This window comes from Strongylocentrotus purpuratus, unplaced genomic scaffold (genome assembly GCF_000002235.5).
Source record: "Strongylocentrotus purpuratus isolate Spur 01 unplaced genomic scaffold, Spur_5.0 spur5_scaffold_21, whole genome shotgun sequence".
NCBI lineage: Eukaryota > Metazoa > Echinodermata > Echinoidea > Camarodonta > Strongylocentrotidae > Strongylocentrotus > Strongylocentrotus purpuratus.
Window position 1 is genome coordinate 5,753,776 of NW_022145607.1, and position 72,089 is coordinate 5,825,864.

General features: G+C 36.5%; 2 protein-coding genes across 2 annotated transcripts; both read left to right on the forward strand.

The window, feature by feature from the left end:
• The first annotated feature begins 4,114 nt into the window (after positions 1-4,114).
• LOC105445263 lies at positions 4,115-24,559 on the forward strand. Its single transcript, XM_011680582.2, has 4 exons — positions 4,115-4,280; positions 20,144-20,320; positions 21,078-21,176; positions 22,390-24,559. Exons 2-4 carry the CDS (start codon positions 20,189-20,191, stop codon positions 22,540-22,542), a joined length of 384 nt encoding a protein of 127 aa, XP_011678884.1. The 5' UTR covers positions 4,115-4,280; positions 20,144-20,188; the 3' UTR covers positions 22,543-24,559.
• A 16,364-nt stretch (positions 24,560-40,923) lies between these two features.
• On the forward strand, positions 40,924-42,561 carry LOC115928060. The gene is made up of 3 exons (XM_030994687.1): positions 40,924-41,029; positions 41,827-41,859; positions 42,209-42,561. The coding sequence occupies exons 1-3, from the start codon at positions 40,925-40,927 to the stop codon at positions 42,374-42,376; spliced, it is 306 nt and encodes a 101-aa protein (XP_030850547.1). The 5' UTR covers position 40,924; the 3' UTR covers positions 42,377-42,561.
• The last annotated feature ends 29,528 nt before the right edge of the window (positions 42,562-72,089 follow it).

Genomic DNA, 72,089 nt, shown 5'->3' on the forward strand with positions numbered 1-72,089 from the left:
CCGGCAGTGAAGCGATAAATTTTCTATGAATTTGTTGACCTTGAGGGAGTGCAATTGAGCCATACGAACGAATGAAAAGAGTAGTTATCATGCTTATCTTTTTTTCTTCTTTTTTTTTTGAGGGGGGGGGGGGGGTAAACGTTGCTTTGTAATTCTACTAACTGCATGTCATGTCATGTAACGACATAGTTATTATATCTTATCATCCTGCTGTCTAAGCGGTGCGGGATCCGGCGGGTATATTGGCATACTTATTAAGAAACACGCGGTGTGATCTCATATCGCATGAAGAGCATGATCAATAGAATGCGAAACGACTACATGTTTATTTCAAAATGACAGAGTCGATCGGTGTCTTCCATCGATCGAAGATATAAAATTGGATTCTTGTCTTAGTTGCCCTCAAGACATGGAAAGAAAAAGAGAATGAAATGCATCTCGTGATTTTTCTAATCATCCCTCGCTTTAATCAATCGGCTTTGTAAACAGGTGCGACCGAAAGAAAACGGCGAGTTTTATTGATTATACCAGTACTTCTACGAATAGTTCTATTAAAGAGAATATAGCTACGATATTTTCAACTGGAGGAGAGATAATGAAACTAGAATTGAATTGATTAAAATGTTTATTGTAAAAGAAAAGAAATCATCTGTATTGATAATGTATTATGTTTGAGAGTTAAACATTGTTGATCTCAATACAAAGTTTACCCCCTATCCACGTTTTGCTATTTTGTAACGATTGTAAGAAGAAAGTGTCAATTCAGTTCAACATTGAAATTCGATAGAATTTTCAAAAGCTTCAGTGTTTTATCTTTGTGTATCTTTATTTCTTCTTTGGCTTCTTCTTCTTCTTCTTCTTCTTCTTCTTCTTCTTCTTCTTCTTCTTCATCATCTTCTTCTTCTTCTTCTTCTTCTTCTTCTTCTTCTTCTTCTTCTTCTTTTTGTTTATCATTGAACAAAAATCAAGGTGTTAACATTTTGGTTACGCTGCTCCGCATGTGTCAAAATGGAAAGCTGTACTATGCGTTCAAACAGCTGTGCCGTATGGTTCAGCGAATTCATACATTGAGTCTATTCGCGGTGTAGAATATATTACATCCGCACTAACACATCCAAGGAAAACGAACTCCATAAATATATTGAATGACCTCTCATACCCACCCACCCCCCCCCCCAGTCTCTAGTTTTCTCTTCTTTGTCTTTCTCGCTCTCCCCTTTACTTGATTACGTTCTTTCTTTCTTTCCCTTTCCTCTATAAATGCACGTTATGTTTTTCTATCCCTGAGTGGGGCAAATATATATACTCTTTATGAATTTGCTTAAATCATATCATAAAACCTTTATTTTTCCACATCCATTACCCATTTTTAGCCTATGATAATGTTTCACTCAATCATTGAGTTATTAATGTAAATATGTATTACTTTTATGGAAATAAAAACCTCGCTTGAGGATAAGATAATTTTTTACCCACTTTCGTTATCCAACCATCAATATTCTTTGATCTAAGATGTACCTACTGTTTTGTTATGCATTAATGACTTTTTAATTCTATTGTCTTTTGTGCAGCATCCTTGTGTTATTATTTATGTAAATTGCACTCAATTCAGCCGCTAAGGCTGCCATGTATAACTTTTTTTTTTATACCACAATAAATGAATAAATATACAATTGGATATAGTAGATTCAAATTGATTGATGAAGTCATCTCTGCCATTTCTATCAATATGTATGGGAGAATTAAGTTGAATTGTGAAAAATCATCAGAGTGACTTTTAAACGTAATCCTTTTCATATTGGATGGCAGTATTGTAATATGCAAACATATAAATACACTACCTTGCCACTCGTAACCCCATAACAAATAACAGGGACTTTCTAATTTCAATGAATTTGAATAATATTTGTGGAATGATGTATCGCCTTTCAGACCCACGATATCTCCAAGCGCTTTAAGGATTATCACCCCAGGGCTGCATGGAATCTACTTCTCGGGCTTGGAATCCCCCTGACTTTGGGTATCTGCAAATCAAAAGACTCTTGGAAGCGATACAAAGGGGCAATATAAATATCGTCCCTCCCTGGAATCGTAAACGAATCGTACTCTATTCCAAACTGTACTAAACACATTACACATTTTCTATGGAACGCTAACTTTCTTATTTGTCAATATCAGGGACTTTTAGATTTGCACGTCGACATAGTGGACTGCTACGTGTGACGTCATTTGAGGCACTGTGACGTCCTTTTAAGGCATTGCCATACCTTAAAATGACGTCATACGTAGCAGTCCACTATGTCGACGTGCAAATCTAAAAGTCCCTATTATCTGATGTCGAGGATCAGGACTCGGATCAGAACAGATACAGAGTCAGAGTCATCTGATTCAGGCTTGCCCGCGCACACAATATAGCCACATTCTCCTCTCCCTAGGGAACATTCCAGTCAGGCGCCAGTTTACAGACGTGCACAATGCAGACCAATCTGACATGACGTAAGCATCCTACAGGATACCTTTTATAAACCTGGGTAGAGAGAAGCAGGAGAAGCAACATTACCGACGAACCCGGCACGTCATTTTATGGAGTGTCTATGGTAGATTGTAACATACTGGCATTGTACATGCATGCATGTTACTTGCGAGTGGTAAACAGTACGTAATAAAGAGATTTGTGCAAGAATATTAAATATTACTGGCATGTTCAGAAGTTGATTTTGGAAAAAAGGAAATATTTCTACTGTTTTGCTTAGCTTCAAAATAAAATTAATGGTTAAAAGGGGCTGGAGAGGGAGGGGGGGGGGGGGGGGGGGTTAATGCCTACTTCATCCATTGCTCTGGACACACTGCTGTGTATTACACCGGTTTTTTTTTTTCATTCGGAATCTGTGGGCGTTTTCCGGAGGGCAAGTCAATAACATCTCTTCTTGAGGGGTGTTCGATGTTGATTAAGAAACGGGTAAAAGTGAGAAAATAAGAAGGCTAGACGCACAAGCATTCCTGTTATGAATGCTACTTCCAACCCGCCCCTGATTGCAAATGCATACCTTGCTTGCAAAACCTCGTAGAAAAGGGGAACATATCCTTAAATGAGTTGTTCTCTTTGAATATATGACTTTTGATCGGCGTTTTCATGTCTCCGTCATACTGAAGACTACTATAGTGTCATTTACAGTAATACATTCATAGATAATACAATGGAAAATGACGTGTAAACATAAAAGACTATGTCATCGCAACGAATAGCCACTTTGTTTGTTCTTCAAATTGTCCCATCTTAATATCAAGATGGGGTCTTTCCACCTGAAAAGGATTGTCTTCTAATGAAGCATACTATCCTACCAAAACAGGTAGACTAAACCTACTTCAATCAAACACCTTCTCAATACTCGCGCGGGGAATGAACTATTAAATGCTCGCCACGTATCTAATTGCTATCATGTCACTGTATTATGCAGTCACGTACGTTTAAAAGCATAACACAAAAAGTAAACACAATCTTTGCCCAATTGCGTCAATTATTATCCGTCATCTGTCATCTCCTCTGTTTTTATATTTTTATTACGATGGGTGATTGACCATAGCACTCGATTTCTATGTTTTATCTCTTTTTCTGTTGGAACTTTTATTTTAGACAGAATTTGCTATCGTAGTAATACCCAATCTTGAAATTCTCAATCTGTTTGATAATTATTTCGAAAATTACCATGCATTTCCTCTTGTTTCTTTCTCACCTTTCGCTATCTCAATATTTCACCCCCCCCCCCTTCTAAGCCTGTCGATACGCGGAAAATGTTAAGGGAATCTCTCTCTCTCTCTCTCTCTCTCTCTCTCTCTCTCTCTTTCTCACGCTCACTCTTTCCCTTCCTCCCTCCCACTCTATCTCCCTGGCATATTAATTGTGTCCTTAAGTTTTAGCATACACCCATCTTTACTTCTGGGTGTTCTTTCTTCATGCAAGAGATTTGCCTGCTAATAATCGTACTAACAAATGAGCACGCATGCGCAGTGCATATCGTGTTCTCTGATTGATGGAACCATGATGCAAGCATGCGCACGGGTATACATAATCTACAGACATATCACGAACAATTTACCTTTTCATTTAACACCAGACGGTTGCACAGGCGAAAAAAGAGCGCGCAAACTTCAATAGAAAATCTGCAACCGCCTGTTCTTCCATCTCAATCTATACTTGGATATAAGACGAGATTGAAGCCAAACAAAAGGAGAAGGAACGCTGATTCGGAAGACTAATTGGGCTTAACAGCAAAGGAAATGTGAGTATATTATGAGTATTTTGAACGGTTGTCTTGCTTCGGTACTTTCAAAAAAATTATCAATTTATCTTTTTCAAAATGACGAATTAGGGTTTCATAATATTGGAGTTTATGCTACCCCCTCTTTATCTTTGAATATAATTCCATATATTGCATTTGGTTTTCTTGAGCAAAATGATTGCAAAACAGATTGTGTTACTTGGAGGAGAACAGCATACACTGATATTATCTACTTCAGAAAAAAAGCAAAGAGAAGAAAATATTGTCGTTTTTATTTCACTTGCTTTAAGCAGTTAACATTTTGATTACAAACACAGTTAAAGATTGTTATTGCCATCAAGGCCTTGATAATAGGTGACTCTCATAAAAAAGGACCTGATTTAAGCAAAAATCCAAAATATTAGGTTCAGAAAATTACCTAGGCAATAATGTTATTAGCTTGACTAAATGTGAAGGACCTACACGGCTCTGATATGAATGGTTAGCTCTTGGTAAGCCTTAAGGGCACCGTACGCCAGACGATCTGATTACGATTCCCCTTTCGAAGAATTTGCAATGGGATTTGATATGAACATTCAAACTTCGAAAATCTTAATAGTCATGTGATTAATAGAATTTAAATTTCAAGGGATATCAAGCTTCCTTGGAGGAGGAAAAGCGATTGTCTGTGATCAAAATCTGATTCGGCTTTAATTATTCTGGCAAGAAGACTTAAATGCACTAAAAATTCCAGTCGTTGTATTCTTATGATTCAGGAAGCTAATGTTCTCTTAGATTTCCGTATAAAATATAATTGCAATTTCTTCTAAAATCGGATCGCAAGAAGATCTTATAGTGTGCTTTAGCAGTCTCTCTTTTTTAATTTCTCTACCATAAGTTTTGTTTAAACTTCTGAATTAATAAGTAAATTGGAGATGCATTTTCTTCTACACATAATTGCAAATGGATGAGTGGTTATTGACTACTTTCTTCATCACAATTTGCATATTTTTGCTTTCGACACGAGCGCAAAAATTTCCAACAAATCAAGGGCACTTCCATCACCCTGTTGTACATCCGATAGAAATCAAGTTCAGATTATGTGATACATCATCGTAATGGTCACACATTTCAATAGGTGTCGCACAAGGCCAGTCAAATTGCCTTAGGTTGGGCTTTCGAAATTAGTTGCTATCGTGTTTGTCAAGCTTATTAAAAATGAGTCGTCCGTATCGTAAATATATAATATAGCCCAGTCAAAGTAAAGATGAAAGAAAGACGCAAGCACCTGCAAACGGCCAGTTTTCTTCATAGCCCCTCTGGGTTCAAAATAGTATACTAGTGGCCGATCTACGCGATATTTCAAATGAGGTGATATTGAAAACGAGAGAGGAGGCTGTTGTCCTTTCATTAGTAAAAAGGTATTGACATTTTCTTGATTGTAATGAAAAATAAGACGCATCTAACTTTTATTTGTTTCTCCTATCAATGCAAATTTGTAATTACTGACATGATTGATTACTTATGTGATTGATTTTACTGATATGATCAAATATTCATAATTTGATATCAAAATCATCCCCGAGAGTAGTTGACAGCTGGGTATATGGACGAATAGAAAAATGAAATGTAACTTTACAAATTGAACAGAACAACAACAACAACAACAGCCCCTCCCCCCCCCCAAAAAAAATAAATAAAAAAATACTACTTTGAAGTTTACAAAATGGAGGTCTGTTCTGCTTTTTTTATATTCATCTATATGTTTTCATTCAGTTTATGTATTATCATTGGGAGACTCGACCATCATTTTTAAAATCGATCTATAATTCATCATAAACACGAGCAATTTCCCTATCAAATCCACATAGAAGGCAAAAGATCAAAGCACCAAGGCTTTACAAAAATAATTTCTTGTTTATTTGTTCCTTCGTTTTTTTTTCTTTACTTCTTCAAAATAACTAAAGTGAAAATAGCATTAAAACCCGCGACAAATATGTACCAGTTTCTTTCTATATTTGTATACCGGCTATTCCAGCTAGATCTAGGTCGAACGCTTTTACATAATCTTTTGGAAATTGAAGATTAATTCAGCACCACGAACAGCAATAAAGTGAGAAAACAGGTTCGTCGTTCAATGCATTTTAAATTAGTTGTTATTTGGTGCAGGATGAGCATATCCCTCCTCTCTTCTCCTGCCCTCTCCTCAGCCATCTTTAATTTTACTCGTATCTTATTTTGTTGCGAAAAGTCACCAAGCCCCCCCCCCCCCCCTCACCCAGCCTCGGCCTGAAATATTATCAAAATTATAAAGAATAATAACAATTAAATTCATTTATTTTGTGAATACATCTATAATGTTTGTGTAAGGCTTGGTTAGAGAATCCCTTCTTCTTCTACTCCATATAATATGTCTTCTAATTTAACTTGTTATGTTGTACTCCAAAAAAACACACTTTGTAAATGCGGTTGATAGGGGTGATTTGAAATGCGATGAATTTTATTTTTTTAGGGATGACATTTCTTTGATACCTTAACAGTAAACACAGATAAAGATAAGATTATATTGACGTATTGAATCTTGAATGAATTGATTTAAGAATGCCGACAGAAAATGATTTATTGATTCATACTGAAATTATGATTCCTTCGGATCAGAAAAGGAAAAAAGAAAGTTTAAAGGTGGAGAATGAGTGGTCCCGATTCAGGACAAGCTAATCCTGTTGAAATGAATGGTGGTGTTACCGTAAACTTCGCTTAGATATGTGCATTTTAATTTAGATTGTTTTAACATTATAAAATCAGCATAATATACCGACGTCGGCACATAGTCAGCTAGCGAGAGAAGGAGATTCCAAGGTATGCCGGAGGGATGGAATACTAAACTCTTCGCTCTTATTGCCTCTCTATGAATCATGAAAGCGTAGGTTCACTTAGAAGTGTTATTATAACATATATTTACATACATGTATATTAAAGTACACAATTCAACTACAACTATGTCTCTCTCTATCTCTCCCCTCTCTCTCTCTCTCTCTCTCTCTCTGTCCCTCTCTCTGCCTTAATCTCTCTGCTTATTCCATCTCCAATGTCAATCTGTCTCTCGTATCTCTATTTTACATTGTATATTGTGATATTGTGATATTGTGATATTCAATCTTATAGATAAAAGAAATTGAAGAAAATAAAAATATACATGCGTTATATCAACATTAAATAGACTTTCAATATTTAGGCTCCTCCTCTTCATCTTTTGTTTGATAACAAGTTTTTAATTTTATTTGTTATTGAAAAAAGCAAAAGTTAAGTGATAACACGATTTAAAGGAATTGAACGATTAATACGTTTCATAACGACGATAAAGAAGCACTTGATTGATTCTTAGGTATATTATATATATTTTTTTAAATCGGAGAGTGCTGAGTATTATCGGACCTACTTTAGTAGGATCTTACTTACTTAAAGAAAACTTTGTGTAACCAAAGTAATCTCTCGGGCAATATCAATCTAAAAATGCTGATCTATAACGAAGATTAATCCGGTAATCTATAAAGTGTATCTTACTGTAATGATATCTGAGTAATGGAAATAATTAGCCGATAGCCCAAAGGGCTTTGGTTCTTATCCACTATTACCGTCTTGTCTTTACATTATTCATTGCATGAGATTATATTGATTTTACAGCTATATGATCTGGTGAATTCTCCATTCCAAACCCCTTCCGCTTTTAAAAATATTATATTTAATCATGGGATAACAACAACAACAATACTTATAATAACCATATGTCTTGTTTACCTAGGGTATCCTCATCAGTATTAATGCTGTTTTCTTTGAGGGTATATTATTATCCCGGCCTGAGGTACCATGAAAAGGCGTTCAAGGATTCAAAGAATTACTTCCTACTGGGCACCAATTCACTTACCTGATGGATATTTGAACCCCTTTTTTAAAAGAATGATTGACATTCTATGGGCATCGTTTTTTACTGTTGTTGGTTAACGGTGCTCCCCACCCCCCCCCCCCCACCTGAAAAAAAAAACCCTGAAGAGATGTCGACGATATTATTTCAAATTTTACTTCATTTTTTATGTATTTGAACATCTCTTGTGATCATCAGAATTGCACTTGTAAAAATACGACATAATAGCAAAGATGAAGCAAAACCGCACTGATTCATATTCCATATGGAGTCAATTGGTGTATTTCTTCAATGGATAGTATATTTCTGATTTCTTTGGATCACTGTGAATAGTTTGTTTTTTTGTCCGTAGAATATTTTATGTTGGATTGAGAAAAGATTCAAACCCAGGGGCGAATCTACGGAGGGGGGGGGGGGTGGGGTATGGGGTTTAATCCCCCTTTGGGTTGGCAAAAAAAGAGTAAAATTTTGGCCGCCCCCCTCCCCCCTCTTGGAAAATCCTGGATCCACTGGGTCAAACACCCCCCTCCCCCTTAGCAAAAAGCTAGATCCGCCCCTGAAACCAACTATTTTCAGATTCGCTCAGTGCATCCGAAGGCAAATTTTATTGGCTGGTTCAATTACACACTTATCTAGAATGTCACAAACTATCTAATTCGCCTTCGAGAAAGAAGATCTAAAACAATGAATATCATGAAAAACATCCCAATGTATATAAATTCAAGTCGGAATTTTGTTCCCCATCAAGGACACGCTGGTTTGGAAATGAACCCTCCTCAATGATCCTTGTGATTTGAAATTGCACGGGTATGTAAATACTAGATTGGTGTGAGGAAGCATATTTATGAGTTTTTGTGTTCTGGGCCAGTGGCATTACGCTAGAAAACAGGAACAGTTTGAAGCTAAAATTAACTGAAGGATCTTTCTCTTGAATTAATTACATGCAAACTGGCCTTGACTGGCCGTCTTTTCAGCATCATCTTATATTTATTTTATGTTCATGAACTTCTCCTCTTTCAAATTCTTAATATTATTCTCCTTTTCTTTCTACTTAATCTTCTTGTCTACATGTTTCCTTATTCTCTCTCTCTCTCTTATTTCACTCTCTTCTCCTTCTTCTCCTTACCCACTCCTTCCTCATGTCTCGATTTATCCCTTTAATCTTTGTGTAGATTATCATAGAAGAAACTTATTATATATCCCCCAAAACACGAAAAGAATGATGACAGTATTATTAATTACTCAGAGTTGTACATATTTCTCCGCATGTTTTCAGCCAGCAATAACATGTTATTGGCTAGACAGAATTGATTAATAGTCAATTTCTTGAGTATTTTTTTTACAATGCTCACTCTCAGCTAAATCATGCCAATGGAAATGGATGTAAGAGCAATTCCCAAACCAACGCCTATATACATTAACAATCAAAATAAGTTTTTAATTTTCTATCATCACCCAAAGCGCTTTATTCCTATTGGATAAACATTGTCGACAGGGGCCGCATAATGCACGTTACACGTGTTGTGCCAACGGCATAAATTCAAACAAACATTGCGGGGCAACATTCAGGATATGATTATCATCCTGATAAATTGCTAGTTCATTTTCAATCAAATGTAAATGTAGTCTGACAGGAAAATTACCTCCAAAAATAGTTTATCGATGGAATGTAAGTCCCTTAAGTACGTTACAGCCGCAGGTGAACGAACATGGTGGGTTTGCGCCCTCTGACGATACTGTTTTTCCAATAGCAGAAAAGGCGCCATGGTTGATATGGTCTTCACTGAGTAGTTTCCAGATAACAATAACCAAGTCTATGGAAACAACATGACGAAGACGCTTCCTACGATAACATGTTTGTTGATGTTGGGGGAAGGGTATAGGGAGTGGTAGACGGACAGGGGGAGGGGGTGTAAAAAGTAAGATTGAGAACAAAGTCACAAGCGCGAAAGTATTACATTACGGAAAGACGCCGGGGGCGTTAGACACATAGGCCCGAATTCACAAAGGAGGTTTGTCGACAAACATAGGTTTATGTGCGTCAAATGACGCGTTTCGATGCATTTCGATGCGTTTCAGACCAAGGTCCAGACAAACCTTGGTCTGAAATACGTAAAAACGCGTCATATGACGCACACAAACCTCCTTTGTGAATTCGGGCCAATGTTGTGACAGTGCACTTGAAGTTGCTTTATCACTCAAGTCATTTGTTTATTGTACCATTGATGCATGACATGACTACATGCATATTATGTAATAGCATTTCCTCATGCAATGTGCCTAGCATATCACCATATATTGCTGTACACTTGACACACACTCAGAAGTCAACATGAAATTGGCTGTGTTGAGGTTAAAGGATCCCCTTGCCAGCGTACCATGGGGATTTGAGCCATATTATTGTCATAAATGCAGACAAAGAGGTTAGTTTTGTTGTATATTTAATGTATTTTTTTAAATTGTCAAAACATGAAGTGGAAATTAGTGTGTGTGTTTTGGACTTCATATTGACAGATGTTGATGTTAGTGTGTCATGTACATCATCATTATGTCAGAAATACTGTTATGGTGTATGTACTTTTGACCTTGTATTAAGAACATGAATAACAGTGAAGATACTGCTAAAAACTTTGAAGTTTAGTTATGAGAGTGCTGAAGCACAAGGTAAAGATTTAGAATTTATTATTGTTTAGTTCATTGTTTATTCAAGCTATAGTTAAATCTAGTTGAGACACTTGTAGAGCGAGTTTGTAATTTATGTAAAGCCATAATGCAGATGGACTAAGCGAGTTCGTAATTAGGATTTGCGCATGGGCAGATAAAGGTCATACGTTCCGAATGCTGGTATCGTGCTCATGAAAGTTATGTAATCAGTACTTCAAAGCAGGGCTCTCACTTAGCCGAGTTGGAGCCACGAGTTGTGGCGAGCTGGCTCGATCTTATGGCAAGCAGTTGTATCATTAAAACATATTTCTTGATATCACGAAATCGAATTCTTGTTATCACGAATTCAATTTTTGATATCAAGAATTACCATTGCTTTACAACGTAAAATTATTTTTTGATATCAAGACATATGTTTTAATGATAAAACGGCTTGCCATAAGATCGAGCCAGCTCGCCACAACTCGAGGCTCCAACTCGGCTAAGTGGGAGCCCTGCTTTAAAGCAAGTTCACCTCGAGTTACAACGAGTTAGTGAAAATTTTGAACATGTTCACATTCTGGAACTGTTCGCGACTTCGATAAGAGCCGTGGAATGTTGTAAAAAGTTACGCCGAGCCATACCGAGGTGTCGCGCGTTATCCCGAGTTACAAGAAGAGCTATTCGCGAGTATTGCGAGTGCCTCTTTGAGGCAACTCACCACAACTCGACATAACTCGCGAATACAACTCGGCTAAGTGGGAGCCCTGCATGTACCGACAGAACATTTATCTGATACACAGGTGGAATTATTCTTCTCAAGAGGCAAACAAAAGGCATTCATGAAGCACCTCCATCACTTCGGCAGTGATTATTCTAAAATGCACAAGTGGGACGTTTCCATCGTGTAAAAGATCTTTCTGTTGATTTTTTAGGTGGTCTGTCGATGACAGATCACCTATTGATTTCGTTAGAATTTTCTTTCTTTATTCTTTATTCTTTATTCTTTATTCTTTCTTTATTTATTTTTATTTATTCCGTACACTTTTTTTGTGTATACGTTTACTCGAACTCGACCTGGTCAATTTCCTTCAAATTTCTGCTAGTCATCAGGCCCTATGATATGAAGTTCCCGAAACCTTTTTCAAGTTCATGGGGTCATCGTGACGTCATCCAGGCGCCATTTTGTAAAAATCAGGTCAGTATCATATCTCGATAACGAGTCATCAAAAATCAACCATATTTGGTATACATCAACTTCAGGTCAAAGGTCAACGAAAAATGTCAAAAAAATTTGCGCGCGCACCTCGACGCGCACGTACGCGCGCATTAAAATTTTAAAATGGTCAAATTCGTTCCAAATTAATTTTGCATACGTTTCAGGCCATTTTAAGCATTTTGCAAAAAAACGCGCGCACGGACATGCGCGCGCGTTTTCGCGCATAATTGCATCTTCCAACATAGAATCGCCAAATTTTTTCTGTCATCATATTTGGCACATTTTTTCAAGCATTTTGATACCTTGTTCAACTTTTTCTGCCCATTAATAACGGAATGAGCGTCCGTTTAAGATAATTACCGTGCGTGCGAGCTCTTGTAATACATAACATACATGTGCAAAAACATGCCTATACAAAATTCATTGTAACTCTTCAGGATGGATAGATACCCCCCAATTTCTTTCATATTTAAATAGATTATGAGTTGGAGATATGATTTCATGTTTCATTTGACCCTCAATTAACTCATGACGTCATCATAATGGCCTCCGAACTCAAAATTTCAATTTTCATATTATGACGTCAGCAGATTTTTGGAAAATTGATTGTATCTCTGCAAATATTGATCAATTTTCTTTCAAATTTTGATATGTTCTACCTTAGAATATTCTCTACAAATGCAGTCACCACGATATTTCATTTTGACAAAGGCATCATGGCGTATTTTTGCGATTAAAGGAGGCATGTCAATTTTTCACATTTTGCGTGTATTCTCTATGGGACATGACTTTTTCTCAAAACTGGTTTCTACATTCTCGTCTTTCGCGAGCAATATCTCCGTCGTTTTATCTTTGTTTACGCTGAGCTTTGAGTATGTTGTAGCTGAGACAATAAGCTATCACAAGTGTGCCTTTTATTTTTCGATCAGATGCCGGGATCATGCTCATATTTCACTTACAAAGTGGGATTTGAGAATTACATTTTCCGTTTACGTGTAATCTCTATAGGAAATGTTTTGGTATATCGGCAACGCACTTGACTTCCGACCTCGAGGTCCCTGGTTCGAGTCCGGGCGCACAGTGGGCCAGAATCGCCTCAAAGTGTGCCAAAATTCAAAATTGGCGAATGTGAATTTTTATATTTTTTTCATTCGTTTTGGGAAGAAAACATTCTAAAGAATATTTTTCCACCCATATTTTAATATTTAGCGAGTTTTAAAAGTGTCATATACCCCTGCGAACATGGGAAAATCTATATGTTGCTTCAAAAATGATAAAAAAAGGTAACTTTACACTAGGTGTTGAGAATGTATGAAGGGAAAAGCAATCAACTTGATACTGCGTGCACTTCTTGCCTATTGGTAACCCAATTCGAAAATACAATGACCAAATTTATGGAAGCTTCATTTTGGGAAAAATGAGCATTTAATTTCACAAAAAAAGGGGAAAAATGCAATTTTTATATAAAAGTAGCATATTAATTAGGATTCCGGCCGATTCCCGCAGTGATGTTAATCTCAAAATGTCCGCCCAAACCTAAGCTTTCCATGTATGGTATTTCTTTTTGCCATAATTTGCGACTCTGCATGTGCAGGCGCTTTTTCTCCCCACGTCCATCGTTTACTATTAGGCATAATCGGTACAATTTTGTACTGTTTACGCACAGCCGATTCAACGCTCGTCCGCGTAACCATGGCAACGGTTACGTGAGTGTAGAGTGTGTAGCGTAGTATATATTGCTTTCACACGTTGATGCAATTCGCAATCATATATGATATCATTCTAGGAGAACTTGGATTGAAATAAACGATGGCGGTATTAAGAAGACAGCTTTTTCATGCTGTGCATTCAGCTGGCTTCATTTCAGACATCAAACTGGCATCCAAAACATCCATTGATGCATTATGTGCATATCATAATTTGGGTAACAAGTCAAACATCCCACAAAAACTTCTCAAGAGTTTGTCAAAGACTATTGGACGCTTTCTGTATCGTATGCGAGAGAAATGGAACAAGTGTGGTCGTCGCCAGGAATATTTCATGAAAGGAAACGAGGACTGGCTTAATCAGACATTGACATTCAATACTGAAGTAGAAACATTTCTTGCACAGCAAAACAGCACAGATACCGGGACAGAAACAGAGCCAACTTCAGACTTGCCAGGCACGTCACAGGGCGCATCCAATGTGGGACGTCCAGCTAAGAATTGGGACACTCTCTCAGATCGTTCTAAAAAAAGAAAAGCACACCACCTTCTAGAAGACAGGGAACCAGAGGAACTTCTATATGCGGCATCTCAAGGCGTGTATAAGAAAAATTCAAGTTTGACATATGTGTTGAAATTCGCAATGCTAACACCATCAAGACCAGCTAAAATAAGAAAACTGATATCAGAAAAAAAGAAAGAACCATTAAAATTCTCAAGTGAAGAAGCTTTGTCACTTTTAGTTGAAACAGGAATGACAAAACAGGCATACCAAACAACCAGACTTGCTGCAAAAGGTAAAAATGCTGATATTTATCCACCGTATAACGAGATTAGGGAAGCTAAGGAAAAATGTTATCCCAATGACATCTCAGTCACGGAAGACTCTGGGAAAGTACCCCTACAAAGCCTCTTAGACCACACTGCACTTCGGATAATTCAGGAGCAGAAGGACACTATCACGCAAGTCATTGAAAATTTAGAAGAAGATGAACAGTTCAATTGTGAATTGGTGTGCAAATGGGGCTTTGACGGCTCATCAGGCCACAGTGAATACAAACAGAAGTCTACTACAGGTACGTGTTTTCTCCTTTCCACCCTACAGAGCTAAATGCGTTTATTCTTTTTTATCAGAGAGACCAACATCAGCATTAAAGCTGATTCATGAAACAAATAAAAAAGGACATATCTTAAGTAAAATAAAAACACATGGTTTTAATGCTCCAACAATTAAACAAGCTTAGGTTTCCATTAATATTTATTTCCTGATAATTTTATATATTTCTTATGAGCAATGATATTTTATGTTTTGATAAAATAAATAATCAAAGCCTCCAAATGTTGGGATAATATAGATACATTTGGACGTACATGATGTATGAGTATAACATTTTAAGTTTCATTCTGATGAAATTTTAAAGTTATTTTGAATTCATGTTTGCTGTACACAATTATGCATTTCTGACATAATAATTTTATTTTTCTACTGCAGGTACTTTGGATGACAGCAGCATATTCTGCACTACTCTAGTTCCGCTGCAATTAAAGGTAAAAGACAGTATTTTGTGGCAAAATCCGGTTCCTTCTTCGTCAAGATTTTGCCGACCCATTCATCTTCAATTCAAGAAAGAAACAACTGAACTCTCTCAGGAAGAGTATAGATCTGTTCAAGATGAAATCAAGAAATTGCAACCTATGAATGTATCTTTGGACATTGATTATGAGCTGGCAGCAGATCTAAATAGGAACGACAACATACAGATTAACTATGAATTGCACTTCACCATGGTAGATCAGAAAGTCGTGAATGCTCTGACAGAAACCAAGTCATCTATGCGATGCTATGTCTGTGGGGCTACTCCCAAACAGTTCAATGACATAGAGAAACTTCCCTCCGCGTCAAATGAGGAAGCTTATAGCTATGGACTCTCACCTCTACATAAATGGATCAGATGTTTTGAGATGTGTATTCACATTGCTTACAGAATTACGATTAAAAAGTGGCGTGTTTCAACTGAAAATGACAAAGCTGTCGTCGCTGCTCAGAAGAAGAAAATACACGATCGCTTCAAAGAGGAAATGGGTCTTAAAGTAGATGAACCGAAACAAGGATCGGGAAATACAAACGATGGGAACACTGCACGCAGAGCATTCCAAGAGGAGGACACCTTTGCTGACATTTGCGGGTTAGATTTGAACTTAGTACATAGGATTCACATGATCTTAGTAGCAATTTCTTGCAAATCCTCTCTAAATCCAGTACGATTTGGAGACTATTGTCGCAGAACAGCAGAAATCTATGTACAACTCTACCCATGGTATAAAATGCCTGTGAGTGTGCATGTACTGCTGCTTCACGGCTCTACCATTCTTGCTTGTTCAGTTCTACCGATCGGGATGATGAGCGAAGAAGCTCAAGAAGCCAGAAACAAGGACAACAAGGTATACAGAAGGAAATTTGCAAGAAAGACATCAAGAGTAGACAATATGAGTGACGTGTTCCACCGTCTTATGGTTACAGGCGATGTTGCCATCAGTCTTTTATCACTTAAAACTCCACAGCCAAGAACCCTGCCACGTGAAGTCCAAGAGATGCTGAAAGACTTTCGGGTCATTCAAGACAATGATTCTCCAGACAGTGACTCGTAATGAGAAGCAAAAGGACCCATACATAGAGATATGGCAAAAACGTTATAAAACGTTCAAGGGTATTTCATATTTTTAAATCATAATCATTTATTTGATTATATTCCAAATCCCTTTGAACATCTTCTGAAATCAATCGATGTCTCATTCTTTAAATTCATATGGAAAGGGAAACCCGATACAATAAACAGAAAACAAGTAGTTTGTAAATACGAAAATAGTGGACTAAAAATAGTTGATGCCGGACAATTTTATAGAGAGAAATTTAAAAATGCTCCAATTGTGCGTCTTAGGTCCAGAAACCCCTGAAAAGTTCCCCTAGTCAGTGTCATATGAATCTGTTTATGTGTTACAATGCATGTTGGCCTTTTCCAATCAGAAAACTGTATTTTAATGACGTGAGAGAAATTTGAAAATGCTCCAATAGTGTTTCTTAGGTCCAGAAACCCCTTATAAGTTCCACTAGTCAGTGTCATATGAATCTGTTTATGTGTTACAATGCATGTTGGCCTTTTCCAATCAGAAATCTGTATTTTAATGACGTCAGAGAAATTTGAAAATGCTCCAATTGTGTTTTTTAGGTCCAGAAACCCCTTATAAGTTCCACTAATCAGTGTAATATGAATCTGTCTATGCGTTACAATGAATATTTGCCTTGTCCAATCAGAAAACAGTATTTTGATGACGTCACACGGATTTGAAAATACTCCCATCGAATTCTATGGGTCCGAAAACCCCTTAGATACTTTAACCAGGAACTTCATTAACCTTCTTCAATGAGAAATTAATTTTGGCACACTTTGAGGCGGTTCTGGCCCACTGTGGGGCGTCTCCAACAATTTTTTTTCTTCACTTTTTTTTCTTTTTGACCTTTCACTGTACCATCTCCTTTGAATATTAAAACACATACAATCGCAAATAATGTAATAAACAACCATATTTACTTTATTATTACCCTATTATCACTTGATCCATTACTTTTTGCGTGTAATCCTTATGGGAGATGACTTTTTCTCAAATCTGGATTCTACATTCTTGTCTTTTGCGAGCAATATCGCCGTTATTTCGGCTTGATTTTTGTTGATTTTTGAGTATGTTGTAGCTGAGACTATATACTATCTCAATGTTCTCTCATTTTTTTCAGTCTGATGTCATCATGGTCTGTTGATGATAATCATCAACATCATCATGATCATCATCATCATCATATTCGTCATCACAATTACTATCAAGATCATCATCATCATGATCATCATGATGATCATCATTGTTTACATGTCTATATAACTTGAAGGCAGACCACCTTATTCGTCCTCGTGACGAATTAAATTCTAGTTTTTTTTTTTTTTTTTTTTTTGGGGGGGGGGGGGGGGTCATGCGTTCCTAAGCTATTTATAGTAATTGTGATTATTTTAATAGATTATACAGATCATAACACAATGTAAATTATTGTATGAGTACAATGAAGCAAGATTTACTCCAATAAAAGCTACAAATTCCTGTAGAAACCTTTGTCCCAGAATGTATCTTTGTAGTCGACCTCGCTACAGCCACAATCAATTTCAAGATGTCACAATTCCTGGAAAACAGGGTTTGTGAGTTTAAGGAACTAGAAAATGCTCCGAAATGATTGCTGTTTTAACACTGTTTTTAAACAACAAATTTCAATAGTTTTATTTGCGTTTATCATTCAATTATGAATATTTATGCCATTTCGTTGATTTTATTGATAACCCTCTGTTCTTTATCAAGGCAACAATGTTCATTTTGCACTGATTAGTTGGGAGTGAAATATGCCATCAAAAAATGCAAAACAATAACAATATAACAATATAAAATGTTGTAATTTGATTTCGCTTAAATTATTAAAATCAGTATCACAATTCAATCGATTGCTGTTTAGTGGTTCGGAGTGACGGATATCTAATTTACCTGAATCAAATTAAGTCCCTTTCGATGACCTACACTTCTACAACAAAATAACTGGGCACAATCTGGATTCAAATCCGAAATCTCCCCGGCCCCTGTTATGCTTAGGATTCTTTCAGTTACCTCTTTGTAGTAAGTGGGTTAAACGAAACATGGTTACCGGATCATAATCGATGAATGTATTTATCATTCACTTTACAAGATCAGAGATTGCAACCATTAAAGAAAGTGTATTAGATGTCCTTCTCAATTATGTTTTGCAATTTAAATTTAAGTGCCTTAACGAAAATTGTAACGTTGGCTATTATACATGTAGGTCATCAGTAGTGATGATATAATAATTTCATATGATGAAAGATTCATTTGTTCTATCCAATGAGATGTAATATGAATGGCGCATGTTTCATTTACGTCAGACTATTTGTAATTCAGATTTGAAAGACGATAATTATGGGCCCTGGATATTCTCGTATTCTTGGTCGTAGACGTATATAGGGATGACGTCTGTTGTCTGAATGTCAACGTTTGATAGTGTCTCAATTTGTTCGCATAAAATAAAAACAAAAAACGTAATTTGTCTTTCAAATAATATATCTACCAAGACCTCTAAGAAGACCTCTAGGAAGAACAGAGTCATTTTAAAAATGGCTCTGAATAGAGCTTTCCAGCCGTTTTTTAATTCTTGATTTGTATTATTTGTAGCTTGTATTCTTGTATGTATTTGAATTTTTTACGGAAAATAAAAACAAACCAAACCATAGAAAGATGTAACAATTGTGAGAAGACCATTACGCTTTTGAACAAGTGGTAACAGTTGACCCAATTAACATTGTTAATTCAAAGTTTTAGGGGAAGGGGCTGCAGCCCCCAGACCCCAGCCCCTACCTAGCCTCGTATGCTGATGTTGGTGGTTGTGACTTCAACTCTCCATTGACCCCTCCATGCCCTTCCTGACATGGGTTGTGTCCAAGCAGGTAACATCTTTATCAGCAGAAACCTTGATTAAAAGTACTCCTCGGTGTATTAGTTATGAGAAAACAAGAACGCCCTAGGGTGAATATAATATCAGTCTTATCTTGAAATAGGTCCGTGGTATTCATTCGCTGAAAGCTCTTCTTCGTGTCCATGCGGTACTTCACTTCATCTAATGGTCACTTCATGCTGGAAAGCAGACGTCCGTACGGCGATCGAGTAGCAACGCGGATCGGAGGGCCGATTGACACTCGAGTTGTGGAAATAGCTCGAATTATGTAAATTACGTTTGTGGGCGGTTTAGGGATCGCTGTGCGTCAAGAAAAACTAAATGTTCAAATGAATAATTGATTGTTAAAAAAAAGCGGTTATAGTTTTACACTATGTACCTGTGTTTGTAAATCTTCCCTTTAGGGTGGTCATCTCACTTGATGATGAATGACTCGGTCAAAACTTAAGACGTGCCTTTAGGTGGTTTACAGATTGCCTTTGTCTTTTATTCTGTCATTCTAAGAAAATTATGGCGGTGACGATGCACTATACATGCAACAAAATGGAAAATATGAGATGAAAAAGGGCATGATCACTCTCATCTTTCGGTGTATGTTTGTTCTACTTCATCTTTTAAAGTTTTTTATGATCTTGGATCCCAGAAATCCCAATTTGACTTCAATTTTGTTTTATTTATTTTAAAACATGCCTCTACCCCCTTCCGTAATCAACAACATTTTTTTGTTTACATCCCTTCCATCGCTCAATCTTTTTCTCGTTTTGATATAAGCCCCTCCTTGATATTTGACATCGTTTTATGACTTCTTTAAACCCTTGTCTTTTTATCCACCTTTAGAACCATTTGATTGGTAGATTCCATACTCATCACGTGACATATACGATGGCGCCGGTCACATGGAGAGTATATACTACATGCTTGACGCTGGTCATGCTGTGTGTACTAGCTACATACCATGGTGCTGTGGCAGCTAAGCGGTGTGTAAGGACATCAGGAGATACACTAGACGTCGAGGTAAAATACGATGGTTGTACTCTACAGTGCGTATACAAAGTGCTATTAAAAATGGGAAATTCAAGAAAAATCCTCAAAAATTATCTTTTCAGCATATCTGCATGATTTTTCCTTAAGAGATTATGGATGAATTTTAAGGTCTATTAAATCGGATTGCACTTAAAGAATTGACAATAGTTTACGCCTGAGTGACCACTGGCTAATTAAGAAAATCTCGCAATTATGTAATAAAAATCATGCAGATAATTATAATGAAGTTATAATTTCAGAACATATTTTCAAAGAGCGTCCTTTTTTAATACGTATTGTATAAATGTACTGGAATCTTTTGAAATGGAAATCCACGCGAAAGATATTCGATCACTTTTGTGTTGTGGACTAGGCCTATACGCACTATGCGTAATGCCCCTAATATGAATCATTTTAAAATAGATGTCCACTCCTCTCCATTAATATAGTAGTCAGTTTGTTTAAAAATAATTGTATTGTAAGTCTTCTAATAAAGATAATAACATACGGAAAATAAGAAGTGATAAACGATTTATATACCTGCGTTATAATCATTGCAACTGGCCTTCTTTCATTTCTTCATTCATTCATTTAATAACCCTTGTACCGTTACAGTCTATTCGTCAAACGTTTCTTGCTAACATCCTCCCCTCCTTACATAAAAGGTAAAGGAAATGCGTTCTTTTGAAATTAAAACATATTTTACAAGTAGAACTGTAACATTCTCATGGTTTCATTTTGTATTCAGGAATTCCAGTCTGCCTCCCCATCGACTATCAAAAAAATATTGGAAGCCTATTTTCAAAACAGGAGAGCCAGTAAACCTACATACAACAGACCAATATACGTGAGTATATATATATATATATATATATATATTAAGAGATGGGTAGAAGAATCCCTGCAATCTGATTGGTCAATGTAGTTATTTTTACTGGATTTTTTTTGTTGTTTTCATAGGATGCACACGATATCGGCGATCGATACCACCGATATCCTTTTTTTTTTAATTTCTTTTTTTTTTAAAACTTTTTTTTAATAATTTTTTTAAATATTTTTTGTTTTAATGATTTTTTTGATAATTTTTTTTGGTGATAATTGTTTGTTTTTCGTGTTTTTTGATAATTAAAATTTATTTAAAAAATTTATAAAATCTATAATTTTTTTTTTTTTTTTTTTTTTTTTTTAATTTCATGATAAGTTAAAAATCGTCGGTAATCGTCCGGTAAAAAAAAAAAATCATGCGTCCGGTAATTACTGGACGCATGATTTCACCATGCATCCGGTAAATCTGTAAAATAACAAAATTTTGTATTTTTTACAATTTCTGGGGCCCCATCTTATAAAACAGATAATGCACATGTTTAATTCGTGGGTCGGTGGAATTGTGTGCACGCGGTACCTTTGAATTTGGTCTAAAACCATTCAAAGGTACCTTATGCACACAATCCTTACCGACGCACTCAAACCTGTGCATCATTTGTATACTCACTGACCTCTAATATATCTTCCTCGCCTGCCGCCTTGTGATCATCAGCTCATTTCGCTTTTACTTTTGTTCTGTCATAATCTTACTTTAAAATCCCTCTGCACTACTTTGGCATGGAGGGATTGGACCTCACTGCAAGGTCATTGGCAAGTGTTTATCTCATCAAATCAGCTCTCAATTGACATAAGAAAAAGGGCTTTATGGGGGATCAACGGGCACCGCTTATTAAAGCATTGTTGGATGTATAGAGGGCGCAAGTAGCTATAAGTAGTGCAGTGGGGCTTTAACTGATCGTTTCCTATTGTCCATGCAAGATTGTAAACCTTATAGGGCTGCTTACACAGCAGCGAATAAGAAGAAATCGACAATACTAAATAGGGCAAGAATGCCATTTTGAACGATTATCAACTTGTTGTTGGTGTTGTTCCTAACGTCTTATAATAAACTCGCTTTTTATAATCCTTGATTACGCATAAATTCAATTCAAAGTCTATTATCTTGCTTTAATACAACACAAGAAGTTGTCATTCGTCGATATTTATTTCAATGTTTCACTCTTTTTGATTGACAGACCTGTGTACCCCAAGGAGATTCGTGTAGCCCCACTGGTAAGACTCCGTGTTGTGGTCGTATGGGATGTTATAAATATAACGGAGAGAAGTGCGCCCGGGGATCAAGATGCGTTTGTAGAAACCCACAATACTCCATCGATCCTGGCTTCTAGAATCCTGCTAGAAATGGCTGATTAAAGTGATTATAATGATTGAAAGTGCTCAGAGCTAGCCTTATATCAATTTATGTTTAGCTAATGCTGATAGAATGTGTAGGCCTATACTATTATAGTTATTAACATGCATTTTGGTTATTGGTTAGATATTAATTGCAGATGAGATAATTTGAACGTAATATCTGTTAGTTTGCCGACGCTCCACCTTGGCAACCACATCACATAATACAGGATATGAGCTATACTGAACTTAGACTATACTTTCATAGACACTGGAATATTTACAATACTTATTTTGTATCTGTTACTAGAATACGGAAGTTGTCAAGCTTATGTAAACTTCGAGCAGAGAAAAATTTGTATAGTTTTCGAATAGAGTGTGTGCTTGAAGACTATAAACCAACAACTGTTCCACCAGCGATATCATAGACCATTATACAAAAGTATTTAGAGAGATAGAGAATTATAGGTAGTAGGATATCATTGAACAATTTAGCATTTCACTTGTCAATCGTTTACTCTCAATATACATATTTCAATGTTCGTTATTTTAGTGTAAATTTTGAGTGTTATAGACACTGTTATTGATATTTATATCACGATATACTTTGGACGACGAAATAACAGTATAGGATGGTGCACACATATTTTGTAGTGGTATAGGACCATTTATAATAATATAGTCTTGGTTGCAATACATATGATACACATTTCATCGTTGTCCATACAACGAAGGATTAACTGTGTAGATTAAGAGGAACATTATTGCCTCCATCCCTCCATCACATCGATGTAATATTATATTTTTAAGTATTCATTATGAATTCAATATCCCTTGCAAGCTAGAAAAAATGGCATTACTTCACAAACACCATTTCCCTCTAGTTTCCCTCTTCTCTCTCCCCCCTCTCTCTCTCTCTCTCTCTCTCTCCCCTTTCTCTATTTCTCCACCCCTCTCTCTCCCTCGAGTCATATTTTTCTCTTACACTTGGGCTCCTTTTAAAAACATCTATTAGCTGACAATATCAATACAAGTATACAACCCATGAATGTTAAATAAATAAATAACATTTTAAATGATTAAAAAACATTTATATCATAACTTCTGATGCCTAATCTGATATACCATGTCTATTTGTTATTGTAATTTTCTCGAAGTGATTGACAGGTAGCTATAAAAATACAAAATTATATATATTGAACAAATACCAATTTAATATAATATTGTAAGAATTGTCAGATTTACTATTTTGGGATTCGATATTTCTAAAGTAGATAACATACAAAGAGCATTTCATAATATAGCTAAAGCAATCACAATGGCACTCATTGTTCTGGATTTGCATTACAATTGTACTTTATTATGCGGTTTGCTACCCACGTCCACTGCAATCTCGTATTTTTCCTCTGTACAATGAACATATTATTTTCGTATTCATTTGATGCGAGTAGGAAATCTTCATCGTCATCATCATCATCAAGTGCCGGGTGTGTTACAGATATCGGCCGTCATGGCCCTCCATTTCTGCCTATTATGTGATATTATTAAAAAGCTGGTATTTCTTATCTCATTTTAGTTGCCCATTTGTGCAGGCTTTGCAAATAATATAGGGCGTTGTCGTCCCCTGCTTCTCTTTCCATCAAAATTCCCTGTTAATATTTGTTTCTACTTGTATCTAGATTATCCTCTTTGTATATGTCACAAGGAAATTGCATTTGAATATTTCTTATTGTGTCGATGAGTGATGGTTTTACTCTTGCTTGTCTGAACATTTCCTAATTTGTTTTCTTTTCTTTCTATGATATATTCATAATCTTTCTCAAGAATATAGGTCTCGGCAGCTAATCTAATCTAATCTTCTTTCAAGCACTTTGTTTATTGTTTAACACTCGTACAAAAGAACCGACTAAGACACGAATTTGTTTTTCATAGTAATGTTCTAATTTTTAATTACAGATCCTATTAAATATTTCTTTGCCATTGCAATTCTTTTCTTTATTTTATCAATACTTTTCCCAGTTGTTTTCTTTTTGTTTAAATGAAATAAATTAATAAATGAGAAGAAAATAAATGTGTTTAAAATGTTGAATCTTTGAGCGTCGTAAGTGCCAAAACTACCAATAATTATGCTCATATATTCGAGGAGAAGTAATGAAATGTATTTTGAATGACGTCATAATATTGATAGTAACTATTCTATTTAAAGGCGGGAGTACATGTACCTTCCTTGGATGTGATATCATCTTAAAATAGGACCACTATGATGAACAAGATATTGTTTGATATCAGAGAGGACGAGGTGTGATTATAATTCACTACATTAGTATTATTCATTTTAATACATGGGCAAAGTGGTCGTTAGATAGCGACTGTATCATGTGAACATTAATCCTGGCAAAATATATCAAGGTTAGGAGTTTCTTTCGAATTTTTTTCTTCAGAAAACTATTTAGCTCATCTTTGTAAGGGGTGTCTCAAACAAAAATGGTACTAGTGATGGTGGTGATTGTTGTTGTGGTGGTGGTGGTAGTGCAGGTGGTGACGGTAGTGGTGGTGGTGGTGATGCTGGTGGTGACGAGGTTGGCGATAGTGGTGGTGGTAGTGTTGGAAGTGTTGGTAGTGGTCGTCGTGGTCGTCGTATGAGTTGTGGATGTACATGTAGTAGTGGTAAGATTCCAAAACTTGACTGATTTTATTGAAGATGGCGCTATCCCGATTTTGTCATATGAGTCAACTGAGTCCACCGTTCGCCAATCGCTACCCGTCTGACATTATTGAAGATCACTCAGAATATAAAATTGGCCAGATTCTGAACTGTGTTACTTGAAAAATCAGTGATGATAATGGACGTGGTGGTGGTTGTGGTGGTGGTAATGATAATGATGATGACGATGATGAAATAATGATAATGATGATTACGATGATGATAATGATGATGATAGTTATAATGATGATGATGATCATTATCATCATCATCAACATAGTGTCGGTTGCGGTGAAGGGGTTGGTGGTGATGATAATAATGCTGCTGATAATGATGAGGGTGATGATGATAATAATCATGATAATAGTGTTGATGATGATGATGGAAGTGGTGGTGAAGGTGATAGTGGTGGTGGTGGATTCAGAAAGAATAATTATTTTCATCATCGTTTATCTTTCTCTGTTTTTCCTTCTATTTCTCCGTCTTCTTCTTTTCTCTCCTTTTCCCATAACCGTCAAATTATTAATATATCCTTTCCCTTCTAGCTTTTTTCCTTTTTTCTTCTTATTATTTTGTATTCTTCTTTGTCCTTATCGTCTCCTTCTCTCCCCACTAAAGTGCATCTCATTATTAGGATTCCCTATTCATCCACTCCATTATCCTCTTATCTTCTTCCTCCTCTTCTTCTTCTTCTTCTTCTTCTTCTTCTTCTTCTTCTTCTTCTTCTTCTTCTTCTTCTTCTTCTTCTTCTTCTAATTACCCGGGGGATAATTCTCTGTTTCGGTAATTGCCCTTTGGGGACAATTGTCCCGCTGGTTTCTGATCAGGGGTGATTGTCCAGGGAGTAATAGTCCTAGAACCCGAAGGTCAGGACTCGGATCAGAACAGATTCAGATTTAGAATCATCAGATTCAGGCTTGCCCGCACACACAATATATATATCCACATTCTCCTCTCCCTTGGGAACATTCCAGTCAGGCGCCAGTTTACAGACGTGCACAATACTGACCAAACTAACATGACGTAAGCATCATACAGAGTACCCTTTAAACACCTGGGTAGAGAGAAGCAAACGAAGCAACATTGCCGACAAACCCGGCACGTCATATATGGATTATCTATGATAGATTGTAGATCTACGGTAATTTTGCATTATTTTTGTTTTTGTGCAATTAATGTATTCGATTTTTGTTTGAGAGAGAAAAAGAATAGAATAACAATCCAAATCAATAATAAACAAAAATACCCCCCCCCCCCCAGTACAAAAACACAGCAGCCACTGTGGAAAGGACAACTACATTCTGTGAGAAGGGGAGTGTGTGAGACAAGCTAGAACAGGGAGGCGAACTATACATCTCTCGCCTCGTTTTGTTCCGTTTACAAATTGTCATTTCTGTAACGATTTAGGTTCTTTTCATTTTCTAATGACTACACGATTGTATGATCAATTTTTATCTCATAATAACAGAAGTATGCTTTGTCAGTTCTAAAGGAAACCTAATAAGAAATCAGTGCTCATATATACATTTGTTGTAAGCTATCATGTATTGATAAGGTTATAATTATCAATTTATTCATTTCTATGTAATATAATTTTGCACAATCTTGTATCTTAATTATGCAATTAATGTATTATTTGATTTTGCTTGTTGAGAGAAAAAGTATTAAAAACATTTCAAATCAACAATAACAACAACAAAATCAATCCTCCAATAAACAAACGCAGCCACTGTGGAATGGGCAACTCCCTTTACAAGCACAGTGTGTGTATGTGTGGAGCGGGGGGGGGGGGGTATATGTATTTTGGACAAAGATGTAAATTGATAATTGATTTATAATGTATTTCTTTATAGTTTACATTATTAGTTTTTCATTTTCAGAATATACATCAAATGTACCATGTACTTTGTTCGAGGCACCTGTAAAATTATGGATTTTCAGTGACTGGTCCCTCAGAAACTATAGTGCTAAGCCAGTCACAGAGAGTTTATAATTTCAACTGAAGCATGGTATATTTTGTTTTTATAAATTCAAATTTCAAGTTTCATGGAAACTCTCCATATTTGAGCAATATGGTGAATGGGCATTATGGTCTATGGTTGGAACGATGGATACGGTTAACAGCGTTGGTGTATTATGTGGATTTATCATATTTAGATTCTGAATATTTGCAGCGAATGATATCATATTGAAAAGGATGCAATTCATAGTTGTACACAATATTATTGTCAGTTAATATATTCTCTCTTTCTTCCTCTCCCTCTATCTCTCTCGTGCATAAAGAAAATATGAATATAATATTTGGCTTTGATTATTAAAGACAAATTGAACATTTTATCAGTATTAAGCAGGGAGAAAGAAATGGGGAGGAAATTAAACAAAACGAACATTAAAAATACCTACTAACTGTTCATTCGTGATGGAAATGAATGCAGGAATGTTAAAATGTGAAATAATTATTTATAGAGGGATGATAAATCAATTCGTTGACGTTGATTGATTACAATTTTAGACAGTATTATCCACTATCATGTTGTTGAACACTATATTCAGTTTAAAATGAATGCGGTGACTTGTCGGTTACAAGCATAGGCGCCGGAAGTGGGGGGGGGGGGGGGGGCAGGGGGCAGTTGCCCCCCCCCCAATCAAAAATGTTCGGGGGCAAAACGCATTTTTGCCCCCCAAAACGCCCCCCCCCCTCCAAAAAAAAAGAAAGAAGCAGTATAGGAGTAAACATGGTTTGTATTTTTAACCCAAAAGAACATAACAATAATAAAAACCTGAATTCAATCACATATACAATTCCATTCAAAGAAACGGAAAGTTCACAGGAATTAAATTTCATAAACATTGCGCATGCCACCTATACGGTATTTATCAATGGAAGTCTTTATAATAGCGATACGCGCATATCGTGGACATATTTTTTGAGAATGGGAAAGCGTGTATGTTTTTGTTATAGGGGTGAGAAGACACGAGCCCCTGAACGCTGGCGTACTGATGGGGGGGGGGGGGGTGTATTTCTTATTCGATACCAGTGATTTACAAATGTTGCTGTTATGACTTGATTTTCCGGTATTTTTCTCCATTTTTTTGTAAGTCATACCTTTTTATGCGTTTGTTGGAAAATAAGAAATTCCCAAACTACAGTCGGGCGAAAAATCGAAGCCTTTATGTCATGGTCTGCAAAGTGGCTGGGCTCGGGCCGCCCCCTCACTTTTTGAAAAAGTATGTTAGGGAGAAAAAGAAAAAAAGACGGAGAGAAAAAAAAAGTGACCTGCCAATGTTACAAATAAGGTAATTAAAGGTAATTAAATTAATGCCTAAAACCCCAGAGCTTACGTGGGTTCCGCCCCCGAGCCCCACCAAGGGCCCTAAGGCAGTCCCCTGGATACTCATCTGACCGTAATTAGTCCCTAAAACCCCTGAGCTTCCGGGGGCTCTGCCCCCTGGACCCCATCAAGGGCCCTATGGCGGACCCCTGGATGCTCATCTGACCGTAATGAGTTACCCGAAACCCTGAGCTTCCGCGGGCTCTGCCCCCTGGAGCCCACCAAGGGCCCTAAGGCGGGCCCCTAGATGCTCATCTGACCGTAATTAAATACCTAAAACCCCTGAGCTTCGGGGGGCTTTGCCCCCTGGACCCCACCAAGGGCCCTAACGGCGGCCCCTGGATGCTCATCTGACCGTAGTTAGATATTGAAACCTCTGAGCTTCTGGGGGCTCCCCCTGGAACACGTCAATGGCCTTAAAGAGGGCCCCTGGATGCTCATCTCACCGTACTTAAATACCTAAAACCCCAGAGCTTCCGTTTTGTATTTGAGTCATCTGAGTCCACCGTTCGCCAATCTCCACCCGTCTGAAATTATTGGGATCGCTCAGAAAATAAAATCCGCCAAAATGATGACGATGATGATAATGATGATGAAAATAGTTATGATGAAGATGATGGTAGTGTCAGTGGTGGTGAAAGGTTTGGTGGTGATGATGATAATGCTGCTAATGATAACGGTGGTGATGATGATAAAGGTCACGATAATGATGGTGATGATGACGATGATGATGATGATGATGATGATGGTAGTGGTGGTGGTTAAGGTGATTGTGGTGGTGGTTGTGGAGGTTTTTGTATGGTCCAATAGTGTACTTCGAGTAACTCCTACCATTCGTTCCTACATGGTCTCTATCCTATTTTGGAGGTCCAAGCTCAGGTAGAGGGCGGTCGTAAAACTAAGACATTACTGTTCAATATAGAATACTGATTTCCTTGTGTGAGACAGCTACCTGAGCATCTCCCATCAACAATGACTCCTGCAAATCGAACGATTGCCCTAGGACTATCCGACATATATTGAAGCAACATTCATTCATCGAAAATAATATCGCGAGTGACATTCGTTTGTCTCGCAATGTATGGTAAACAAGGGATCAAATAATCACGACGTTTCGTGCACCGCTGCAACACTTCGTCAGGTGATATCATTTTCGATACTATATCCGCAATGAGTAATATAATTAGTAACATTCATTCACATTCGACTTATAAGTATATTTTCTCTATAACGAATGGATTCAGTTGCCACAATCACGATTACAAATTCTTACTCGTCGTGTAATACTTAATGTAGTACTTTTTACATATAGTTCAAGGGTGGCGCTTCCGCTTTATTTTTTCTTTCTTAGGTTTTCAGAAAGAATAATAATTTTCTTCATCGTTTATCTTTGTCTGTTATTTTCCTTCTATTCTCCGTCTTCTTCTTCTTCTCTCCTTTTCCCCTAACCGTCAAATTATCAATATATCCTTTCCCTTTTAGCCTTTTCCTTCTTACTTCTTATCAGAGGCAGCGCTCCCGGGGGGGGGGGGGGCAGGGGGTGGGGGGGGGGGGGGCAAACTGCCCTCCCACTTAATCAAGTTCCGTAAAAGTGCCCCTTTTTGCATAGGAAAAGTATCCCTTTTATTTTCCACCTCTGATATTAAGTGCCCCTTTTATTTTGACACGTACCCCTTTTCCTTTGACAAGTGCTCCTTTTCCTTTGTAAGAAGTGCCCCTTCCCCTTTTAATAACCACCCCTTTTTAGCTTGGATAAGCGCACGTTATATTTTCACATGTGCCCCCTTTCCTTTTGAATGAGTACCCTTTTTTGTTATGATAAGTGCCCCCATAAAAAAGAGCCCATTCCCTTCTCATAAATGCCCCTTTTCATCTATGAAAATAGTTCCCTATCATTCTCATTAGTGCCCCTTTTCATCTCTTGTAAATGACCCTATTCAATTCTGAGAGATACTCGTTTTACTTTGACAAGTACCCTTTACGCTCCTAATAAGTGCTCTTTCCATCTCTTATAATTGCCCCTTTTATTTTGACACGTCCCCCTTTTCCTTCCTAATAATTGCTCTTTTTCCTTATAAGTGCTCCTTCCCCTTCTCGTAATAACCACTTTTCGTCTTTGATAAGTGCCCCGTTTATTTTAACATGTGCCTCTTTTCCTTTTTAATAAGAGCCACTTCCCCCTTCTCATTACCCTTTTAACAATATGTGCCCAATTTCCTTTCTAATAATGAACCTATCTCTTTTTCATAAATCCCCCTTTTCATTTCTTATAAATGCCCCCTATGAAAATGTGAAGGGTGCCTCTTTTCCGTCGACAAATGTCCATTTCCTTTCCATCCCTGGTGCATGCCTCTATTTTAGTTGTGAAAATTGCCCCATTTTCACCTCTGATAATTAACCTTTGTACTGTTACGGCCCTCCATCCTAGAACGGGTCCTGGATGCTAGAGGGCTGGCCTGTCCTTTGCCTCTATCACCGTCATCTGACGAAGAATTTGCCATCCTGAATAATTCGAGCGGTTTCTATTTGGCTTGTAGTTTAGAGGCCCTGACGTGGCTCCGTTTTCCCAAAGTATATGAGTGTGGAGATGAGAGGTGTTTTGGATAGCTGGACGTGAATTCTCTATGAGAGGATTATATTACATCAGTCTATGGAGACTCAACTAATTACACGTTATGAAACGTTGGATTGTTTAACTGTATACTTTATTAATACAAACATAAGTCAACTTCTCCAACACGTTATCATAGTTAACACCGACACCAATTACCTGTATTAATCTCAACAAGTAGTAAAGGCAGGTATTGCCTTTTGTAGGAACTCTTTTTCTCGCTTCCAGTCCTTTTTCTTACTTTAGCTCAGCTGGAGCAAAGCGGAGAGTTCGCTATCTGACCAAGACGAGAGCCAGCGTCGAAGTCCCCAATTCCCTGCTCATTACTGCTTATTTATAGCTTTTGAGACGCTCTGAGAGCTACGTTACGCATGGTGCGTCCGTAATCGCGCTCTGAGCTCTTATGCCCCAAAAGCTTACTGCCATCTACGTTTTATGCAAGATAACTACCTGTAACGGGCTGGTCCGTTACAGTACTTTGACACGTGCTCCTTTTCTTATCTAATAAGTGTCTTAACCCTTTCGATAAGTTTCCCCTTTTCCTCTCATCATTAAACGTGCCCCTACTTTCAAGCGACTAAAAGCAATTTCCCCAAAGCCCACTCGCTACGCTCGCTCGTAGTTATATATGTCATAATTATGAAACTTATCCAAGATCTTTTCAGTCTTCCGTTATGAGAATGTGCTAATTACCCCATCAGGATTGGGTTTTGTCCTTGCAAATGAATTTTTAGACCATCACACCCAACTGCAAAGTATGATACTTAAGCAATATCTTATATGATGTATAAAAAGAAACAAATATTGATATCATCCCCGCTAATGTAATCACAATATATGGGGTATAAACCAATGTCTAAAAATTTGTATATATTCCCTTTGAGATTTCCCTTTGAAGTTGCCCTTTCTTCCAGAAAGTGCCCTTTTTTGTTGGTGCCTCCCCCCTCCACTTTGGAAGTCACTCCGCTGCCTCTGCTTCTTATTATTTTGTATTCTTTTTTTTCCATATCGTCTCCTACTCTCCCCACTAAAGTTCGTCTCACTATTCCCTATTCCTCCATCCCCTCATCCTTCTCCTCTTCCTATTTCTTCTTCTCCTTCTTCTTCTTCTTCTTCTTCTTCTTCTTCTTCTTCTTCTTCTTCTTCTTCTTCTTCTTCTTCTTCTTCTTCTTCTTCTTCTTCTTCTTCTTCTTCTTCGTCTTCCTCTTCCTCTTCTTCTTCTAATTATCCGGGGGGATAATTTTCTGGGCGGTAATTGTCCCGCTGGTAATTGGCCGGGGGTGATTGTCCAGGGGGTAATTGTCCTAGAACCCATAGTTGTACACAGTAATTGTCAGTTAATATATTCTCTCTTTCTCCCTCCCCCTATCTTTCTCTCTCTCTCTCTCTCTCTCTCTCTCTTCTCTCTCTCTCTCGTGCATAAAGAAAACATGAATATAATATTGGGCTTTGATTGTTAAAGACAAACTGAATATTTTATGGAAACGAATGCAGTTATGTTAAAAAGTGAAATAATTCTTTATAGATGGACGATGAATCAATTCGTTGACGTTGATTGATTCGTTGGATTTTACATGAATGTAGTGACTTGTCGGTTACGTGCGGCAGAAATCTAGCTGTTGTACATACACAGACAAGAAAGTTTTTACAAAGAGAGATGCCAGAGTGATGACATTGACGATGATTCAAAGTTTGAATACAAAATAATCAAACAATGTGGTTTGAGGTCATATTTTTTACAATTTTAGAAAGTTTTATCCACCAGCATGTTGTTGAACACTATTTTTAAGTTAAAGTGTGTCTGTGGATATAAGTTAGTTTTTATTGTGGGTGTTGGGAGTAGGGGAGTGTGTGAGACAAGCTAGAACAGCGAGGGGAACCATATATCTCTCGCCTCATTTGATTCCTTTCTTTTAATCGTCATTTCAGTTACGATTTAGGTTCTTTTCATTTGTTAACGACTACAAGATTGCATGATTTATCTTTTTTCTCACAAGTATTCTGTGTCAATTATATAGGAAATGTAATAAGAAATCAGTGTTCATTATACATATACCAAATATATGTTACCTATTACTTCCATACATTGTATCGATGAGGTTATAAGTATAATTGTATTTAGTTGTATGTAATATAATTTTGCACTATTTTGTATTTTAATTAATGTATTCGATGTTGTTTGTTGAAAGAAAAAAAATCCAAAAAAAATTCATATCTAGAATAACGTCAATAAAATGAATCTCCTACCCAATACAAAAACACACAGTTACTTTTGCTTTTAGGCAAAGGTGTGAATTGATAAAATGATTTCTGCTGTATTTATTTATAGTTTACATTTTTAGTTTTTCATTTCTTTATGAAGGATATAAATCGAGGCACCTGTAAAATATGAATCTTAAGTGACTGGTCCCTCGGAAACTAGTGCTAAGCCATTCACAGAGTTCATGATTTAACATAAGCCTCTTAGTGCATGGATTTTTTAATTTTTTTAAAATTTAAATTTCCATATTTGATCAATATGCTGTATGGGCATATGGTATATGGTTGGAACGATGTATACGGTTAACAGCGTTGGTGTATTAAGTGGATTTACCATATTCAGAATCTGAATATTGGCAGCGACTTGAATCATATTGAGAAGGATGTAATTCGTGGTTGTACACGAGAATTGTTAGTTTATATATTTCCCCTCTCTCTCTCTTTCTCTCTTATTCATAAAGAAAATATTAATATATTATTGGGCTTTGATTAAGACGAATTGAAGATTTCATCAGTATTAAACAGGGCGAAATAAAAGGGAGGTAAATAATCGAAATGAACATTTAAGATACCAATTAAATGTCCATTCGTGATGGATACGAAGCAGGTATGTTCAAAGGTGAAATATTTAATTATATAGCGATGATAAATCAATTCTTTGACATTGATCTATTCGTTCAATTTTACATTTTACGAACGACAGGCTTCGATATCTACTCAATTTTGTCAAACAATACGAGATCTAGCTGTTGTACATACACAGACAAGAAGGCTTTAAAAAAAGAGAGATGCCAGAATGATGACATTGACGATGATTCAAAGTTTGAATAAAACATGATCAAACAATGTGGTTTGAGGTCATATTTATTACAATTTTAGAAAGTTTTATCCACCAGCATGTTGTTGAACACTATTTTTAAGTTAAAGTGTGTCTGTGGATATAAGTTAGTTTTTATTGTGGGTGTTGGGAGTAGGGGAGTGTGTGAGACAAGCTATAACAGAGAGGGAAACCATTTACTTTCGCCATATTTTATTCTTTTTCTTAAATTGGCATTACAGTAACGATTTAGTTTCTTTTCATTTTTTAATGACTACATTATTGTATGATTTATCTTTTTTCTCACATGTATTGTGTGTCAGAGTTGATTCTGTAGGAAATGTAATAAGAAATCAGTGTTCATACACATATACCAAATATATGTTAGCTATTACTTTCATACATTGTTTTACTGAGGTTATAAGCATGATTGTATTTAGTTTTATGTAATATCATTTTGCACTATTTTGTATTTTAATTATGCAATTAATTTATTCGATTTTGTTTGTTAAAGAAAAGTTATACAAAAAAACGATATAAATCGAATGTACCATGCACTCTGTTCGAGGCACCTGCAAAATTATGGATCGTCGGTGACTGGTCATCAGAAACTAGTGCTAAGCTATACACAGAGTTTATGATTCATCTTTAATTAAAATTCGAATTTCATTTTGAAAATGTCCATATTTGATCAATATGCTGTATGGCCATATTGTTATATGATAGGAACGATGTATGCGGTTAACAGCGTTGGTGTATTAAGTGGATTTACCATATTCAGAACCTGAATATTGGCAGCGAATTGAATCATATTGAGAAGGATGCAATTCATGGTTGTACACGAGAATTGTTAGTTAATATATTCTCTCTCCCTCTCTCTCTTGCATAAAGAAAATATGAATATAACATTGGGCTTTGATTAAGACAAATTGAACATTTCATCAGTATTAAACAGGGAGAAATAAAAGGTAGGTAATTTTTCAAAACGAAGATTTAAGATGCCAGTTAATAACTAGAAAGTTTTATCCACCAGCATGTTGTTGAACACTATGTTCAAATTAAAGTGTGTTTGTGGATATGTATCAGATTGTTTTTAATGTGGCGGGGGGAGGCTGGGAGTAGGGGAGTGTGTGAGACAAGTTAGAAGAGAGAGGGGAACCATATATCTATCGTCTCATTGTATTTCTTTCTTTTAATTGTCATTTCAGTAACGATTTAGTTTCTTCTCCTTTTTGTAACGACTACATGATTATATGATTTTTTTTTCTCACAAGTATTCTGTGTCAATTCTATAGGAAATTTAATAAGAAATCTGTGTTCATTCATATACATAAATATATAAAATATATGTTAGCTATTACTTTTATACATTGTATTGGCGAGGTTATAAGTAGAATTGTATTTAGTTTTATGAAATACATATTTGCACTATTTTGTATCTTAATTGTCTTATTATTGTCTTATTATTATCTTAATATTTGTGGGGGAGGGGATTTGTGTGTATTTTTTACAAACAAGGTGTGAATTGATAAACGATTTCTGATGTATTTCTTTATATTTTACAGTTTTAGTTTTTCATTTCCTCATGAAGGATATAAATCAAATGTACCATGCACTCTGTTCGAGGCACCTGTAAAATTATGGATCGTCGGTGACTGGTCCCTAAGAAACTGGTGCTAAGCCATCCACAGAGTTTATGATTTACATAAGCCTCTTAGTGCATGATTTTTTTTTTAAATTCAAATTTCCATATTTGATCAATATGCTGTATGGGCATATGGTATATGGTTGGAACGATGTATGCGGTTAAAAGCGTTTATGTATTAGGTGGATTTACCATATTCAGAATCTGAATATTGGCAACGAATTGAATCATATTGAGAAGGATGCAATTCATGGTTGTACACGAGAATTGTTAGTTTATATATTCCCTCTCTCTCTCTTTCTGTCTGTCTCTCTCTCTCTTGCATAAAGAAAATATGAATATAATATTGGGCTTTGATTAAGAAAAATTGAAGATTTCATCAGTATTAAACGGGGCGAAATAAATAGGGAGGTAATTAATCGAAACGAACATTTAAAATACCAATTAAATGTTCATTCGTGATGGATACGAAGCAGGTATGTTCAAAGGTGAAATATTTAATTATATAGCGATGAAAAATCAATGCTTTTACATTGATCCATTAGTTCAATCATACAAAAACACATTTACTCTTCTTTTTAGGCAAAGGTGTGAATTGATAAACGATTTTTGATGTATTTCTTTATAGTTTACAGTTTTAGTTTTTCATTTCTTCATGAAGGATATAAATCAAATGTATCATGCACTCTGTTCGAGGCACCTGTAAGTTTATGGATCGTCGGTGACTGGTCCCTCAGAAACTAGCGCTAAGCCATTCACAGAGTTTATGATTTCACTAAAGCCTCTTAGTACATGGAATTTTTTTTTTTTTAATTCAAATTTCATTTCTAAAATTTCCATATTTGATCAATATGCTGTATGGGCATATGGTATATGGTTGGAACGATGTATGCGGTTAACAGCGTTGATGTATTAAGTGGATTAACCATATTCAGAATCTGAATATTGGCAGCGAATTGAATCATACTGAGAAGAGTGCAATTCATGGTTGTACACGAGAATTGTTAGTTAATATTCTCTCTCTTTCTCTCTCTCTCTCTCTTGCATAAAGAAAATATGAATATAATATTGGGCTTTGATTAAGTCAAATTGAACATTTCATCAGTATTAAACAGGGAGAAATAAAAGGGAGGTAATTAATCAAAACGAACATTTAAGATACCAATTATTTAATGGAAAGTTTTATCCACCAGCATGTTGTTGTACACTATGTTCAATTTAAAGTATGTATGTGGATATATGTAATGATGTTTTTAATGGGAGGGGGGGGGGGGGCTGAGAGTAGGGGAGTATGTAAGACAAGCTAGAACAGGGAGGGGAACCATATATCATTCGCCTCATTTTTAAATTTTTTTTTAATTGTCATTTCAGTTATGATTTAGGTTCTTTTCATTTGTTAACGACTGCATGATTGTATGATCTATTTTTTCTCTCACAATAACAGAAGTATTCTGTGTCAATTCTATAGGAATTTTAATAAGAAATCAGTGCTCAAATACATGTATCAAAATAAAGTTGTTGTAAGCTATTACTTTCATATATTGTATTGATGAGTATATGTATAAGTACAATTGTATTGAGTTTTATGTAATATCATTTTGCACTATTTTGTATCCTAATTGTGCAATGTATTCGATATTGTTTGTTGAGAAAAAGAATTCATAAAAACCATTTAAAATCAATAATAACATCTACTCAGTCCATAACAAAATAAGAAATCTAGCTGTTGTAAATATACAAACAATTGACGATGATTCAAAGTTTGTCATTTTGATTACAATTTTAGAAAGTTTTACCCACCAGCGTGTTGTTGAACACTATTTTCAATTTTACATGAATGCGGTGACTTGTCGGTTACGAGCATATGGTCATGGCCAGGCGTCGTCCTTATAGTATCTTTACACACTCTCGCAAATGCAGCAGCAGTAAAAGTATAAACTATATTTCATAAAATGAATGCGGTGACTTGTCGGTTACGAGCAGATGGTCATGGCAGGCTTCGATATTCTATAAAACTAGAAACTATCTAGACAGTACTTCAACAGAAAGCTGGATAGAGACACTTCGTCACATCAAGCTACGAGAGAGTATATCATCATCTCACCAAATTCTAGTCGAACACCGCATCGAAATCAGGTAGGTCCAACAGCCCTTTTATACATTTACTAGGCCTGTTGCACATGATACGTCTTTCTGAAAATGTCAGTTTGTTATTGTTTTGATAGGTGTCGTGGACGAGTGAATATGTCACCGGACTGTGGATCACAAGGTCCGCGGTTCAAGTCCCACCGCGGCACTAATGTCCTTTGACAAGACATTGATCTACATTTGCCACTCTCCACCCAGGTGTTAAATGGGTACCCGGTAGGATGCGAAAGCTAATGTGCTTAGATTAGCAAGTGTGCGCTTGTAAAAATGACGTCTGGCTGGAATGCTCCCCATGGAGTGGAGAATATGCATACATTGTGTGCGGGTAAGCCTGAACCTGATGACCGGGGTAATAATATATATATTTCTGTATAGTGCTTTAAGAGGGCCTTCGGTCCTGAAAAGCGCCATATAAAAACTAGCTATTATTATTATTATTATTATTATAATGATATCGACTATTTAGTAGCGCTAAAACAAAGAGTACCTTAGATGCTGCTTAATATAAGTATCGGCTTGCATGGTGATGTAGATAATAGGCTTACACACAACTCAAGAAGAAAGATTACCGACAGTCCTTTTCAGGACTCCCCAGTCCTCCTCCTCTCACATGGTGTAACCGTAGGCCTACTGTATACAAAGTAATATAATGTGAAGAGAAACATAAAACTCATAAATAGGTAAATCATACTTTATTACTGAGAGAAGAAGTCTTTTCTAATGGATCTTTTGAAAGTGGCAAGATAGCTTAAATCTATGATGGAAAGGGAAATATTGTTCTACGTTTTCGAAGCAGCCACTGTATAACGTTTTTTTGGTAGTTGAGAGTCTGGATTTGGGAATAATTGGTGTAAATTCAGTTGTTGAGCATAGGTCTGCATTTCTTCAGACATTTCTTCGCCTCTTTTGCAACCGGGTATAGTGGCTCAATGGTTAGAGCGTCCGCCTCATAAACGGGAGGTCGTGGGTTCGATCCCCGGCCGAGTCATACCAAAGACTTATAACAATGGGACCTTCTGCCTTCTAGCTAGGCGCTCAGCATATTAGATTGGAGAAGGGTAATAGTAACATGTTATGTTATGCAGGGCCCGCTGGGAGAGCAGTTTTATAACTGAAGTGGCTACCCTGGGTAAATAAAACGTTATTATTATTATTATTATAACGGGCTTTATGTATACATAAAATCAGGAGCTATGCTTTGGCAGCTCTGAGGGGTGCGATGGCCCAGTGATCTCGTAATCAGGAGGTCCCGAGTTCGTATCACTATTAAAAGAACGCTAGTGTCATTTACTCACACTGACTTACACTTTTATATACAACTATTTGGTGTCGATTATTCAAATAATGTTTCAACCATGTGTAAGCAACACCTCTTATTCCATAGTAATTCAATTTATCTAACAAAATATTGTGATCTAAATACATACACTGTAAAAAAATAATAGTCGAAATAACTCAATTAAATGGAGGAAAAGAATTGCCTTATTTTTATTAAGTAAATATTACCTACGGCATCTTAAGTAGAATTTACTTATTTTGCTGAATAATTTTTACTCAGTTAAATCGAGTTACATTAACGTAAATAATTTAAGTATTGTAATCATTTTAGATAATTAAAAAAAAAGCTATGATAGGATTACATATTGCACGATTTGGTACCCATCTAATCTAACAAGTAACATCCACTAATCACTAACACTACTTCTATTTAAGATTTAACCGTATATATACCACCATCGCAAACTATTACATACGCTTCAATTCGACACATATTGAAAGGCTCCAAATTTTATATATACTTGATCGTAGCATCTTAAAAGGAAAATTGGTTAACAATTTCCTGAAATATCAAGTTTTGATTTGTTTTGAACTGGGTAACAATTAAAAATTGTCTTGTATTTGCTTAGCCATGTTAAATGAATTAGTAAATGTTTTAAAGTCCTTAAATTTTCATTCAACCACAAAAAAGATTTGTTTTATTTAAAAAAGAGTTTAATTTGGTCTTAATGAATATTCATAAATTATGTAAATATTTCTATTACGCACTGCATCGGTCCTTACTTTAAAAAGATAAGAATAATCAACATAAATTGTTTGAGTAATACGTATAATTTCTGATTTTGAGTTAAAATTACTAAATTAATACAAGCTGAAATTACTTAAAGTTCTTATGTATTTGATTTTACTTAAATATTCCACGTATGTTCTACTAAATTGAAAGTTTGAGTTAGCAAGACTTAAAATTAGTGCGTAAGTGGCAAAACTAATGTTTGCAAGTAAATTCTACATGGAAAAAATACGTAAAAATTACCAATGAACAAATTCTTTTTTACAGTGTAGAATCAAAGGTTTAACACATTTAAGGTCATTCATTTAATTCAAATTTTTAATTTTTTCCTTGCCATGATAGCTTTTCAGAGACATTACAATCTCCTGCTTGTTTTCTGTGAGAATGAAATTATGCATTGTACATGCACACATTTTATTTGCGAATGGTGAACACCCGCCCCACCCCCTCCCGGCCCCCCACTCAGTGTTATTTAGGGTACGCGTACGCATGTTCCCTCTTTTTGAAAGGACCCCCCTATCTCCGGTGTGAAAGTCAATGGCGGGCCAGACTTTGTTGCACGAAAAGGTACCCCTTTACCGGAGATTTTGGGAACACACATGAGGTCCCTCCGACCACGGAGTGGGGGAGGGGGGGGGGGGGGCGGGGTGAACCGTAGGTAATAAATATATTTTTTAAAGAATATTGAATATTACTGGCATGTTCAGAACTTGATTTTGATAAAAGGGGAAACATTGCAAGTTCTACTGTTCTGCTTTGCTTACAAATGGTGGATAGGTCACGTGACGTATAAGATGGCACCAATCACACAGAGAGTGTATACTACATACTTGATGCTCGCCATGCTGTGTGTACTAGCTACATACCAGGGTGCATCAGGAGATACCACCGATGTCGAGGTAAAATACACAATAAGATGGTTGTGCTCTATCCAGTATACGTACCGAAAAAATACACACTTTGAAAATATCCTCCAAAATTATCATTATAGGATATCTGCATGATTTTTTTTAATTACAAAATTATGGAATGGCACTAAAAGTATTGACAATGTTTAACGATTGAGTGAGCATTCGCTTATTTAGAAGAAGAAAAAAAAAACTCGCAATCGTGTACTAATAAAGAAATCATGCAGATATAGTGATAGCATCATTTCAGAGCACATTTTCACTTTTTTTATACGCATTGTATACATGTACTGGAGTCGTTTGAAATCCACGCGAAAATTTGTGAATCAAAAGAGTTATTCGATCACTTCTATTGAGTTGATTCAGCTCCAAAGAAAGTGATCCCTAATATGACTCCTTTGAAAATGGATTTCCACTCCTCTCCATTAATACAGTAGTTTTGTTTTAAATAAGTGTAATGTAAGTCTTCTAATAAAGATAAGAACGTATGAAATAAGAAGTGATAAATGATTTATATAAACGCGTTATAATTATTGCAACGGGCCTTGATATTCGTCCATTCACCCCTCACTCATCCATTCATTCCTTCTTTCATTTCTTCATTCATTCTTTAAATAGCCCTTGTATAGTTACAGTCTAAGTTTCGTCAAATGTGTCTTGATAACATCATCGCCTCCTCCTTACATACATGTATATGTAAAATAAGTAATGAAAATGCGTAATTTTGAAATTTAATCATATTTTACAAGTAAAACTGTAACATTCTCATGTTTTTATTTTGTACTCAGGAAGCCAGACCTCGCCCACCACCTAACCCGGACGTGAGTATACTGACCTCTATTCTTCCTCGCCATCCTCTGATTATCAACTCATTTTCAATTTTTTTTTTCTCGGTCATAATCTTCTTTTATCTGATATGTACCTGTTGTCCATGAAAAAAAAACACCTCATATGACTGCTTATACTGCAGAGAATAAGACGAGATCAACATCACTAGGGCAAAAATGCCTTTTTGAAACATTATCAATTTGTTGTTGGTGTTGTTCCTAACTTTCTCCAATAAACTCACTCTTTATACTCCTTGATTATGCATGAAGTCTAATATCTTGCTTACAAACAAAATTGGTTGTCACTCATTGATTTGTATCTCAATGTTTCACTATTTTACAGCCCTGTACACCATATGCACAACCGTGTGACGGGCGGCGAGGTATGGAAAATTGTTGCGGTATGCCATTATTGAGATGTCGTAAATACTCAGGAGAATGGTGCGGAGATAATAGTTTACCAAATAGTTCACCATGTATTTGTAGACACTCAGAATTATCCGGCGAATAGATTCCTGCTAGATATGACAGATCATGATGATTAAAAGTGCTCAAAGCTAGCCTTATATCAATTCATATTTAGATATGTTGATGTTGATATAATTATTAGGCCTATACTGCAGCTCCACCATACGTATACTACTGTAATTATGGACATGAATTTTGGTGATTGGTGAGATATTAATTTTTAGATGAGATAATTTGAACGTAATATTTGTTAGTTTTCCGACGCCCCACCTTGTCAACCACATCACGTGATACAGGGTTTGAGCTATACTGAACTTACACCAAACTTTCATAGACAATGTAATATCAAGTGTACACAATTCATAATTCATATTTTACATTATTAGTTTGTATATTGTAAGACATTATTGAGTACTGATTCTTGTTTTTTTTTAAAGCATCGATTGTAAAAGTAAATTAATTATTTTTTGTTCTGTTCCATTCTCTAAACTGATTTGTACCAAAATACTTTGTTTAGCTGTTTAAGGGGTTAGGCTCGACTGTGCTATTATCTGGCCCCTTTTTACCAACCAATAGTTTCTCTTCCTGTAAATGTAATTATAGTATAAAATGTATGAAAATGTATTGTTGTTGGTAAATAAATCAAATCAAAATCAAATCAAATATTTACAATACTTATTTATAATCTGTTATTTAGAAATTCATATGTCCATCATTGTCCATATGAAGAAGGAATATTGTATCATGCATTTATATAGAACCATTATTGCCTCCATCCCTCCATCACATCGATTCAATATTAAAATTTGAACTTATTCATTATGAATTCAATGTTCCTTGCAAGCTAGAAGAAAGATGATAATACTTTCACCCCCTCCCCCCTCATCATCATCATCATCAAGTGCCGGGTGTGTTTAGGACATCGGCTGTCATGGCCCACCATTTCTGCTTATTTTCTGGTATTCTTAAAGAGCTGGTATTGCTAATTACATTTTTGGTTGCCCATTTAAGGGTTAAGGCTTCTTAATATTTTTTTTCTAGATAATCATATCTGTATAATTATGTCACAAATTGCATTTGCATCTTTCTTATTGTGTTGATGAGTGATGGTTTTACTCTTGCTTTCATCTTATTAAATATATCCTTTGCCGTCGCAAGTCTTTTCTTTATCTCATGAATACTTTTCACATCTGTTTTCTTTTTGTTTAAAGGAAATAAATTAATAAATGAGAAGGAAATAAATTTGTTTAAATGTTAAATCTTCTTTTAGCGTCGTACGTACCAATAATTATGCTCATATATTCGACGCCGTGTTAAACGATGTATTTTGAATGACGTCATAATATTGATAGCAATCATTCTATTTCAAGGCGGGAATACATGTACCTTTTTTTGGATGTGATATCATCAGTAAAATGGGACCAGTTTGATGAACAAGATATTGTTTGGTATCAGAGAAGACAAGGTGTGAGTATAGTTCATTATAAACCTCACTTAGGAAATCCAGCCATCTGATTATTCGAAATTGCAGTCGTGATTTTAGCCATTCCCGTAAAGAAACGAAAAATGCCAAAACCATTTAATAGTCCAAGAGTAAAATCCCGGCAAAATTCCGTGATGTTTTAACCAATCTTTACTCGATAAGGCCATCAAAAAAATATACATGTTTAGCGTCCCCGCCCCCTTCCTTTTTGGGGGCCGCCTCCTATTTTGTTAGCAATTTTTTTGGATTTTTTTTTGGATTAAAAAAAACAAAAAAAACAAAACATGAAAAACACTTTTAAACTGGATCTATTTCTTATTTAAAAAAATAAAAAAAATAAAAATTGTCTGCGGCCAATTTGAAAAATAGCCCGGCTGTCAGGGGAAATGTACCGAGCGGCCATTTTGAGCGGCCATTTTGAAAGAAAAAAAAAAGAAAAAAAAAGGGCCTCCTCCTTCCTATTTTTCAAAAAAGCAGGAAGCTAAACATATATATATATATTTGTTTTGGTCCTTAAAGGATAAGGTTAGAATTATTGGTAGATTTTTGTTTGAATTCGGCATATAAAAGGGATATCGACTGCTTTAATACTCGAGGACTGGCTTTTTCTATACTGGCTCTCGGGAAATTTGCCTCCGCTGCTATCACTCCAAGGCGCGCCTGGGTGGGTGGCGCGCCTCGGAGTGATAGCAGCAAGTCTTGAAATTGACTGATTTTAGATTTTATTGTATGAGCATCTACTAAAGGGAAAGTCCACCCTGAAATTAACTTAGTTTTAATAGGAGTAGAAAAATGAGAGAAACAAGTCAGTGAAAGTTTGAGCAAATTCCGATTAAAAATAAGGAAGTTAGGATTTTTTAAGTTGTGATCAATCAAACACAAATTGGCAACTCTATGACGTAAAATGCGAGCTCAACTTCCATTTGCTTAGTACTAAAAAAATCTAAATTTTTCATTTTCCCTCAAGAAAAATTTCAACCATACATGCACCCTAAATATAATAATTGCAAATATGTTTCTATACTCCCCCTGCAAGGAACAAATATATATTCCGTCATCAATAACGAAGAAAACATGATTTTATGGAATATTATGCACAAAGCAAATGAAGGAGAGCTCGTATAATACGTCACAGAGTTGCCAATTTTTATTTATTGATCACAACTTCAATAATTCATAACTTTCTTATTTTCATTCAGAATTTGCTCAAACTTTCACTCACCTGATTTTCTTATTATTCTGCCTCTATCGAAACAAACTTATTTTTGGGTTAGACTTTCCCTTAACTTTGCGACCTCTACTTCACTGTCCTGAGCTGAAGATGGAGCTATCCTGGTTTTGCATTTGAGTACTATTGAGTGCAAACTCTCAGAAGGAAAAGGGCGGTCGTAGAGCTACGAAATTCCAGTTCGAAGAACAATATAAAGCATTGATGCACAGATTCAATAAAATGCTTTGTATCTCCCACTAACAATAACTCCTGCAAATCAAACGCTTGTCCTAAGACTAACCGACATGTATTGAAACAACCATTCAACTGAATGGATTCAGTTGTCACACTCAAACTTACAAATGTGTACATATTCTATGTAAAATCTAATGTCGTACTTCCTAAGATAGCATAGTTATTGATCATTATTCATATGTCACTGATTCGGTCCTTTTTCCGTCTTCTTCTTTTCTCTCATTTTCCCCTTTTCGTCAGGTTATTAATATAAGCTTTCCCTTTTTGCCTTTCCTTCTCCCTTCTTGTACTTTTGTATTAATTGTTCTTTGACCATGTCAGCTCCTTCCCTCCCTCATGGAGTTTGTCTGATTCCCCTGTTCATGCACCCCTCCTTCTTCTTCTTCTTCTTCTTCACCATCTTGCTCTTCCTTCTTAGTCCGTTTCTCACTGACCTAGAGCACATATTTTTGGAGTTTTTTTGTGACCCCGAAATTGGAAAATTATGCCAACCGATATTTTGTTCAGTAGGGGGGGGGGGGGGGGGGGGGGAGGTCACTTTTTGTTGTCACCCTTTAGCACACACACAAAAAGGGGGAGGGGGGTCCTCCAAAACAAACACATAAAAAAGGGGGTTAACCCCTCCCCCCCCCCCCCCCCTGCTTACGCGCCTGATATTGACACACAACATACACATTGAAGAAACCTACTACAGGTTAGCGAGTTAGCGGTCAGGAAAATCATTAAAGCTTTTACCAGGTAGATGAACATCTCGAGATATTGAGGGTCAGCTATGTTAGCGAGCATGAAAATATTTCACAGTTGACAAAGAGCTATCTATATTCTACCCATAAAACGACAATGGAGCAAGCAATAAAACTGAGTCTTTGATCTCAGACTACGAATCTCCTCGACCCCCAGCATGTTATAGATGTAAGTTATTCAATTGTTTTTGCTAGGCTATGCTCGAGGGACTTCAGTCCCTGTGGATCTACAAAAGCGAACCATTATTTTAATGCCAGATAGTTTATTTTGTATAAAGTGTAATCTTTAGCTTATTACTGGGAAAAACCTGTGGTTAAAACAATTTTTGGTTGCATAGTTTTAGAGCAAGTCAAATATTTAAAGGTAATACAAAATGTTGGTATGGGGTTATGAATTTGGTTCAAATGAACATATTGGAAGCATATACGATCCTACAATATTCAGTAATCGTTGTCGCGGTTAAAATCGAGTCTAGAGAGATGAAATTGTAAATAATAAACTCTTTATGTTGAATAGCGCCCTCTCAAGGTCAATATATTTATTTAGCTTTAAAACATTGTTCTCGTAATAAAATTGTAAAGAATCCCTATCCAGCCAATTTTCAAAATTTACCAAAACTTTAATTAATTCATCAAACAGTTTAATTGAATGAAGACATTTTTATAAGATAGTTGTTCATAGGTGAACAGAAATATGCAAATTAGGTGCCTGTCAAAGTCAGTGGAAGGTCATGCAATACATTTAAAGTGAAAATTCAATATTGAGGTTTTTGAAACGAATTTATGCTATATGCAGATAGATGTGAATAATCAAGCTTGTGTATGGAGGCAAGATAGAGAAATTTACAGTTATTTTGGTTCATGCAAATTGGCAATAATCTGTTTAAAGGAAAGTCAGGTCAGTTTGAGAAACTCTGAAAATATAAGTTTACCAAAGTAGTGCATATTAGGAAATGCAAAAGGTTTTGTAGCCATGGCTTACGCCGAAAGGATGGGTAGGGTAGCGTCGCGTCGCGTTGACTTGAACGCGACCATTCGTCCAAAGCCCCCCCCCCCCCCGGTTTGGCCGAAAGAGTGCGTTGACTAGTCTTTAAAATCAGTCGTTTATAATAGAATTTAAGGAACAGAAATTTTAGTCGTTTAAATTCAAATAATCAAAATAGAAACAGATTAAAAATTAAATCAAATTATATACCTCACTTAAGAAATCCAGCCATCTGATTGGTCGAATTGCATTCATAAACTTCAACTGTTCCTGTAAAATTCCCGGTAACCATGCATAAAACATTTCAATATTTTTAATAACCATGGTTATTAAAAAAATAGGTCAGTCTCCATGGTTACCCCATAGGTTTACATGTTAAAAAATGGTTTGAGCGATGGAGGATACCATACGTGTGCGAAAAATTGGTCGGCAATTTCAATACAATTGAATCTCGATCGATCTTACCGACAATTTTATCTTGCATTGTTGACATGAAGACGAAAATTAACTCTCAAAAACAAAAAAACAACATCTGCCGATAGATCTTGATCTAAGTTCGTGCCAATATGCATTGCAAAAGTAAAAGAAGAGTCCGTATAGGGAGCTTTTGCGAAGCATTCATCACACGCGAAGCCGGTTTCAATCCATTTTAATGTATATATAGTACAAAACTGCCAAGCATTTTGATAGCGCGCGATGGCCGAGAGGTCTGAGGCGCTGACTGAAGATACAACACCTTTTGTACGCAAGAGTTCGAATCTCATCTTCGACCAAAAAAAAAGGATTTTTTATTTTTTATTTTTTAGTCTATTTTTTTTCGGCATATAAAAGTATTAATGACTGCTTTAATATTCGAGAAATAGTTGTTTTCATACGCTCTCGGGAAGGTTACAATTGGGCTATTCCCCTCGGCAAGCCTCGGGGAATAGCACAATTCTAACCTTCCCTTGAGCGTAATAAAACAACTATTTCTCTCAAAGCAGTCATTAATACTATACTATTTAATCAAACGCAGATCAGCATTAAATCAATAAATAACAAGAGACACAATCAAATAATTTACTATGATATCTAAAATGTCTAATAAAGGTGTTTACCTAGTCTTGCATATCAGTCGTTTATTTATTAAAATAACGAAAAATAATATCCATTTCTTTCTATGTATGAAATTCAGAAAGCACAATATATAGAGTGGTTAGGACTATGTACCGAAGAAAATAGGAGGAGCCTACAGCCCCGCGTGAATGTCAGATCCCCGGAAAAACAGTCTATTGTGCATGAATTCAAGTCCAACGTGTTTATCGGAAATGAACACCTGTAAATCTAATGTAGAAATTCAAGTCCAGGGGTTGTTTACCCGTTCCTGTCATACTGTCGGGCACATAATTAATGCTGTTCAACTTTTAGATGTATACAAAGTCAAACTAATAACCGTACAAATGGTCAACTTAACCCAACTCCTCTATTGCTATAGCGCCCCCTGAGGTCAATGTTTTGCCAAAATCAGCGTATATCTCCATTTACGGCTGGACTCCCAAACTTCTATTTTTCCTTTTCTTCAACTATTCATACAGGATACCCTTTTATAACCCGGGTGGAGAGAAACAATAGCAGCAACAATGCCGGCGAACCTGGCACGTTACATATGGATTATCTATGGTAGATTGTACATCTACGGTAATTTTAAACTATTTTGTATCTTAATTGTGCAATTAATGTATTCGATTTTGTTTGTTGAGAGAAAAAGAATAAAATAACATTCCAAATCAATAACAACAACAAAATCAACCCCCCCCCCCCAATACAAAACACACCAGCCACTGTGGAATGGGCAACTCTCATGTACCATGCACACTGTTCGAGGCATCTGTAAAATTATGAATCTTCAGAGACAGGTCCCTCAGAAACTAGTGCTAAGCCCGTCACAGAGAATTTATGATTTCAACTGAAGCCTCTCAGTGCATAGTGCATTGATTTTTATTCAAATTTCATTTTTACTCTCCATATTTGATCAACATGGTGTTTTGGCACTTGAGCTATCGTTGGATCGATGGACGCGGTTAACAGCGTTGGTGTATTATGTTGATTTAACATATTTAGATTCTGAGTATTGGCAGCGAATTAAATCATATTGAAAAGGATGCAATTCATAGTTGTACACAATAACTGTCAGTTATTAATATCTTCTCTATTTCTCCATCTCTCTCTCTCTCTCTCTCTCTCTCTCTCTCGGGCATAAAGAAAATATGAATATAATATATGGCTTTGATTAAGACAACTTGAACATTTCATCAGTATTGAACAGGGGGAAAGAAATGGGTACGAAAATAATCAAAACGAACATCTAAGATACCTACTAAATGTTCATTCGTGATGGAAACGAACGCAGGTATGTTAAAATGTGAAATAATTATTTATAGAGGGATGATCAATCAATTCTTTGACGTTGATTGATTCGTTGAATATTACACGAATATGGTGACGTGTCGGTTACGAACGGCGGGCTTTGACATCTACTCAATCAATAAAAAAAAAAAGAACTCTAGCTGTAGTAAATACACAGACAAGAAAGTTTTTAAAAAAGATAGATGCCAGAATGATGACATTGAAGAAGATTCAAATTTTGATTAAAAAATAATCAAACTGTGTTCAGAGGTCATATGTATAACAATTTTAGAGATTTATCCACCAGCATGTTGTTGAACACTATTTTCAATTACAGTCGGTTATGAGCATATGGTCATGGCAGGTTTAGTCCTTGTAGAACCTCTACACACTCTTGCAAATGCAGCAGCAGTAAAACTACAAACTATATTTCATAACGACCATGCCCCCACGGACATTCCTTTCACATCTTAGGAACCTCCTAAGATACAAGAATTCGACATAGCAAAATACAAAGAAATCTTATAACCTTTGCTTTTGGCTAATCCCTTTTCGCTTACAATGTGCCCTCCCCGGCCTCTCCGTGAGGTTAACAGAAAAACAAAGGTAGAGAGATAACCCCTGTTCCTAGAAGTCACCCCAGTATTTCTTCCACGCATGATTCCGGTCTCATGTCGAGGTTTTCGGAATAAACATTAAATACTCTATCCCGGCTATTAAGTCCAACAGTAATTCCAGCCAAATCCTAGTTACATACCAGAAATCTCGGTATAAAACAATACGATTTTGACCTGTTACACATGTATCAAGTATACAGATGTTATAAGCCATTACTTTCATAAATTGTATTGACGAGCTTATAAGTATAGGATCATTGTATTAAGTTTTATGTAATATAATTTTGCACTATCTTGTAAGTTGTATTTAAATTATGCAATTAATGTTTTCGATTTTGTTTGTTGAGGGAAAGAGTATTATTTCAATAAAAAACACATTTCAAATCAATCATAACATCAACAAAATCACCCCCCCCCCCAATAAAAAAACACACACAGCCACTGTGGAATGGATAACTCTCTTTGCAGGCACAGCGTGTGTGTATGTGGAGATAGGGGGTGGAAGGGGAATTGTGTGTATTTTGGACAAAGGTGTGAATTGATAATTGATTTCCTATTTATTTCTTCATAGTTTACATTCTTAGTTTTTCATTTCTTGATGAAAGATATAAATCAAATGTACCATGCACTCATAGTGTTCGAGGCACCTGTATAATTATGGATCTTCAGTGATAGGTCCCTCAGATACTAGTGCTAAGCCAGTCACAGATAATGTATGATTTCAACTGAAGCCTCTCAGTGCATAGTGAATTTGATTTTTATTCAAATTTCTTTCTTTTTTCTCTCCATATTTACTTTGATCAAGATGGTGTTTCGGCACTTGAGCTATCGTTGGATCGATAGATGCGGTTAACACCGTTCATTTAGTTCATTTAGTTCATTTTATTACTTCTTTCACAAACACTTGTACATAGAATTTCAAAGAAAATAAACTGGAACAGCAGATTATCAATATAACAAACATAATTTGAAGTGTAATAGTAATGTTCAACATACAAATCTTGTTATTAACTAAAGAAATTCTATAAAAAGTTACTTATGTAAGATCATGTGTTTTACATGAAAGAAAGAGGAGACCTTTGAGAAGTTGGGCTTGTTAGAGCAAGGTCCCCAAACAGAATATAATACCTGAATGTTTTGATTACTTTGAAGAAAAAAATACTTAACAACTACTGTACCTTAAAGGTACTATTTTCCATTTGCAGGCCCAAAAAATGAAAATGTTAATTTCCAACGGCATTTGAAAGATAATACTAATTTAGAACTTCCCTCATAACAAAAGGGCTTGAAAATGTCTTTAAGTGGGAAAATAACGACTATTGGTTATCAAATCGACTTAGGAGCTATAGAGCCAGTAAGTAATAGTCTGATTTTTCAGACCATTGTACCGAATAGTCGTTCGTTTTATGCTGCGCAAAGTTTCAATCAGTTTAGTTTTGGCCATTACAAGAAGTGGGTTATTGATGTAGACAAATGCTCATGTACCCTTTACAGCTCATTTTATGTATGTTATTATCAAAGAAGGAAAAAAGCCAGTCAGTCACTCAATAGTGTCTGACAGTGAAGTCTAGCAAGTAAACGGGTTCCTTTCAAAATTTGAATATTAGGACACTGCTAACGTTTAAATTTCACAGAAAGGACATACATGACATATTCATATTCATGGCAAAGTTCTACAGAATTTGATGTTGGCTGGAAAATGAACACAGTATCGTTAACAGACTAGAAACAATTTCACATGGGAAATATTTACAAAAGAGATAGATTAATACAGTGCGTCCCAGAAAAAACGTAACCGAGAATTATCCATGTTTTATCATAACTTAATCACAACTACAATTAATAAATGACACATATTTGTAAAGCTTAGATCCTCCTCTTTCATTTGATGCAACTCATATGACGCATAGTTTACGCATGAGGGATAAACAAAAATTTGAAGAGAGGAAACCAAAAAGTCATTTGGCGGGCGGTATCTGAATTTCAAAGAGAAAATCACATTTCTAGAAAGTTCAATTTCTGCCCTTTCATATGACACCTCAATCAGGAAAAATGAGCCAGGAATAACAAAGTTCTGTTTGTTTAAAGGAATGCTTTCATTTCCATAATTTAATTAAACGAGTTCGTTTTCACTGGCTGCCTACCGTAGCAACAAACAGAGTTGACCAAAGACTTAACTCCATTTTTTCTTCTTTGCGCAGCATAAAACGAACGACCATTCGGTACGATGGTCTGAAAATCAGACCATTACTTACTGGCTCTATAGCTCCTAAGTCGATTTGACAACTAATAATCGTTATTTTCCCACTTAAAGACATTTTCAAGCCCTTTTGTTATGAGGGAAGTTCTAAATTAGTATTATCTTTCAAATGCCGTTGGAAATTAACATTTTCATTTTTTGGGCCTGCAAATGGGACACAGTACATTTAAGGTAGTATATTTGTTAAGTATTTTTTCTTCAAAGTAATCAAAGCATTCAGGTATTATATTCTGTTTGGGGACCTTGCTCTAAGAAGCCCAGCTTCTATAAGGTCTCCTCCTTTTTTCATGTTCCAAACATGATCTGACAAAATTAACTTTTTATAGAATTTCTTTAGTTAAAGATAAACTTGAGTACTGGTAAAAAAAAGAAAATTATTTCTCACAGAATCAAACGAAACTTACACTGAATGTTCAAGTTTACAAATAAATGACATGTGCCAAACAATTTTGGAAGAAAATGTATACTGGCTGAGTAATGAGCATAGAAAGACAAGGAATCAAGGTAGTACCAACCCCGACACCATGCGTGTTGTCCCATACATAGCTTTCTGTGTATGTGCTTGTTACTTTACCAAGACTCTGTCAAATTTATTATGATTTTGATGACTCCAGAACCTTGCAGTGCACACCAATACTTACATGCTACATGATCAACTGTTTCTGATCCTTTCCACACCTTTTCTTTCACAATGCAATCGCATTACCAGTACTAAAGTTTATCTTTAATATCAAGAGTTGTATGTTGAACATTACTATTACACTTCAAATTATATTTGATATATTGATAATCTGGTGTTCCATTTACTTTAGTTGAAATTCTATGTACAACTGTTTGTGAAAGAAGAAATAAAATGAACTAAATGAACGGTGTTAACCGCACCCATCGATCCAACGATAACTCAAGTGCCAAAACACCATGTTGATCAAAGTAAATATGGAGAGAAAAAGAAAAGAAATTTGAATAACAAAAGAGAGAGAGAGAGAGAGAGAGAGAGAGAGAGAGAGAGAGAGAGACAAGAAAAAGTACAAAAGAGCAAAACAGAACAAAGCGAGTTTGCTAATAAATGAAGAAATGTTGGTGAGGAATGGTAAGGGCCAGTCTGGAAAAGAGGAGGGGGGGGGGGGGAGAGAGACAATAAAGCAACAACAAAAAATACTATATCATATGTGATGACATATCGTTGGTATAGTATTTGGATTCATCATATTTAGATTCTGAATATTGGCAGCAAATTATGTGATATTGAAAAAGGATGCAATTCATAGTTGCACACAATAATTGTCAGTTAATATATTCTCTCTCTCTCTCTCGCTCTCGTGCATAAAGAAAATATGAATATAATATTGGGCTTTGATTATTAAAGACAAATTGAACATTTTATCAGTATTAAACAGAGAGAAAGAAATGGGGAGGAAATGAATCAAAACGAACATTTAAGATACATGAACATGGTGACTTGTCGGTTACTAACGGCAGGATTTGACATCTACTCAATCCATCAACAAATATGAAATCTAGCTGTAGTACATACACAGACAAGAAGGTTTTAAAAAAGAGAGATGCCAGAATGATGACATTGACGATGATTCAAATTTTGAATAAAAAATAATCAAACTGTGTTCCGAGGTCATATTTAATAAAATTTTAGAAAGTTTTATCCACCAGCATGTTGTTGAGCACTATTCGCAATTTAATTTGAATGCGGTGACTTGTCGGTTACGAGCAGAAGGTCATTGCAGGCTTCGATTTTCTATAATACTAGAAGCTATCTAGACAGTACTTCAACAGAAAGCTGGATAGAGACACTTCGTCACATCAAGCTACGAGAAAGTATATCATCATCTCACCGAATTCTACTCGAACACCGCATCGAAATCAGGTAGGCTCAAAGGCCCTTACGTTATTTCTGTTGCACATGAGATGTCTTTCTGACTGCGTCAGTTTGTAATTGTATTGATAATGATATCGATTATTTTGTAGCGCTAAAACAAAAAATACCTTAGATGCTGCTTATAAGTATCGGCTTGCATGGTGATGTAGATATACAGTAGGCTTACACACACACTCAAGAAAGAAAGATTACCGACAGTCTTTTTCAGGACTCCCCAGTCCCCCCCCCCCCCCCCTCTCACATGGTGCAACCGTATAGTAAGCCTACTCCATGCAAAGTAACAGAATGTTCTATGTTTTCGAAGCCGCCACTGTATAACGTTTATTGGTAGTTGATAGTCTGGATCTGGGAATAATTAATGTAAATTCAGTTGTTGAGCGTAGGTCTGCATTTCTTCAGACATTTCTTCGCCTCTTGTGCAGCGGGCTTTTAGTGTACATTAATCAGGAGCTATGCTTTGGCAACTCTGAGGGGTGTGATGGCCCAGTGATCTCGTAATCGGGAGGTCCCGAGTTCGTATCACTAACGAACTGTCCTTTAAGGGCCTATCTCACTGAGCGGCGAATGCTTACAAACGTTCCGAATTTTGGCAGTTGGCGACTATTAGCGACTATAAGAAAATGTTAGCAATAGTATCAGCGAAGTTTAGCAACTATTTTCCAATCCTTTGCCACTATTTGTGAATGTTTGGGACCTTTTACGAACCCTGGCGAAACCCCAAATTCGCTACATTCTTCGCAAGCATTCGCCGCTCAGATAAAGCCTCAGTCATAACTTTGCGTATTTGGCTTGCGTATTGCTGCGTTTTTATGGCAAGCCGTTTTAACATTTATTCCTATTTCTTGATATCAAGAAAAAGGAATAACTGTTAAAACGGCTTGCCATAAATACGCAGCAATACGCAAGCCAAATACGCAAAGAGATGGCCCAGTCAAGGGTGTCGATTTGTATCCGTGGTTGGGGGGGGGGGGGTGATGATAGGTGCCGAAATATTGTCGGCAATGGATCAAAGCACCGAAGAGGTAGAAGCGTGTGGCAGGTTGCACCCCCTCCCTTCCAAGTTATTACTTTTTTGAAGTCACCCTCAATAACGATAACATTTCAGATAATATATAAGAGTGGAAATAATATTAAACACATGCTAAAGGTTAGTCCTGACTCTTGCCTGCAGTGTAGGCCTACCAGACTGATATCATCTATTTTTATACGAAATTTAGACATTACCAAAACACAAATCCAATGGTGAGGGATATCAAATTGTGAAAGCATTATGATACTAGAGGGCAAATGCATTAATAAGCAACCAGGAAAGGTTCATGTAGACAGAAAATTCTTTATTTCCTGGTGATAGAAACATACATTTTATGAAAATTTATGTCTCCAAACAACATTAATCGTGAAAAACCCATTCCAATATTCTGTGTAAGGAGATCTCAAAAAAACATAGTTCTCATTAGTAAATGAAAAACACATTGCTTTTGGTTCTTCATTTGACTCTCTTCCTTCTTTAATTAAACCAACTGAATCCTCTCTGCGGGAAACTCAATTCAATGAAACAGAATATCACTGATGCAAAATTTGGTTCTCAAAATGACAGAAATTTTCCTCTCCAAATCTCATACAATCTGTCTGTTGCTTAAAAACATAATATAAAACTTACGTTCCAACTACCAAACAACAAACTTCCATTATCTCCTTCTTCATCCAGATATACTTATCATACCAGATACGCTCTAAAATATAAGCATAATATTCCCCTAAGGCCCTGACCAGAGCACTATTTTTTTCTTCAAAAACTATAACCAGTCTGAGAAGCTGCATTATTATTGGAAGGGTGTTATAAACAAAATTTCAAACTTAATAACATTCTAACCTTCAAAAACTAATTATGCCTTTTACGTTTGAGTACAATATATAGGCTTTACATCAGCTTTTCAATGAAACAAAAATAAGTTGTGACATTTTAATCTTTCTCCAAAATATCGAACTGGAGTATTATGTTGTATTGCTTGTTTATGTACATACAAATAGCTTATTTTCAAGAGGCACTAGATCCATGTATGTAACTCAGGGGCGGCCGAGCGACTTTCAACGTGGGGGGGGGCACCAAGGAAAAAGGGCACTTTCTGGGAAAAAAGGCCACCTACAAAGGGAAATCTCAAAGCGAAAAAAATCACAATTTTGTTGATATTGGTATATACCCCTACATTGTGATTACAACTATCAGGGATGATTTCAATATTTGTTTCACTTTATACATCATAGAAGATATTGCTTAAGCATTATGCTTTGCATTTGGGTATGATTGTCGACAAAATTGTTTGCGAGCGAGCGAAGCGAGCGATGAAAATTTTTAAGATGTGCGAGGTCGCAGTGCGAAAAATTACATCTTATAAAGAGAAAACCCCAATAAGCACATTGTCATAACGGAAGACTGACAAGACCTTTGATAAGTAAGAAATTAGCTAGGGCGCGTTTAATGATGAGAGGAAAAGGGGACACTTATCAGGAAAGAAAAGGAGCATGTGCCAAAGTACAAAGCATAATTATCAGAGGTGAAAATGGGGCATTTCTTACACCCTCAAAAAGAGGCACTCACCAGGGATGGAAAAAGTCAGTCATGGGAATAGGAAATTTTGCATTGGTCGACGGAAAAGGGGCATTTATAAGATATTATTATATATTGTTAAAAGGGAAATTATCAGAGGTGAAAAGAGGCAATGACCAGATATGAAAAGGGGCACTTATGTGAATGAAAAAGGGGCACTTTTAATAAAGGAAAATGTGCATTAGTTTAAAAAATTGTGCACCGATCTGATTTTAAAGGGGCATTTATCGGAGGTGAAGGGGGCATCTATCTGAAGTGAAAAGGGGTAACTTCTCGTACCTGAAAAGGGTCAATTACCAGAGAGGGGGAACTTATGAGAAGGGAAATGGGCTCTTTATTTAATGGGGAACTTATCAATAGGAAAAGGGACAATTATCAGAGGTGAAGGGGGCAATTATCAAAAGTGAAAAGAGGCACTTCTCGTACCTAACTAGGGCACTTTAATACTAGAGATTAAAAAGGGAATGGAAAATGGACACTTAGTGCAAATGAAAATGGGAACTTGTCGAAGGAAAAGGGGCACGTGTCCAAATAAAAGGGGCGCTTATCAGAGTTAAAAGGGGAAAGGGGCACTTTTACAAATTAATAGGGGCAATTGTCAAAGTAAAAGGGGCACTATTCCTATGTTAGAAGAGGCACTACTTAAAAAGTTAAAGGGGCATTTTTCCTATGTAAAAAGGGGCATTTTTCAGGTGCTTTCAAAATTGGGGGGGGGGGAGGGGCATTGTGCCCCCCTTGCCCCCCGGGAGGGCCACCTCTGGTGCAACGTAAGAAAGAACTCTTTATTTACCTGATTTTGTTCAGGTGTCTATGGAAAATTGTTATTAAAAGATGCATGTGTTTATAATTTCTCTCGTAATTTAGATTAATAATTTTGTTCAAGGTAAATAGAGGAAATTGTATATCATTATCTTAATTTGCTATCAAAAGATTTTGCTCCTTTCGGAAAATAGCTCTTCAAATGTTTTTCATGCAGAGATGTAAATAAACAAAGAAATGGATGAAATCAATAAAACAAAATAGATACTGAGTATGAATCAGGGAATAAACTGAAAGTTTCGTCTCCTACATGCTGCCATTCGGACAAAACCGTCTTTCTCTTCAATGATACAATATTTTATTACTTTACTTGCATTATGAAAAAAACGCATCATCAACCCAACATAGCTTTAAAAATCACTTCAGATTGAACTGGCCAAAAGTCATGTGATATTCTTGCTCAGATGCTTTCCTTTACCTTTAAGAGTTCTTTATATTGAGGAATTGGTTGATGTTTTTTTTTTCCTGGCAATAATGCCCAAATTTGAAGAGTTAAACATATACACGACTGTAACTTTTAGCGCGTTTTGAAAAATGTTTTAGGAAATATCAGGAAATAAAATGAGTGAAAAGACAAACAATAAAGATACAATAACGTGAACTTTAAAAAGGATGAAAGGAAACAACATAACAACTAGTGAACTATCTTATAAGTCATACTAATGTCCAAAAATCGTTCTCCTTGTCTCCGATCTCATCACGAATTCGTCACAGAGTCCATATTGGCTCTCATCATTAATTTTTCTCTTCATTTTTTTTTTTTGGATGGTGAATTATTTGGGGATGATTGTACAGGCCACCCACCCCCCCCCCAACTGAAATATTGGGAGGGATATATCCCCCACCCCCCCCCCCGGGATTGACACCTATGGGCCTTGTGATCTCGTAATCGGGAGGTCCCGAGTTCGTATCACTAAAGAGCGCTAGTCTCCTCACTGAGCGGCGAATGCTTGCGAACGTTGCGAATTTGGATTCGCCAACTTTTCTGACAAATTTTGGCGAAAATCAGGGTTCACCTCTTTGAATGTCCAAAACTTCTTTGCGACAAGAAAAACTGTTTGCGAACTTTCTTGCAACCTTTTACAAACCTTTGCAACCTTTTACGAACCCTGGCGAAACCCCAAATTCGCTACGTTCGCAAGCATTCGCCGCTGAGTGAGATAGGGCCTTTACTCACACTGACTTACACCTGTAAGGTGATTCTTTTCAAGTTCTTAATATTGCCCTTGCCATGATAGCAATTTAAAAACATTACAATCTCCTGCTTCTTTGCTGTGAGAATGAAACTATGCATTGTACATGCGCATATTTTACTTGCGAGTGGTGAACAGTACGAAATAAAGATATTTTGAAACAATATTGAATATTACTCAGGACTTGATTTTGAAAAAAGGGAAACATTGCAAGTTCTACTGTTCTGCTTTGCTTCATATGGTGGATAGGTCACGTGACGTATAAGATGGCGCCAATCACACGAAGAGTGTATACTACATACTTGATGCTGGCCATGCTGTGTGTACTAGCTACATACCAGGGTGCATCAGGAGATGCCCCCGACGTCGAGGTAAAATACGCAATAAGATGGTTGTGCTCTATCCAGTATACGTATCGAAAAAATACACACTTTGAAAATATCCTCCAAAATTATCATTATATGATATCTGCATGATTTTATTTAATTACAAAATTATGGATGAGGTTCTATTCAATAGAATTGCACTAAAAGTATTGACAATGTTTAACGATTGAGTGAGCATTCGCTCATTTAGAAGAAGAAAACAATTCGCAATCGTGTACTAATAAAAAAATCATTTCTATACTCATTTTATAAATGTACTGGAGTCGTTTGAAATGGAAATTCACGCGAAAATTTGTGTTTCAAAAGAGTTATTGGATCACTTCTATTGAGTTGATTCAGCTCCAAAGAAAGTGATCCCTAATATGACTCCTTTGAAAATGGATTTCCACTCCTCTCCATTAATACAGTAGTTTTGTTTATAAATAAGTGTAAAGTAAGTCTTCTAATAAAGATAACAACATATGGAAAGAAGAAGTGATAAATGATTTATATACCTGCGTTATAATTATTGCAACTGACCTTTTTGTTATAAGTCCATTCACCCCTCACTCATTCATTCATTCCTTCATTTATTTCTTCATTCATTCATTAAATAGCCCTTGTATCGTTACAGTCTAAGTTTCGTCAAATGTGTCTTGATAAGATCATCCTCTACTCCTTACATACATGTATATATAACATAAGTAATGAAAATGCGTACTCTTGAAATTGAATCATATTTTACAAGTAGAACTGTAACATTCTCATCTTTTTGTTTTGTATTCAGGAAGCCCAACCCGTGAGTATACTTACCTCTCATATATCTTTCTCCCCGTCTTCCGTTTAGCAAGTCATTTTCACATCTAATTTTTTTCTGTCATAATCTTCCATTTTCTGATCTGTACCTGTTGTCCATGAAATAAATTTGTATCCTCATAATTATGACTGCTTATACAGCAGAGAATAAGAAGAGACATTGCTAAATAGGGCAAGAATGCAATTTTGAAACATTATCAATTTGTTGTCGGTGTTGTTCCTAACTTTCTGCAATAAACTCACTTTTTATATTCCTTAATTACGCATGAAGTCTAATATCTTGCTTACAAACAAAATTAATTGTTATTCATTGATTGTTATCTCAATGTTTCACTATTTTGTATTTACAGCGCTGTACACAATCAGGAGGATCGTGTACCGAAAAGTCGTGTTGTCGTAATTTGAGCTGTGTCGATTACGCTGGATATCCGTGCAATGGCCAACCAGGATGTACTTGTCGCTCTCCGTTGCAATAAATAACAAATCATGATGATTAAAAGTGCTCAAAGCTAGCCATATATCAATTCATATTTAGATACTTTAATGTTGATATAATTATTAGGCCTATACTGCAGCTCCCCCATACGTATACTACTATAATTATGGACATGAATTTTGGTCATTGGTGAGATATTATTTTTTTAGATGAGATAATTCGAACGTAAAATATGTAAGTTTGCCGACGCCCCACCCATCCCCCCTTGTCAACCACATCACATGATACAGGATCTGAGCTATACTGAACTTACACCAAACTTCCATAGACAATGTAATATTTACAATACTTATCTATAATCTGTTATTTAGAAAGTTTCAAGCTTGTTTAGACTTCTAGCGGAAGAAATTGTGTATATTTTTCGCATAGAGTCTGAACTTGTAAACTAATCAACCCCTGTTTCACTAGCGATATCATAGACCATGATAAATATGTATTGAGAAAGAGAGAGAGAGAGAGTTATTAACATTATGAAATGATTTAGCATTTTAGCATTTTGCTCGTCAATCGTGCACTCTCAACAAACATTTCATTGTTTGTCATTATAGTGCTAATTAGAGTGTTATGGACACTGTTATTAATATATTCTTTATCGCGACATGCTTTGGACGATGAAATATTAAAAAAAAACAATGTTGTATAACTCAATAGGTAGTGGTAGGAGCTTTTATAGAAATATAATTTCGGTTGTACTGTATATGATACATATTTCCATCATTGTCCATACGAAGAAGGAATATTGTATCATGCATTTATATAGAACCATTATTGCCTCCATCCCTCCATCACATCGATTTAATATTATATTTTGAACTTATTCATTATGAATTCAATATCCCTTGCAAGCTAGAAGAAAGATGATAATACTTTCAACCCCCCCCCCCCCTTCATCATCATCATCATCATCTAGTGCCGGGTATGTTACAGACATTGGCTGTCATGACCCTCCATTTCTGCCTATGTTCTAGTATTCTTAAAGAGCTGGTATTGCTGATTTCATTTTTGGTTGCCCATGTAAGGCTTAAGGCTTCTTAATATTTTTTCTTAATATTGCATCTTTCTTATTGTGTTGCTTAATGATGGTTTTACTCTTGCTTTAATCTTATTAAATATATCCTTGCCGTCGCAATTCTTTCCTTTATCTCATGAATACTTTTCACATCTGTTTTCTTTTTGTTTAAAGGAAATAAATGAAGAAATGAGAAGGAAATAAATGTGTTTAAAATGTTGAATCTTCTTTGAGCGTCGTACGTGCCAATAAGTATTCTTACATCTTAGAGGAGGAGTTATGTTAAACAATGTATTTTGAAAGACGTCATACTAACGATAGCAATCATTCTATTTAAAGGCGGGAATAAATGTACCTTTCTTTGGATGTGATATCATCAGTAAAATGGGACCAGTTTGATGAACAAGATATTGTTTGGTATCAGAGAAGACAAGGTGTGATTAAAGTTCACTACAGAAGTACCATTCATTTTAATACATGGGCAAGGTGGTCGTTAGATAGCGACTGTATCATATGAACATTAATCCTGGCAAAATATATCAAGGTACGGAGTTTCTTTCGATTTTTTTTTCTTCAGAAAACTATTTAACTCATCTTTGTAGAGGGTGTCTAAAACAAAAATGGTACTAGTGATAGTGGTGATTGTTGTTGTGATGGTGGTGGTGCAGGTGGTGATGGTAGTGGTAGTGGTGATGGTGATGGTGACGAGGTTGGCGAAAGTGATGGTGGTAGTGTTGGGAGTGGTCGTCGTTTTAGTACTGGCTATGGATGTAGTAGTGGTAAGATTCCAGAACTTCACTGATTTTATTGTATGAGCATTCCCCAATTTTGCGACCTCTACTTTCCTGTCCTGAGCCGAAGATGGCGCTATCCTGATTTTGTATTTGAGTCATCTGAGTCCACCGTTCGCCAATCTCCACCCGTCTGAAATTATTGGGATCGTTCAGAAAATAAAATCCGCTAAAATGATGACGAAGATGATAATGATGATTAAAATTGTTATGATGATGATGATGGTAGTGTCGGTGGTGGTGAAAGGTTTGGTGGTGATGATAATAATGCTGCTAATGATAACGGTGGTGATGATGATAAAGGTCACGATAATGATGGTGATGATGACGATGATGATGATGATGATGATGATGATGGTAGTGGTGGTGGTGGTTAAGGTGATTGTGGTGGTGGTTGTGGAGGTTTTTGTATGGTCCAATAGTGTACTTCGAGTAACTCCTACCATTCGTTCCTACATGGTCTCTATCCTATTTTGGAGGTCCAAGCTCAGGTAGAGGGCGGTCGTAAAACTAAGACATTCCTGTTCAATATAGAATACTGATTTCCTTGTGTGAGACAGCTACCTGAGCATCTCCCATCAACAATGACTCCTGCAAATCGAACGATTGCCCTAGGACTATCCGACATATATTGAAGCAACATTCATTCATCGAAAATAATATCGCGAGTGACATTCGTTTGTCTCGCAATGTATGGTAAACAAGGGATCAAATAATCACGACGTTTCGTGCACCGCTGCAACACTTCGTCAGGTGATATCATTTTCGATACTATATCCGCAATGAGTAATATAATTAGTAATATTCATTCACATTCGACTTATAAGTACATTTTCTCTATAACGAATGGATTCAGTTGCCACAATCACGATTACAAATTCTTACTCGTCGTGTAATATTTAATGTAGTACTTTTTTACATATAGATCAAGGGTGGCGCTTCCCCTTTATTTTTTCTTTCTTAGGTTTTCAGAAAGAATAATAATTTTCTTCATCGTTTATCTTTGTCTGTTATTTTCCTTCTATTCTCCGTCTTCTTCTTCTTCTCTCCTTTTCCCCTAACCGTCAAATTATCAATATATCCTTTCCCTTTTAGCCTTTTCCTTCTTACTTCTTATCAGAGGCAGCGCTCCCGGGGGGGGGGGGGCAGGGGGTGGGGGGGGGCAAACTGCCCTCCCACTTAATCAAGTTCCGTAAAAGTGCCCCTTTTTGCATAGGAAAAGTGTCCCTTTTATTTTCCACCTCTGATATTAAGTGCCCCTTTTATTTTGACATGTACCCCTTTTCCTTTGTAAGAAGTGCCCCTTCCCCTTTTAATAACCACCCCTTTTTAGCTTGGATAAGCGCACGTTATATTTTCACATGTGCCCCCTTTCCTTTTGAATGAGTACCCTTTTTTGTTATGATAAGTGCCCCCATAAAAAAGAGCCCATTCCCTTCTCATAAATGCCCCTTTTCATCTATGAAAATAGTTCCCTATCATTCTCATTAGTGCCCCTTTTCATCTCTTGTAAATGACCCTATTCAATTCTGAGAGATACTCGTTTTACTTTGACAAGTACCCTTTACGCTCCTAATAAGTGCTCTTTCCATCTCTTATAATTGCCCCTTTTATTTTGACACGTCCCCCTTTTCCTTCCTAATAATTGCTCTTTTTCCTTATAAGTGCTCCTTCCCCTTCTCGTAATAACCACTTTTCGTCTTTGATAAGTGCCCCGTTTATTTTAACATGTGCCTCTTTTCCTTTTTAATAAGAGCCACTTCCCCCTTCTCATTACCCTTTTAACAATATGTGCCCAATTTTCTTTCTAATAATGAACCTATCTCTTTTTCATAAATCCACCTTTTCATTTCTTATAAATGCCCCCTATGAAAATGTGAAGGGTGCCTCTTTTCCGTCGACAAATGTCCATTTCCTTTCCATCCCTGGTGCATGCCTCTATTTTAGTTGTGAAAATTGCCCCATTTTCACCTCTGATAATTAACATTTGTACTGTTACGGCCCTCCATCCTAGAACGGGTCCTGGATGCTGGAGGGCTGGCCTGTCCCTAGCCTCTATCACCGTCATCTGACGAAGAATTTGCCATCCTGAATAATGCGAGCGGTTTCTATTTGGCTTGTAGTTTAGAGGCCCTGACGTGGCTCCGTTTTCCCAAAGTATATGAGTGTGGAGATGAGAGGTGTTTTGGATAGCTGGACGTGAATTCTCTATGAGAGGATTATATTACATCAGTCTATGGAGACTCAACTAATTACACGTTATGAAACGTTGGATTGTTTAACTGTATACTTTATTAATACAAACATAAGTCAACTTCTCCAACACGTTATCATAGTTAACACCGACACCAATTACCTGTATTAATCTCAACAAGTAGTAAAGGCAGGTATTGCCTTTTGTAGGAACTCTTTTTCTCGCTTCCAGTCCTTTTTCTTACTTTAGCTCAGCTGGAGCAAAGCGGAGAGTTCGCTATATGACCAAGACGAGAGCCAGCGTCGAAGTAACCAAATCCCTGCTCATTACTGCTTTTGTTTATAGCTTTTGAGACGCTCTGAGAGCTGCTTTACGCATGGTGCGTCCGTAATCGCGCTCTGAGCTCTTACGCCCCAAAAGCTTACTGCCATCTACGTTTTATGCAAGATAACTACCTGTAACGAGCTGGTCCGTTACACAGCACCCCTCTTCAAGGAATGTGTCCTCACATTGTCACCCTCACATTAATACGAGGGGTTTCCAAAAAATATCTACAATCACTAAAACATATTGAATTATGCATCGCTGTATTAACCATACTGAGAGTTACGTCCTCTACTCTATAAGACTACTGATATGCATATAACAATCAAGCTCTCTATATCTTTCATAATGACATTTTCATATAAAAACATGTTCATTCTATGGACAGTAACTCTGAATATTACCATTACAGCGAGTGCTTTCTATGCCAATTATTTTCATGAATGTTTGTGCATTATGACACATCCTTGAACTTTCCTAAAAAGATAATGGTGTGGTGTTTTACAAACAAATGAATAGCTTACACTACGACATAAAAATGATAAAAAATATATACATGTATAGATATAAACAATAAGGATGCATTTTGTTTCCTCCTGAAAGCTGTTGTCTTATTAACAGTTCATCTTTGTTTTTACAGTTAGTTCGTTTCCTGTCCTTCTAGGCATCCCTTGGCTCATTGTTCTTTCTCCTCTCTTCTCTGGTAATACGAGTGGATACTGTTCCATCTGACAGGTACAGTGACTCGTATCGGTAGGTGATCTTCATCCCTAGTGGAAATGTTCTGTTTTCTGCGTCACCTTACATCCGCCTCCAGCTTGACGCAGGCTTCTAGCGGCTCGGAACAGTTGATCACCATCTGTTTCTTCCTCCGTCTCAGTGGCGACGTCTTTCCTGTAAGAAGACTCTCTCGTCCTGCAGGTACAGTCTTCATCTCCGTAGTTACAATGCGGAAGCAGGTTCTAGTATTGCCTTCATGGCGACACTGAACTGATCCCCATTTGGTCTCTAGAGTAGCCGTCTTCAAGTCAAGCTTTGCCCCTAACAACAGTAGATTATCCATGCCCAAGACTCCATTGCCGCATACATCAGCAATAATCAAAGTGACCCTTGCCTTTCCCTGGCCTATTGTCACTTCCGTGTGGATCTTCCCGTCCACCTTCATACTTGAGCCGTTTACAAGCATTATTCTCTCTGTAGTAGGTTCAATAGAAGGCTGCTCTCATGATCAGTTTCACATATCCTGCTTTGGAGATGTATGTATCTGTAGCCCCAGTGTCTACAAGAAAATGTAACTGTTGCCCAGCAATGCTAACTGGTATATACATGCCCTTTAATGTTCGTTTGTGCATCTCTCTATTGTGCTTAGATGTGCCTATTGGCTCTGTGGTATTTGTTGTTGAGGGGCTGTCAGATCTTGCTGCATTGGCCGCACCATGCACGCCCCCCTGAGGTAGCCTTTCCTCGTTTGTTGAGACCTGTTGTTGCTGTTGTTCAGTTTGCCTTTGAGCCTCATCCTTCAGCCTTTTCTGCACTTTTTCTTGATGTGCCCCTTCTTTCCACAGTAGAAGCAACAACCATCAGATACAGATGATTTCTCCCGTTGCTGCTTTCCATCAGAGTAAGCGGTTTGTTGAGACGCCTGAAAAGTGCCCTTTAATGCCGCCACCAATTCTACAATTTCCTCTTTCAGGCTGATCAGGGTGTTCCTTACTTCAGAGAATGGGTCGGCTGGCTGCTGATCCATTTCATCCTCCTTTGTCCTTCCCCTACTGTACTTTGAGGTCCCTCTAGTGCCCATCCTCTGATCTTCAGAATTGTGAAAGGCCTCAGCTACTACAGCTACATGAATCACCTCGTCTAGTGTCTTATCCTGAGAATTGAATATAGCCTCTCTGAGCTTGGGTTTCATTAGAGCATCCATGAAATGCCCTTTCGCCAATCTATCTCGTACAGCATAGTCCAACTCTGGATAAGCTAAGGAAGTTAATTCTCTGATGTTTTGCCCTAGCTCTTTGAGTGTTTCGCCCTCATGTCTCTGCCTTTGCTTAAGCTCCAGCAAATGATTTTCGGCTTGTCCGTTATCCGAAAACCTGTTAGCCAGCTTTTTCTTCAGATCATTGAAGCTCATTCTCTGCTTCTGTTCCCGCAGCAATCTCAAAGCCTGCCCTCTTAAACATGATGCCAGAATCTTTCCTGCTTCTTCATCATTCCAGCCGTTCACTGCACGGCAGGATTCAAAGTGCTCGCAGTAGTCAATCCATGACGTAGACCCATCATATTTGTCAGGCGTAATAGAGATGCCTCTATTCCTTGGTATAGCTGCATGCGATGACTCATCCTTCCGATGTAGCCTCTTTATCCGTTGCTCTTCATTTACTTTCACTGCCCTGCTTGACAGTGAAGAAGTCTGGATCCCTTCTGTATTCGAGGATTCCTCTTGTGACTTTAGTTGAACTTCATCCGAACTTGACGTCACACTACTAGATATTTGCGTGTTGGTACGCCTTTTATGTTTCTTCTTCTTCGACTTTCCGTCGGTAGCCTTTATGTTTGAGAACCCTTGTAATAGCTCCTCAATCCTTGCATTAATTGCCGATATCTGCTGCCTCATTTCGGCGATTTCCGTCAAAGCCGCCGCCTTCTGCTTTTTCCTACTTGTTGAACGATGTACTCCAGAGTTAATAGGAACTGCTTCATCTCTCGAAGTAGAATCACTGCCATCTGTTCCAGTTTTCCTCTCGTCCTCCATCCCACTTCTGACACCAAACGTGTTACGGCCCTCCATCCTAGAACGGGTCCTGGATGCTGGAGGGCTGGCCTGTCCCTTGCCTCTATTACCGTCATCTGACGAAGAATTTGCCATCCTGAATAATGCGAGCGGTTTCTATTTGGCTTGTAGTTTAGAGGCCCTGACGTGGCTCCGTTTTCCCAAAGTATATGAGTGTGGAGATGAGAGGTGTTTTGGATAGCTGGACGTGAATTCTCTATGAGAGGATTATATCACATCAGTCTATGGAGACTCAACTAATTACACGTTATGAAACGTTGGATTGTTTAACTGTATACTTTATTAATACAAACATAAGTCCACTTATCCAACACGTTATCATAGTTAACACCGACACCAATTACCTGTATTAATCTCAACAAGTAGTAAAGGCAGGTATTGCCTTGTGTAGGAACTCTATTTCTCACTTCCAGTCCTTTTTCTTACTTTAGCTCAGCTGGAGCAAAGCGGAGAGTTCGCTATCTGACCAAGACGAGAGCCAGCGTCGAAGTAACCAAATCCCTGCTCATTACTGCTTTTGTTTATAGCTTTTGAGACGCTCTGAGAGCTGCGTTACGCATGGTGCGTCCGTAATCGCGCTCTGAGCTCTTATGCCCCAAAAGCTTACTGCCATCTACGTTTTATGCAAGATAACTACCTGTAACGGGCTGGTCCGTTACAGTACTTTGACACGTGCTCCTTTTCTTATCTAATAAGTGTCTTAACCCTTTCGATAAGTTTCCCCTTTTCCTCTCATCATTAAACGTGCCCCTACTTTCAAGCGACTAAAAGCAATTTCCCCAAAGCCCACTCGCTACGCTCGCTCGTAGTTATATATGTCATAATTATGTAACTTATCCAAGATCTTTTCAGTCTTCCGTTATGAGAATGTGCTAATTACCCCATCAGGATTGGGTTTTGTCCTTGCAAATGAATTTTTAGACCATCACACCCAACTGCAAAGTATGATACTTAAGCAATATCTTATATGATGTATAAAAAGAAACAAATATTGATATCATCCCCGCTAATGTAATCACAATATATGGGGTATAAACCAATGTCTAAAAATTTGTATATATTCCCTTTGAGATTTCCCTTTGAAGTTGCCCTTTCTTCCAGAAAGTGCCCTTTTTTGTTGGTGCCCCCCCCCCTCCACTTTGGAAGTCGCTCCGCCGCCTCTGCTTCTTATGTTTTTGTATTCTTCTTTTTCCATATCGTCTCCTACTCTCCCCACTAAAGTTCGTCTCACTATTCCCTATTCCTCCATCCCCTCATCCTTCTCCTCTTCCTATTTCTTCTTCTCCTTCTTCTTCTTCTTCTTCTTCTTCTACTTCTTCTTCCTCTTCTTCTTCTTCTTCTTCTTCTTCTTCTTCTTCTTCGTCTTCCTCTTCTTCTTCTAATTATCCGGGGGGATAATTTTCTGGGCGGTAATTGTCCCGCTGGTAATTGGCCGGGGGTGATTGTCCAGGGGGTAATTGTCCTAGAACCCATAGTTGTACACAGTAATTGTCAGTTAATATATTCTCTCTTTCTCCCTCCCCCTATCTTTCTCTCTCTTTCTCTCTCTCTCTCTCTCTCTCTCTCTTTCTCTCTCTCTCTCTCTCGTGCATAAAGAAAACATGAATATAATATTGGGCTTTGATTGTTAAAGACAAACTGAATATTTTATGGAAACGAATGCAGTTATGTTAAAAAGTGAAATAATTCTTTATAGATGGACGATGAATCAATTCGTTGACGTTGATTGATTCGTTGGATTTTACATGAATGTAGTGACTTGTCGGTTACGTGCGGCAGAAATCTAGCTGTTGTACATACACAGACAAGAAAGTTTTTACAAAGAGAGATGCCAGAGTGATGACATTGACGATGATTCAAAGTTTGAATACAAAATAATCAAACAATGTGGTTTGAGGTCATATTTTTTACAATTTTAGAAAGTGTTATCCACCAGCATGTTGTTGAACACTATGTTCAATTTAAAGTGCGTCTGTGGATATGTGTAAGGTTGTTTTTAATGGGGGGGGGGTGGCTGTGAGTAGGGGAGTGTGTGAGACAAGCTAGAACAGAGAGGGGAACCATATATCTCTCGCCTCATTTGATTCCTTTCTTTTAATTGTCATTTCAGTTACGATTTAGGTTCTTTTCATTTGTTAACGACTACATGATTGCATGATTTATCTTTTTTCTCACAAGTATTCTGTGTCAATTCTATAGGAAATGTAATAAGAAATCAGTGTTCATTATACATATACCAAATATATGTTACCTATTACTTCCATACACTGTATCGATGAGGTTATAAGTATAATTGTATTAAGTTGTATGTAATATAATTTTGCACTATTTTGTATTTTAATTAATGTATTCGATGTCGTTTGTTGAAAGAAAAAAAATCCAAAAAAAAATTCATATCTAGAATAACGTCAACAAAATGAATCTTCTACCCAATACAAAAACACACAGTTACTTTTGCTTTTAGGCAAAGGTGTGAATTGATAAAATGATTTCTGCTGTATTTATTTATAGTTTACATTTTTAGTTTTTCATTTCTTTATGAAGGATATAAATCGAGGCACCTGTAAAATATGAATCTTAAGTGACTGGTCCCTCGGAAACTAGTGCTAAGCCATCCACAGAGTTCATGATTTAACATAAGCCTCTTAGTGCATGGATTTTTTTTATTTTTTTTAAATTTAAATTTCCATATTTGATCAATATGCTGTATGGGCATATGGTATATGGTTGGAACGATGTATACGGTTAACAGCGTTGGTGTATTAAGTGGATTTACCATATTCAGAATCTGAATATTGGCAGCGACTTGAATCATATTGAGAAGGATGTAATTCGTGGTTGTACACGAGAATTGTTAGTTTATATATTCCCCCTCTCTCTCTCTTTCTCTCTTATTCATAAAGAAAATATTAATATATTATTGGGCTTTGATTAAGACGAATTGAAGATTTCATCAGTATTAAACAGGGCGAAATAAAAGGGAGGTAAATAATCGAAATGAACATTTAAGATACCAATTAAATGTCCATTCGTGATGGATACGAAGCAGGTATGTTCAAAGGTGAAATATTTAATTATATAGCGATGATAAATCAATTCTTTGACATTGATCTATTCGTTCAATTTTACATTTTACGAACGACAGGCTTCGATATCTACTCAATTTTGTCAAACAATACGAGATCTAGCTGTTGTACATACACAGACAAGAAGGCTTTAAAAAAAGAGAGATGCCAGAATGATGACATTGACGATGATTCAAAGTTTGAATAAAACATGATCAAACAATGTGGTTTGAGGTCATATTTATTACAATTTTAGAAAGTTTTATCCACCAGCATGTTGTTGAACACTATTTTTAAGTTAAAGTGTGTCTGTGGATATAAGTTAGTTTTTATTGTGGGTGTTGGGAGTAGGGGAGTGTGTGAGACAAGCTATAACAGGGAGGGAAACCATTTACTTTCGCCTTATTTTATTCTTTTTCTTAAATTGGCATTACAGTAACGATTTAGTTTCTTTTCATTTTTTAATGACTACATTATTGTATGATTTATCTTTTTTCTCACATGTATTGTGTGTCAGAGTTGATTCTGTAGGAAATGTAATAAGAAATCAGTGTTTTTTACACATATACCAAATATATGTTAGCTATTACTTTAATACATTGTTTTACTGAGGTTATAAGCATGATTGTATTTAGTTTTATGTAATATCATTTTGCACTATTTTGTATTTTAATTATGCAATTAATTTATTCGATTTTGTTTGTTAAAGAAAAAGTATACAAAAAAACGATATGAATCGAATGTACCATGCACTCTGTTCGAGGCACCTGCAAAATTATGGATCGTCGGTGACTGGTCATCAGAAACTAGTGCTAAGCTTTACACAGAGTTTATGATTCATCTTTAATTAAAATTCGAATTTCATTTTGAAAATGTCCATATTTGATCAATATGCTGTATGGCCATATTGTTATATGATAGGAACGATGTATGCGGTTAACAGCGTTGGTGTATTAAGTGGATTTACCATATTCAGAACCTGAATATTGGCAGCGAATTGAATCATATTGAGAAGGATGCAATTCATGGTTGTACACGAGAATTGTTAGTTAATATATTCTCTCTCCCTCTCTCTCTTGCATAAAGAAAATATGAATATTACATTGGGCTTTGATTAAGACAAATTGAACATTTCATCAGTATTAAACAGGGAGAAATAAAAGGTAGGTAATTTTTCAAAACGAACATTTAAGATGCCAGTTAATAACTAGAAAGTTTTATCCACCAGCATGTTGTTGAACACTATGTTCAAATTAAAGTGTGTTTGTGGATATGTATCAGATTGTTTTTAATGTGGCGGGGGGAGGCTGGGAGTAGGGGAGTGTGTGAGACAAGTTAGAAGAGAGAGGGGAACCATATATCTGTCGTCTCATTGTATTTCTTTCTTTTAATTGTCATTTCAGTAACGATTTAGTTTCTTCTCCTTTTTGTAACGACTACATGATTATATGAT

Excerpts from the sequence above, each read along its gene's own strand:
- LOC105445263 (XM_011680582.2), top strand. The coding sequence starts at position 20,189 with ATGGCGCCGGTCACATGGAGAGTATATACTACATGCTTGACGCTGGTC. Across the intron at positions 20,321-21,077 it reads GAGATACACTAGACGTCGAG|GAATTCCAGTCTGCCTCCCC; the intron begins GTAAAATACGAT and ends TTTTGTATTCAG. Across the intron at positions 21,177-22,389 it reads CATACAACAGACCAATATAC|ACCTGTGTACCCCAAGGAGA; the intron begins GTGAGTATATAT and ends TTTGATTGACAG.
- LOC115928060 (XM_030994687.1), top strand. The coding sequence starts at position 40,925 with ATGGCACCAATCACACAGAGAGTGTATACTACATACTTGATGCTCGCC. Across the intron at positions 41,030-41,826 it reads GAGATACCACCGATGTCGAG|GAAGCCAGACCTCGCCCACC; the intron begins GTAAAATACACA and ends TTTTGTACTCAG. Across the intron at positions 41,860-42,208 it reads GCCCACCACCTAACCCGGAC|CCCTGTACACCATATGCACA; the intron begins GTGAGTATACTG and ends ACTATTTTACAG.